Source organism: Chenopodium quinoa, unplaced genomic scaffold, assembly GCF_001683475.1.
Source record: "Chenopodium quinoa cultivar QQ74 unplaced genomic scaffold, ASM168347v1, whole genome shotgun sequence".
NCBI lineage: Eukaryota > Viridiplantae > Streptophyta > Magnoliopsida > Caryophyllales > Amaranthaceae > Chenopodium > Chenopodium quinoa.
Genome location: NW_018745024.1, coordinates 9,223,676 through 9,295,764, shown reverse-complemented (window position 1 = coordinate 9,295,764; position 72,089 = coordinate 9,223,676). Strand labels below are relative to the sequence as shown.

Sequence of the window (72,089 nt, the reverse complement as noted above, 5' to 3'; positions counted from 1 at the left end):
GAATCACCTTATTTTATCCCGTTTCTTCAAGTAAATTGATCATTCATTTGACATGAAGTATAGTTAAGAATGTAGTGTCTTATGCAGTTCTTAATTTAGAAGGCTGCATGCATAGCTTATAATTCTTCTACTTGAACTAGGTAATTTAATCATATATATTCTGCTTAGTATACAGGTTAGATGGTAAAAAAAATAGTTTTGACATTTCTCATAACTAGTCGTTGGAGCACGCGCTACGTGCGTGCCCCCCCGACACTAAGATATGTAAGCTTCGTGATTGAGATCGTGTTTTATAGTTTCGGGTGTTATTAACATGCTGATTAGGGGAGCTTAATTTAATGTTTTGTAAAAATAATTTGTTCTATTGTTAATGTGAATCGTGTGTGATTATCTTGAATATCCAATTTTTTTTGGATCGAATATTCATAGATTTTGGATCGGATACGGCTCGGATCATCAAATTTTGAGAGTTTAAAACAATCACTAATTCTTGATATAAGTTTATTTAAATTTAATTAATAAGTTTATAATAATTCTAATTTTTATTCGCGTAATTAATTTTTATTTTCAAATTTGTTTTCTCATTACCATAAATTGGATGTTCTTGTGTTTTTGGAAAGATCTATAAGGGATTTATACAATAGAGTAAGTTGAATTCTAATTTGGTTGATTGATTAAATAAGTATTTCAGAGTACTATTGTGTATGTATAAACATGAAACGCATGATAATGCGTTTTCTTTCTCATATATTTTCTTTATTCCTTTAAGAGTACTAATTAATAACCCCTCTCTCTCTCTCTCTCACACACACACACACACACACACACACATTTATCTCCTTTCTGACTTTATCTCCCCGTTCTTTTTTTTTAATGACTTTGGAATTAAAGGTTCACTTGCTCACATTTCTCCCTTCCTTTATTGCCCCAAACTCTTTCTCCATATCTTTCTTCTATCATAATTCTTCTTGTCCTTGTTCCATTTTTTTTAAAAAATAGGCTTTTAAAACTATAGATTGTACTTTCTCGCCTCCTTCCCCTCCTCTCATATCAATCTTTCTTTCTCTCTCCCCTGAGACCTCTATCTCAGCTTTTCTTTATCTCCCTCTTTCTTCTGGCCTCTCTCTCTCTTTTCCTCATACCCCCTTATCTCTAATTAGCACTATAACTTTATTCGATCTTTTGACCTCCTCTATCTCTCTTGGCCCTCATTATCTCTCTATCTCACTCTCTTTTTTCCCAACTCCTCTTTCTTATTCTCTCTTTCTCCTAAATCCTCTTTCCCATTTCTTGGCTCCTCTCTCCCATCTCTTGGCTCTTCTCTCCTAGCCCTTCTCTTTCTATCCCATAACATGTTCTTTAATTTACTCTTAGCTCATGTCCTGCCTTTTCTCTTTCTATTTTATTTTACCTTTTCTCTCTTTCATAGAACGCTTCTCTTTTAGCCCATCTCCCTTCTCCCCTTCTCGTAACCTTGCCTTCTCTTTCTTTAGCACCTTCATCTCTCAACCCCCTGTATCTTTCTTTCTCTTTTGACATTGTCATTCGGTCTATCGATCTATTCTTTCTCTTTTTCTTGGCCTCTTTTTCTTTTCCAACCCTTTTCTCTCTCTCTTCCATCAATTTTCATTCCTGGCTCCCTCTCTTTTTTTTCTCTCTACCCCTCTCTTCCTTTCCCATCCCCCCCTATTTTTTCTCTCCACCTCCTCCTATTTTTTCCTCTCTCTATCTCTCCTCTCTCGAGTCTCTTCCACTCCTTCTCCCCCTTCCTATGTGTTTGGGGTATTTATACCCTAGACACGTGGGCCAATGAGAGCTCTCCACGTGTCGAGTTCAGGATGGCCCATGTGGCCTAACATCCTCTTGACACGTGGACCAATGAGAGGTCGCCACGTGTCGAGCCTAGGATGGCCCATGTGGCTCAGCATCCTCTTGACACTTGGCGCCCTCAGATATGTTTCCGAAATGGCGGCCTTGAAAGGCCCAGATTCCTAGGAGCGCCGAAAAACGGCGCAACCCACTAAAATCTAGGTCAAGTGACCTAGGTAGGGGCACTTTTCCCAACGACCCTATAAATAGGGAGATATTTCCCCATTTTGGGGACAGATTGAATAATTTATTACACCCTTATTCTCTCACATCAGAGAAAGACTTGAGCTTGGAATCCGAGCAGATCCCTATCTAAATTTCCGTTCTCTTTATTTCGTTTCAAGTCGCTAACTTGACCGTCGGAGGCGGAGCTCCAACCACCCGGAGTCTCCGTTATTTTGCAGGTGCAGCTCAGCCGGAATTAGACTTCGTGACGTAACTCTCCCAAGGGACAAAATCACCCGAAACACTATCTGTTACTTTTTATCTTCCTAAAGTTATCTATAACTATGATTGTATTAACATAAAAAAACATTTAATCATGAATCTAACATGATTTTTTATATGTTGAAAATTTTAGGCCTTGTTCTGTTGACCTTATTTTCACTTATTTCAGGAAAAATAAGTTCATATAATGGTTAATAAGTTTAGATAAGATAAATTCAGAAAAAATAAGTTTAAATGAGTTGTGATAAGAGCTATCAAGGCTACCCAAGTTCAATTTATTACTAAAATAAGTTTTAATAAGGATTAATAAGTTCAAATAAAATCAGATAACTTCATATAAGTAAAAATCAAGTGAACATAACGCACTCTTATTCTAAAGGTGTTAATAAATTAGATGTCTCAATTGTCACGAAATCACGCTATTTAATTAATAACATTTACTAATTATTTTAAAAAAGTGTGTCCAAATACAGTTGTCAAAATCTAGTCCCCCTATCTTGCTATTTCTTTTTTTCTCTCCCTTTAGCTTTCTCGTTATTTTACTCGTCTTTTGTAATTTTGACTACTTTAAAATGTAGTGCCATCTTCTCCTTAATGACACTCTAATAAGTATACTTAATAAGTACTCTCTCTCTCTCTCTCTCTCTCTCTCCCCCCCCCCCTTTTCAATGGGTTATTTTTGTGTGTGTTCACCTTTATCCTCTCATCTACAGTTCTACGTTCTCAATTTTGAGTATCTCTTACTCCTATCTTGAATTTTGTTAAAGTTTTCATCTCCTTGTACTACTTGTTACGGAGAAAAAGTAACAATTTTGCAACTATATGCTTTCATTAAACACCAATCAGGTTATAATTGCCCCAAGAAAAAGTGAACAAATATCGAGATAACTTGTAAGAACTCTTAAGCATCAATAAGAAGCCGAGGGTAGTACAATGACCCTTGATTATCATACTCTTCTACATAATGTTCTTAGCATACACACATTGAGATTCATCCAACAAAACAATGAACAAATAAAAAAAATTGAAATTACATGGTTTGTATGGTTATTTAACTTGTTTGTTGGTTGGTTAAATTTATGCTATTTGGGCAATCCATCTATTGCTATATAGAAAAATGTGTTCGCACATAACGAAATTGAAAATGTACATTCATACAAATGGAAAAACATAGCTACTAATTACGATTAATGTTAAATTCTTAGAATATCCATTTGAGTAACATCAAATGCAAGAAACTATTCAAGGACATTTTAAGGCTATCTTAAGCTAAAACACTGAAATGGATTGCCTACTTAACTTCACAAAAAAAAAAAAAAAAAAAAAAACAAAAAACAAAAAAACATGGCAAAAATTATCCAGTACCCATAATTTATTGTTAAAAGTTTAACACCCAACAAAACCAATCAATTGTTTCCACCAGCAGATACTCGGCCTAGACCTCGACCTTCTTTTGATGAGCTGAAAAATGCAAACATAACACATTGATTATTAATCCTTTCACTGGAAGGGGAGCAGGAATGAGACACGGTCACAAAGTTCTCTAATACACTATTGAATGATGAGTATTACTTTGATTTGAGCTGCTTTATGAACTATATCAAATTCCTTTCCCCTAAGTCTTCGTAAAGTAGACTCACAGCCTTTTTCATGACCAACCTTCACCTGCATTGAACTTGGGTAGCTACTATCTTCTTGACCTCTTCTGAAGTCCTATCATATAACAAAAGCAAAAATAGTATAAGTAAAAATATCAATAATGCTGAAAAAACTCAATTTTGCAGTGATTGATTCAACTTCCTATTCCTCCATAAAAATTATTGAGACATTAAATTAAATATCATAATTTTATAGTAAGGTATATTCTAAAAATGCACCCATGATAGTTTATAAGAAATCATATGCCACTCATCTCCTACTTAGTTGGCCTCTAAAGAAAAATACATCAATACACGAGAATGGACTCAACGATCCACAATGGAGGCTATATTATTAAAGTAAATAAATTACAATGTAATCAAACATATTTTTTAGTCCAAACTTTACCAAATTACTTAGCAAAAAGAATTATGTTATCTACGACACTAAAAATACCAATCTTTTGAGCTATCTTAAGAGATTTAATAATATTCTGACAACACTATAAATTCGCTTATTATAGCTCATAAATAACAATTTTCAGCCATATTATAAGCATGTACAAATTCTCAATTCAAGGTAATGCTAATGTTAGCTACCGATCAATAAAGTATGAGTAATAGTTTACCCAAATGCTCACTAATACTCGCATCAAAATAGAGAAACTCAAATCAAAATAAACATGGATAATCAAGAAATCAAAAGTGAACCAGATTTAACTATGAGCATTTTGGATTAAATTGCACAACAAAACTCATTTTTTCCCCTCTACTGAATTCCAACAATACCTATAAATAAACAAAACCCAAATCTCAAAAATCAAATTCATCAAAATAAAAAAAAACACACACACACACACACACACAAAAAAAAAAAAAAAAAAAAAAAAAAAAAAAAAAAAAAACTGAGAAATAGAGTAAACATAAATGAACCAAAAAGATATTTGCCAAAGAATAAAAGGATACTAAAAAGGGAAGGCATTGGAGATCGAAGAACTCACTTAATGCTGCTCTTTCCCTAGCCATTAACCTTTTTCACTTTAGATCCCATTCAATCTCCCCATTTCCCCTGTTACTCTCTTCACGAACAAAGCAGAAATCAATTTATTTTAATTTTTTTTAAAAAAAAGGTCAAAATGGGATTTTTACATGAGGTTAAATATCCACAATATAAACTTAAATTATAAGATCGAAAGAAGGTTTGTTACTCTATTCCAAGTGAATTAAGAACCCTCTTTGTCTTATAATCATAAGAAAAATTTGTTTAATTTTGCAATCTTTCTATCTTCCCGTATTTATTAAAAACATGGCAACATAATTATAGTAATTTGGGGCTTATAAAAAAACTGAAAATTTACCGAGGAGCAACAATTCCAGGATGGTAATAATGAGTGTTCTCGACTCTTCCAACAGTTGGAGCTGATATTCCAGCAGACTTCCTATAGAAAATAATCAATTAGATACTGAATGATCTAAATCAAATATATAAATAAATAAAACCCTAGCTTTAAGATGCATGGGAACATAATCCGAGTTTTTTTTACCAAACTGAATCGAAACCACCCCAAAATTCTAAAATAATTTGTCACCCTCCATTTCTGCATAGATAGAAATTAAAGCATCGTTCATAATCAAGGTACAAGAAATATGACGAAAAAAAAAGGAAATGAACAAAACCTTAAAAGTAGAAACAATAGCACCCAACCAATCTTCATGATGAAACAATGAAGGAAGAAACAAAGTTAATTATTATAGCATTCATATTATAGCCTAAATGTTCAGAAATTTGTAAGTAAGGAGGTTTCTCTCCTTGGGCCCTCAAACCACCATAAATACCGGCAGCCTTGAATCCCTTCGCAGCTGTACCTCCCCCAGAAATCTACAAAAGAAACTAAACACTGAGATTTCAAGCTTTTCTTTCTTCATTTCACATATGGAAATAGACGTCAGAATCTGTCTTGCTATCCTTTTAACTCAATATTCAGGATCATCATGACCTAATTCGCTAACCCCACTTCCCCAGCCCCCTCAAAAACTACGATCATAAACATGCGAATTGGTACAATGAAACACTTAAGAACTTATAAAATAGTGACACTTTTGAACAAATAATATAAATAGTAAACTGCATTCATGTACCATTCCATGTGCTGTAAATTAGATAACATTGTTTAGGATAAACAAGAAAACACAAATATAATTCGGAAATCAGTAACCTGCTGCCACGGTCCTTCGGGGAAAAGTATAGGAGCTGCAGGTATATAATTCGCTGCAAGTACGTCCTTCACCGTATCAGTAGCAACTGACGACATGGAGACTATTGTCAATTCCCTCCTAGACCCAGACAGTCTGCAAAACTGATTAAAATGCGTATTGAAATAAAATGATTCAGGGTAATCCAGACACCATACAAATATCATTTTTCAAACTGAGCAACCTAATTATTAGCTTACTCTTATAATAATCTTACAATTAAGAAATTATCCAGACCTTTTTGTTGTTTAATCCTGGAAGTTTGACAGGAATGTGATGGAAACAAATCGACATTGTTGAACAAATTTGGACTTGCTGCATTTTCAGAAAATGTGCAAACTCTTTGAGTTTTTCATATTAAATTCAAAATCTATAATACTGGAAAAGTGAGGAATGCAAAAAAAAATTAATAAAAAAGAAAAAACTTAAAACATTCTTCAGTGTCTTAGAGCTAAACAACCCACAAATTGAGGAACTGATACAAATCAACATACTAATTCATTCAATTCACTCACTAATTCACCAAATCCATTTGAATTTATCACCAAATTTGACATAATAAGGAGAAGAGAATATATACTTATAAAAAACAGTAAACAATCATACAAGCACAACCCAAAAAAAAAAAAAAATCCATATAACGAATTGAAGGAAGCTAGAAGCAAAAAATAAATTTTTAACATCTAAAACACCCATATAAGCAATAACCAAGTTCATTGTCTATCATGTTTGACAAAAAGAATAATGTGCTGCCAATTTCTCTAATCTAAATATAAATGTGGCAAAGCATCATAAGATGAGAGGTTTTACCAAAGCAGTATATCTTAAGAAATAAACCCCAAAACAATTCATAGAACCCACTATTCATTCAGCACCATTATTCTGGAATGCCAATGATGCTTTCATCCCAAGCCTACTCAAGAACAAGGCATATAGGATGTGCAGAAGAAACACGAAGAAGCAACAATTTAGCAAGAGCTGTCAGAAAAAGAGAGTGTAAGCTTGATGGCTACATTATACAAAATAAAGAATTTTTTTTTTCTCTATTTATAGTAACAAAGCCTAAATGTTCAGAAATTTGTAAGTCAATAAAATCTTTCTCTAAAGATTAATAAGGATAGTTATAAAATACAGTTAAATTCATACAAGCACAAAAAAAAAACCTGCAAAATCCATAAAAGCAAGAAGTCACTCACAGATACTTATTATGAGGTTTGGAGCTCCAAAAGCATTTGAGCAGAGTGCTTGAGAACTTCTCTGAGATGGTCTTCCTCTCGATCTTCTCCTCTTTTCCCCCTGGAACTCAACAAAGCACAGCGAGCGAGTGAGAACTACATCAACTTTAGAGTTACTACAACTCAGTTGTTGTATCAGGGCTAGCTGACAGATTCAAGGGGTACATTATTGCTCATAAATCATCAAGAATTATACAAGAAGACTTGTATAATTAAAAACACACAGAACAAGTATGAATAGCAGAAACATTGATGTAGATAGTTGCAACTGAAGTATAAGTGAGCAATCTAAATAGTCAAAGAAACAGGAAGAGACGTACGCTTAAACTCATCAAGACCCCCGACCAGATTTGGCATTTAGGTAATGCCCACCTACGAACGCAATCATAGTAGGGTGTCCTTTTTTTTTATCTATGCCTCCTAGATTAACTTTGTTATGGGAAAGGTCATAATGTTTCTCTTATCTTATGACAAACTTTAGGCAGAAAAGTCTGCCTCCTTTTCAAACACTTTAAGAACATGGAACCCGTCTTCTTCACAAGATTACAAGTAAAAGGAATCTTCGGAACATTAAGTCATCTATTTCCTTATGTGCACTTCAGAAACTTCTGTCAGTTTTGTAGCACACATTATTTGTTATAGGAGTAGATAAAGTCATAAATGACAAATGACATAAACAATATTCAATTTCGGGTCATGACTACGTTGTTTGGTGATCGTGATGAGTTGTATTTTCCTAAAGTAATGACTACTCTCTAAGCTTTAATGAGTATTGGGCCATTGACAGGCTTTTAATACATACAATCAAGAAAATAAAGTAAGCAAGCAGAGATGTAAATTAATTGAAGTGCTCGAGAACAAAAAGTCTAGAAGAGTAGTATATTGTAATATTCTCAAACAGAAGAGCTTGATATACTTTTAGAATCCATCGCCTCACAAACTCATGGAGATTCATAGAAATGCAAGGTCTAACAATGATCTAACTTTGCAAATCTTTTGAATAAAACTAATCATTACTTCAGATACAAAGGATCACGATCCTGCTCAGTGCTCACCATCATTAAATTTAAGCAGGAAACGGCACACATAGTTGACATACAAAAATAGGAGATAAGAGTGAATATATTTGAAAGACTAACCTCTTTACTCTAACAAGGATATCCAGGTTGCTTTTTCGGTAGTTAATTTGATATGGAGTCAAGGAGGGCCACGCAGTTGAATTTTCTTTTTTGTTATAGAAGCACAAGACTAACTTCAAGCACTGCATTATTTTGCACCAACCTGCAATTGCTGCTAATATTACAGTAGAAAAGATAAAGGATGTTCAAGTTATCAGTTGTATGGTGTAAATTACTCTCACGTATAAATTAATAAATTATAAGGAGACTATCATATCAAACATGACTTCTTTGTTGCCTCCTTAATACTTCCCAAACTCACTTGATAAGTTATTACACTCATATAAGTAGAACACAACCCTTATCTAGACATACCACATGTACAAACCTTTACATATATATTTTCTCACCTCATTTAATAAAAACAACAAAAGGCTCATGTAATACGAAATAAGAAGTTAATTAAGAGTGATGAATAAACTTGGGGAGATTAGTGTTCGTTCATCAAATCTATTTTATAAACATTTAAACCCTTCAATACATTTAAATTAATTAACTTTAGTCACTCACACATTTGAAAATTTAACATATACATTAATCCTCATCACTTTGGCAAATTATCAAAATAAAACATCCTACTTTCATTGTAAAATTACATCTAATAACCAAGTATAATGAGAAGTTGAGAGCAATGCATTTTCATCCTTTTTAATCTAACAATCCTAGCTTTAATTTTTAATCTCCAATTGAAACTTCAAGAATCAACACCATCAAACATCACCTATAGCATCTCATGTCTAAAAGCAAGCTCACCAGCAGATAACCACTGATTTCAATGCAATGGCAAACTGGCAGAATAAAACAATAATTACCATAATATGCTAAACATGCAAAGCTACTGCGACAGAATCAAGGCAGCAATTTGGTTCCATTGCTTAACTCCAATGATAAAAACTTACACTTCTGGTAAATGTACATGCTACAAACATTACAAAAATATACCTAAACCCCTTAAAATCTCAATCAAGAAATGAAAATTTATAGAACCTACTTAGTTAATCCTTTAAATTTAGCAAAAATTGATCAATGTTAAAGACATAATCAAGGATAAATCACCAATGAACCAACAGAAATTGAAATTAGTTCTTCACAAAACAAAACAAAACCAAAAAAAAATTAAAAACAAAAATTCAAATTTTAGAGCATATACCAGCATCAATAACAGCATCCCAATCTGTAGTAATTCTATCTTTTTGAAACTGCTACGGCAGATAAAACTGTGAGATCGCTAGCAATACGAACAAGAGAAGGGTTGAAAATTGAACCAATAAGAACAAGAAAGAGAAAGGAAACAGATATTGTATACACAACACATCAATATTTCTATTAAACTGCAGGATTGTTCTCAAATATCCAAAATAAATCCAAATATTCCTAATAAACTGCAGAAATTTACTCAAATATCCAAAATACATCCAACCCCCTATTAAAATGCCAAAATCTTAGTATACATCAAAATTCTCCTGGGTCCATCTTCCTCCTTGCAAAAATTAAATTTTTAACATCTAAAACACCCATATAACGTAAAATAGTGAAATTAATAATCAAATAAAGTCAATATCTTGAAAACTTACAAGACTAATACCTTAATTTTGGTGGGGTTGAATCAAAGATCCAAAGTAATCTCCTCTTTCTGGAAAAATACTGAAGAAAATAAGGAGTGACCCGAACAGCAACAACCCATGCTCCGAACATCAATGCGTGGGATCGAAGCTGCGGCAGAGCTTCTTCCTTGCTTGGTTTCTTCTGGAACATTCCTCCGAACATCTTTGCTTTAGGAAATCATTTGAAATCAAATTCAATAAAAAAAACTACATGAAAGCCCAGAAAAAAATAAAACAACCTTCATATAAAAGGTAAAATCTAATCGAGGAGATGAACATCGAAACATTGAACCACTTAGAACAAGAAAGATAAATGAACCTTAGCAACCGCGTCGCCAAAACCGATGAAATTGAAACACTGAGAAGAATCGAAGCCAGTTCGATGAAGATTTCAACACGTAAACACTGAGAAGAATCTAATCAGAGACCCTCATTGACTAAACTCAGCTGAACTGAAATGAACTGAAATTTTTTTAAATTATCTCCCAAAAATGTAACCATTTTCGAACTAACCACTTGTTTATTTTTTCATTTTGAATTACCACCCCTTAAATTAAATAAATGATCATATTACCACCCATTGGATTTTCTGTCTGTGGGCCCTACCTAATGCTTATTTTGACCCTTTTGATTGATTTTTTTTCCTGATATTTCTCTTTAAAAACGCTCTCCTTACTTCAATTCACATTTTTCTCTTTGAAATTTGGTAGAATTTGGTGAAGGAAATGTGAATAAAAGTTTAGAGAGTGTTTTTAACGAGAAAAATCGAGGAAAACATTAGTCAAAAGGGTCAAAATAAGTGTTAGGTGGGGCCCTATTATTCTATAAACGATATACTTCAATTCACATTTTGCACGTCACCAACTTCTCTCTCTTTCTGAAATTCTCTGATCAAGTAGAGATTTGCTTCTTCCTTCTTCCTCCTCCTTTTAGATTTGAGTTGATTTTTGAACCTGATTAGCAGAGAATTTTTAGAGAGAATGGGAGCTTGTTTATCTAATGTGAGGGGTGGAGTGGCGGAGGTGGGTGGGCTTTTGCCAACTACGGTGGCCGAAGGTGTTGATGCTGTCGATTATGACTTCGACAAAGCTCATCAGAATACTAACGTTGAGGTAAAATATTGTAGCCACCTTATTATATCAAATCTCAACCCTTTATTTATTTTAACTAATATAAATTGTTGATTGAGGATTAAAAATAACTTTTTACTTTTAACAAAATTGATTAAAAAAATAAACACATTATTATAAGATCTGCAACTTTATCGATCTCATATTAATGCCGCAATTTGCAACTTTCTTGATGATATTACAATGTTCCTTCGATCCGAACATCATGTGTCCATTTGTGTTTATTTTACTAATTTTAGACAAGTACTTTTTACTGTTTTCGTTACATTGCGGTTGATATTGTCTCTTGTGAGTTGTAATAATGACAACATATGCTATGATTTTTTTTTTTTTTTTTAAATTATTATTTTTTTTTTTTTTAGAAATGTTTATCATTTTGGGGTTATCAGTTACAATTTTACATTTTGGGCTCTAGAGAATCTTTTAACAGTTTGGAGTTTTCTTCTGCAATGTATTTTTTTGTAAGGACGACTATTGATTAATTTTACTAGATTAGTCCCGTGTGATGCACGAATTTCTTTAAAATATAGGGTGGTTACGTATCAGAAAAGTTATTGAGACATAAGCTTTAGTTATAAATGCTAATTTTATAAAATTAATTTTGAAGAACAAACCGGATATGAAAATTTAAGGACATAGATAAATGTTAAATTTTTAATATACGATTTTAATTAAGCAAATAAAAAATGATTTTAAACTTTTAATATATAAAGGAAATTTAATATATAAAGGAAAATAGAAAAAAAATATATATCAAAGTTTTGTTCGATGAAGCATAAGGGAAAAATGCATTAGATACCAATAGTTGGTGATAGAAGAAAAATAAATAAATTAAAGCGTATAGATAAATTGAGAGGAGAAATTAAATTTAATATTTGAAACCAAAGAAAATATAATGACGTCAGATTTTTATTTAGACGGGAAAATTTTTCTTATAAAGCTGCCACGTGGACAATATGATGTCAGCGGTTGTTCCTTTAGTTTATTTATAAGATATGAAGAATTTTATCTCTTTGACAGTTGTAATCAACAAATTTAGGGAGAATTTTTTTTATTAAGTGACTGGAGTTTTGAATTTCGGTGACCAGTTTTCCCCAAACGATGAAAAGTGAAAGGTGAGTCCCCAAAGGATGAAAAGTATAGAAGGTGAATCCCCAAAAATGCATTTTACTCCTCTAAAAAGATATATATATATTTTTTTCATTTCACTAGTAATGGTGTTTTCTCTTAAATTAATCTAAGTTTATAAGGACATGTTCTCTTCAACTCATTTCAGGTACTTATTACTTATTCCTTAATTTGATCTGATCAAAAACATTTAGATCATGCCAAATTTGAACTATTAATTATCATTTACTTATTGCTAAATATAGTTAATAGCGTATTACCAAAAATTATGGAAATACATATTTGAAAAGTTTATAATGAGACGAATCCAAAAAGATCCATTTTGATGATGTTCTTCTTTATAGATTAGTAATAAAATACGGTCAAAATTTAGTTAACTTATTAAATCAAATCATACCAGATCAAACAATAAAAATTCATATCAGATTTTATTAAAATCAGACTAAATTTCATTATTTCAGGTGAAGAGAACAAGTCCTAATAAGAATGAACTTATTGGATCTGATACTATTACTACCAACCACCACCACCACCACGACCACCACCACCTACCTACCTACAACTACTATTGCATCTACTACTACTACCACTACCACTACTACTACTACTACCTAACTACTGCTGTTGTTGCCGCCGCCGCCGCCACCACCACCTACCTACTACTACTACTACTAGTTTTATATTATTTGGCAGTAAATTTATGTAGGTTGTGGTGGTTGCTTCTCATCGTCATCATTAAACGTGAAACTTATTTTTATAATGTGAAGAGAACAAATCCTAAATTACCTGTCAATACCTAGAATTGGTTATATACACCCGGCTATACCGTACACCCAACTAACTCAAGCTTAGTGTTTGCTCTTCATTTGATTATTAAATAAAAAAACAATCATCTAAATGAGAACAAAATACACATGAGTATACAGTTTACCCGCGTGTATATAATAAGCTCTCATCAATACCCTCAAATGTTTCTTTAAATATTTGTGCACCACTCTTGTGCAGGTACTTTATTCTATTTTATGTGCGTATTACTCCCTTCATTTTTAAATACTTGCTACACTTTCCTTTCTCGGCCGTTTTTAAATACTTGCTCCATTTCCTTATTTGGAAAGTTTTTAAAACATTTAATTAATTTATCTTACCTAGTGGACCTATCAAATATCATATTTTTTAGTTTCATATTCTCTCTCCTCCAATTTCTCCACTACTTTTGCTTTTTACAATTTTTTATTGTTCCACCAACCCACTACCTCCATATTTTATTACCTTTTCAAATTTCTCCTAAAACTCCGCACATAGAGAAATGGAGCAAGTATTTAAAAACTGAGGGAGTATATGCTATTCATTTTTTTACTCTTTTTTATTTTACTTTATGTATAGACTTCATGTACTTTCACCTCTCATTTCTTATTCCTCGTGTTTTTTTTTTCCAAATGGGAATTATTTTTGGGAATTGAGAGAGTATGAATATTTTTCTTCGCCCCATTACAAATAAATGGGTCAAACTTCAAAAACTTTAACTATAAATTCTCATTAACTGGTAAGAGATGTTCGTAATTTAGTAATACGGAGTCTTGTTAAATTCTTCTCACTTTATATTTTTCAAGTTTTTATAATTTTTACGCATATGAAAGTGGAGTTATATATGTTTTGAAGTACGTCTTGGAGATCGTGAAACGTCAAATAAAAAAAAATAGGAACATGAGTATATTGTTTTTTCATTTGACAAATTCCACAAGAATTAAGAAATGGGAGGAAGGAGAAAAAATATACCAAAAAAAAAAAAGGGTGAGTGTTAGGGAAAGTAGGAAGGTGTTTTAGAGGAGTAGTTAGTGAATGAAAAAAATAAATGACAGTTTGTTCTATTCTTCCTATCACATTAGGGTTTTGTCAGTACATACTAAATAGTTTATCCTTTGTTTGAATTTTTTTTCCTTTTTTTTTTCTTCATATTATGTACATACAGTTGATTTGATGGCTTTGTTTCAAATTTTGTTGCAGCTATGTTTATCTGCTAGAAAGTTGTCTGATCATCTCAGCTTCTTCTCAAAGGTATGTTAGTTGTGGTCTCTTTCTTGCAGCTAATTGTACAGAAATTTTCAGCTAATTGTATAAAAGGCTTGTCTTTTATACAGAAATTTTCAGCTAATTGTATAAAAGGCTTGTCTTTCATACAGAAGTTTTCTGCTAATTGTAAGGATGCATGAGCACCATGCGCTATACGTACCAAATTAAATAGCATATCAAGAATTGTTTCTTAAATGCAGAGATATCTGATGGCTGTATTATTCAAAACGTCAATAGAAGGTGAACTTGAAGAGGTTGGTCGTACAGAGGAGGTCATGAATGATTCGGACCTGAATCTTTATTGGTCTGATAAAATTTGTATTTGTTATCGGTTTGGGGCTCTACAGGAGCTAACGTAAGCTTCTTTCTGTGATTATATCTTCTCAACGTTCCACACTGGTACAGTTTTGTTATAACCTTCATGATCTACAATAATAAAACTGTCATCTACTCCTTACCAGCGTCCGAGTCTATGATGTCAATTCTAGATCTCAAACAGTATCTACAAAGGTACTTCTAAATCCCCAACCTGTCAAATTTACTGCCTTTTGGTGCAAATTTGCCTTGTTTTTTGGGAGCTTAAATTTCTTAGCTAGAAGCTAGTAACTTAAATGGCATTATATTAGCGGTTTTCTCTGTATTCCTATATATGTAGGAACTTCAGCTGCATGAGTTGGGACTTGTTGCAGAATTCAGATGTCACCTATCAAAGGTACACACTTCTTTTCCTAAAGTCCATTGTGAAAGTCTAACAGAAAATCCACCAAGTAGTTGATCTGTCATTCTGTCTGTTTCATGAAATGTGGTTTTGCATAGTACTTTCAGCTTAAAGTACGCTCAGGGAGGAGCATTTGAGGCTTGAATTTTGCTTCTGTGTTTTCTCTTTTTCCTTTTTAATTTGATCCTCCTTGCGTAGATCGTCCGTAGTCAAACGGAAATTACTGTAAAGCCATACAACTACCAGTTTCAACAACCAATAGACAATTTAGTTATTCGCGGAGAGGAGACTGCCGCATCTAGAGGCACTTATATGAAAATCTTATTTCGTTCTTCTCTAGATATTGGACTCTACGACCGATATATTTCTAGAAAGGTTTGTATAAATTCTTCTCTTCTTTTGTTTTTAGGCTTTTATTCGGCATTGGTTAATTTTACCTCTAAACTTTTTATCGCTACATTTGTAGAAACAAGTTCTGAAGATATTGAAAGTGGTTGATGGAGAGTCTATTCCAATATGTGATGAGGCAGAAGTTGTGAAAACAGATCAGAATCCTACATGGAGTGTCTCTCTTAGTATGCAGAAAATTCTTAGCAAGGTCAGTAATATATTGAGAATGTTTTATGCTCCTAATTTAGTTCGTCTATAGTATGTACTCCGTATTGCTTTAACAAAGAAATTCCTAAATTTTTCACAGGATTATCCATTAGTCATCCAAGTTTTCAACAAAAACAGCGGAACCTTGTTTGGGTAACAAATATTCTTTTGTTGTGTTTATGTGTGTCTGTTCAAAGTACATGCATCTTTTCTTGCATATTACATATGTTGACAGAATCAATTTGTGTACATGATACTAAACAGCAAGTTCCAGGCATCAATATCAGAGCTAGAACAGTTTCATAGTGAGAAGGTTGCTATCAAATCTGATAAACCACACGATCATGGTCCAGGAAAGGTACTTATATACGCAGATCTAAGGATGGATCGTCTCCCAAGATTCCCATAATATACGTATATTTTAATTGCCACATGAGAATATGTTGATGATTGAATGATTGATGTTGATTGTCATAGGCTATCGCGCCCCAGCTTTTTGTTGATGATTTATCAGTAATACAACCAGTTACCTTTTGTGATTATCTATCTAAAGGGTTTGAGCTCCGTTTAATGGTTGCTATTGATTTTACTGGTACATTATTTTTGTTAAAACTCCATTTTATTATGATTGCTATAGTGCTTTTGATAATAAATTTTCAAAAGCTCGGTTTGATTCAAATTTAATTTAATTTAACACATGGAGTCAGCAAACTAATATTTGTTCTGTTACTTGTTTCTTCTAGTATCAAATGGAGACCCTAAAAGCCCAAAATCCAAGCACTACATTGATCCCTCGGGCAATCTGAATACATATCAGCAGGTAATATAAAAGGAGGTTCCATCCCAAAATCATATGACAAAAGAAGATTTAGCCCCTTAGCCTTACGAAGTGTTAAACTCACTTTACTTTTATCTTACATATGTTATCGAACATAAAAACTTTTTTTTTTTAAATACTTTTGACTACTCTTTAAGCTGTTTATATAGACAATATCGTTACCTTTAGGAGTTCATTGATAATGGTTACGTTGCAGGTTATAAAGTTAGTTGGCGATGGACTTGAACCTTATGACTCAAGCCAACAAATTCCGGCTTGGGGTTTCGGAGGAAAGATGGATGGGGAAGGCTGCTTTAACTTATACAGCAACAAAGACAATAATAAGGTGAAAAAAAATAAAAAAAAATAAAAAATAAAAAACGCAGTTGCGCATCCCAAACTTATGTGATACCTAACATTTTACAGGCTGGGGTTGAAGGTATTATGGCCGCCTATAAATCTGCTGTCCAAAGTGTTGTACTTGGCGGACCAGCCAAACTGAGCAAAGTGATCAATAAGGCTTGTGATGATATATCTGAGACTCTTACTCTCATGAGTTATAAGTACAACATTCTACTGATTTTGACGGTAAGCTACTAGTCTTCTAGTCAAATGAGTATTATTATTATTAGTGCGATTCTAATCAAATATATGCAGTTAATCATTGTCTATTACGGAGTGTGCAATTTGATGATTATCTATAATAGCTTTCTATGAGAACATTTTACAAATTAATAGCTGATAGTACATATTTTCTATCTATATAAGGGAAGGAAGGAGGATTTGGTGTCTATCCAAAAAGTCAAAAAAATCTTAATCCGTAATATATTTGTTATTTTTTTTTTTATTTTTTTTTTGAGGAAATTGTAATTGTTTTTAGTAATTAGTCCAGTTCTTTGGTTTTTATTATTGATTTTGTTTTTCATCAACCAAAGAGACAAATATGATGCACTTCCTCCGTTTTTTTAATAGTTGCAACTCTTTTTTAAAGTGAAAATGTCACATTATTTGCAATACATTATAAAAATATAAAAATAAGGTTTTTATGGTGAAAATTGTACTACCACCTTTATTAAAAGTTCATGACCCATTTAATTATACTTTGAACATCCTCTTAATTCCATTTTAAGTGAATTATATCATGTAAGATCCTCTTTTCTTAAGTACGTAATAAAGTGTATATTGCAATTATAAACAAATGGAGGATGTACATATGTTTGCTAGATTTAGGGTCTGTTCACATTTACTTAATTTCAGTTCAGTTCAGCTCCAATCAGTTCAGTTCAGCTCAGCTCTTAATTTCGCTCTCACATAAACTATTCATTTCAGCTTAATTCAGTTCAGTTCAGCTCCAATCAGTTCAGTTCAGTTCAGCTCCAATCAGTTCAGTTCAGTTCACCAGAATCAACAACACTAACAAAATCCAAGCACCATACACCACAACCTCTGCAGCATACACCGACAACACTAACAATTACCAGAATCAACACTAACAACACAGCAAAGATGTATCCAAATCACACATACAACATCAAAATCAAAACAGATCTAACCAAAGACAAAAGAAATGAAAAAATTTAGGGTTTTAGAGTATACGCTGCTCAATCAGTTAGGAGGAGGGTATAACTGAGGGTAGTAAGTCAACAGGTACGCCTCAATCACCTCTTCCCTGGACATCCCTTCTGGAGGACCAGATCTGATGCGCTTCGCACCAGAAGAGGGGCCTTCACCGTCAGCAAGGGACTCAGGTGGCTTCTCCACCTCTCCAGCCTCCAGATCTACTGGGTTTGACTCCCTAGTAGCAGATCCAGCAGCGGAGACCTCGACCTCCACGAATTCAGGCTTGGGCTCAGGGAGCACCACTTGAATTGGAACCACCTTAAGTGGTGGTTCCTCTGCTGCCGAAGGTTCAGGGACCAGATCCGCAGGCTTCTCCTCATTGTCGCTCACATATTCAACCAGCTTTGCACCGCGTATCCTCTTCCTCGCAATAATTGAGGCACGACGAACGGGTTTCATGATACCCGTTCCCCGTTGTGGCTTGTAGGTCACAACGCCTGATCGACGCTTTGAACCAGAATGTTCTAGGGTCTCATGGCAAAGCAAATCAATTTCTTTTTCATCAGGATTCGACATTTTGGGACTCAAGAAGAATTGGAGAAAATTTCACGAAGAGTGGAAGGAGAAACCAAAGATCCAGAAGAGAGAGAGTGGGCGAAACAGATAGAGAGAAAGAGAGAGAGAGAGGATGCAAAACGGCAAAGACTGAGGAGTGAGAAAAAGATGAACTAGGGTTTTGGGGGGGGGGTAATAATCTGGAGAATTCTCCAGACTAAATGCAGTCAACCATATTCATCAGATCAATTGAATGAAGGAGCATTCAATGGAGTTGGTTGGGATGATGAAGAATTTAAAGAGTTGGGGTTTTTTTTTTGGTGGGAATGATTAACATAATTAATCAGTTAAGTAGTGTAGTTAGATTATGTTAGTAGTTTAATAAGGTAGGTTTAAAAGACAAATAAGGGTAAAATTGTAATTTTACCAAAAAAAATTTACCATAAAAATAAATAAATGGGAAAGTTGCAACTAACTAAGACCAGCCCAAAATGGCAAAAGTTGCAACTAACCTGGACCGAAGGAAGTATCATATTTTCCGTGGCCCACTTTTATCCATCACTTCAATTTAATATTTCCATTCATTTTTTAACTTAAAATATTTATAATTATTTTTCAATGATTAATCGAGTTATATGGTTTTTATTATTGATTTTTTTTTCAGCAACCGAAGAGACATATATAATATACATACATATGTTCATCTTACTATTCTGATTTATATAACACTTTCATATCGTAATAAAAATTATTACTACTACAACAGATAATTGGACTTTCTATTTCCAGTTTAAAAGGAGTGAAAATTTCATCATAAACCCAAGTGTACCATGCTCATGGTACACCTAGTCAAAATACAAGGATTATAAAAACGTGGAAAGAACATTGTGTACAATTACAAAGTACACGAGCAAAAAAAATTCAAAATGATTCCCTCCTTGATTTAAGGGGACTGATTTGTTATTTTTTTTCCTTGATTTATTCCTTGATTTATTATTTACATTTTATATCACTTTTGATAAACAAAATTTCATTTTTTGTTAAGAGAGAGAAATTGAGTTTATATAGAGAAAAATCATAATAAAATTTGAATTTTGAAGAGATTTAATGAAATTACGGAGTTAATTATATCATATTGATGAATCTTTTAATTAAAAGATGTAATTGATGAATTCATTGTTGAGGGAAAAAGGTAATTTACAATTTTTTCTTCTTCTTGATATTTACTTCTCTATTCTAGTGTTATATTTTCTAAGGTTGAAGATGATGTTCTTTATATTCTGATAAATGTTCTTTTATCACTTTTTAATTTGAATGAAATATGTTTCTGAAATTTAATCAATATGTTTTTTAAGTCTACTATATGTTCTTTACGTTACAAACAATGTTTATTAAGGTATATAAATTAATTATGTTCTTTGGGTATCAATAATACAAATTATGATATTTTTATTTAAATAGTAGTATATTTTTAAATTTTGAAATTTAAAAATGAAATTTTGAAGTATATTTGAGCGAAAATAATTGTAAATAGAAGAATTTTTTATATTTGAAATGATTTGAATTAAATTTTTTGGTAAAAATCAATTAATAGTTATCTTTTACCTTATTTTAAAACTATGCTCCTATTCAAAAAAAAAAAAAAAAAAAAAAAAAAAAAAAAAAAAAAAAAAACTATGCACAAAAATTATTGTGTTCTTTATATTTCAGTAATATGCTCCTTTACATATTCATGATGTTGTTTATAATTATGTACAATGTTCTTTCTGATTTAATTCGGGTGTACCATGTGCATGGTACACCCGAGTGTAAGAACCACCCATTAGAAGAAGTATAAATCGTTGCTAACGTTGCATGAATTGGGTATATTTTGAAGGATGGAGACTTATTTGATATTCAACCAACTATTAAATCTTTGGTAAAAGCGTCTGCTTTGCCCTTGTCAATCCTCATCGTTGGCGTGGGTGATGTCGATTTCAAGGAAATGAAGGTAAGCAAACAAACAAAAGTAAAGTAAAATAGTACACTGTATATACACCCTAGCTTTCTTACAAGGCTTTGGGTTAAGTTGTGGTAGACATGGTAAATAGGTTATTCGGTTTGGGTATGGGTCGACTTATTTTAGGTAAGATCAAGTTTGGGTCAATAAATTATCGGTCAAGTTATGATTGGGTCATTTAAAGTTTTAGGTTGAATTTGGGTCACTAAATTATCGGGTCACGTTAGGTATCGTGTCAAGTTTTGATTGGGTCAAGTTTGGGCCGGGTTAGGTCAATTCAAGTCGTATCAAATTTTGGGTCCAAATGTCGGGTCAGGTTGTTAAATATTACAAATAAATTAATAATATATCAAGTCAATTTGATTGCGTTTATTTTCAATTTCGTTCGATTCGGGTTTAGTACTTGGGCATAAGTTTTGTTCAGGTCAATTTGAGTATAAGTTAATTTTAGTTCGGGTCATTTCCAATTTCGGATTTGTTTGGATCTATTAATTTGGGTTAAGTTCAGGTTGGGTCACTTTAGATATCACGTCAACTTTGGGTCTTTTATTTAGGGTCGATTTCGGATCATGAGATAAGTCATTCAAATTGTGTTATCGGGTTTGGGTCAGGATTAACGGGTCTAAATTGTAATGTTGTTAACTTGTATATGTATCATAATCTTATATATGTTGATTTGATAATGGCAGACGAATCTTATTCGTGACAATGGACATCCATTGGAAAGTTGCGAAGGGCGTGTAGCAACAAGAGACATGGTAACGTTTATGTCAATCAATGAAGTTCCTGGTGAGTCTGGATAACACTTCTTAAGTTATTTGATATTACATGATGTATACTTTGGTCTTTCGCATTTCTTTTTATTTGATACGTTTTAACCTTATATGTTATTTACATAAAGTACATTTTGTGATGGAAAAATTTATTTTAATAATTTCAATTTTGGTCAATTTTCTTTGAATAACCCCAATGCAAAGTGTTATTTTTTTTTGCTTTTGCTGATCCTTTTGGAACTATTAAATATAACAAAAATAAAAAAGCGGATTATTATAAGAAGATACTTATATAAGTTGAGATTATTCAAGAATAATCAAAAGTAAGAATTATTTTTACTACAAGATGATTCGAAGTTCGGATTATTTATGTCAATTTTTCATTTTGGGATTTAGTGTAAGAAAAAACATGATCATGTTGGGTTCTGTTAGATTTGTCTCAAGGTCCGTATTTCAATATCAAATTTTTATAATTTTGCTAACACGTAATTAAAGATATTTACATTTAAACTTTGCATCGGAAAATATATCTAAAGAAATTATATCAAACAATATGAAACGAATGAAGTATAATTTAAAATAAAGTATTACAGTATAAATGACACCTATCGTCAATTACTTGTGATTTTTCCTACTCCATAAAAAAAAAAAAAAAAAAAAAAAAAAAAAAAAAAAATCTAATCTAATATATATAAATAAAGTAGGCATTTTTGGAGAGCATTCGGTGCGCCACATAAGATTAGGTCTTATTTTGTCCAATGAAAAATTAGATTAATAATTTATTTTAGAATTAAAATTTTACTCGCCACCTAAGCAAAAGTGACGAATAAAAATTAAGAATTTTGACACATAGGTAAAACAACGAATAAAGAATAATTAAATTTTAAATTATTTTTAAAAACCAATAATTATCTTCTCACCAAAAAAAAAAAAAAAAATATATATATATATATATATCTTTTTTACATTTATGGATGCAAATTTTTGATCGCAAATATCTTTAATCTCTCCCTAGAAAATATTATAAAAGTTTGATTTTAATATTGTAATCATCGAGACGAATAAAACTAAATCTTGGATGACTATTTTCCCATAATTTTTAATAGTTAAATAATTATACATGAGACTAACATTTTAAACAGAACGAGTATATTAAATAAACGCATAAGCAAAAGACTTATTTTGGTCAATAAAAAAAAAGATTTGTCATTACATTTTTGAATTAAAAATTTAACTTGTCACATAAGCAAAATTAGTGAATAAGGTTTGAGATTTTAAATACAAGCATCACATAAAATAAATAAAACAACACAAGATAACAATAGTGTTAAAATTAAAAAATTATCTTATGATATTAAGAATTTTATCCATAAATCTAATGAATGATATTCATAAATATACAAAATTTTAAATTAAATTAAAATGATTTACTAGAACCGTGCATCGCACGGGCTTACATCTAGTATATACAAATAAAGTAGGCATTTTTAAAGAGCATTCGGTGTGCCACATAAGATTAGGTATTATTTTGTCCAATGAAAAATTAGACTAATAATTTATTTAGAATTAAAAAATTTACTCGCCACCTAAGCAAAAGTGACGAATAAAATTTAAGAATTTTGACACATAGGTAAAAACAAGGAATAGTGAATAGTTAAAATTTAAATTATTTAAAAAACCAATACTTATCTTCTCTCAAAAAAAAAACAAAAAAAAAAAAAGAAAAGTAATACTTATCTTTTTTTACATATATGCATGAAAATTTTTTATCGCAAATATCTGTAATCTCTCCCTAGCAAATATTATAAAAGTTTGATTTTATAATGTACATCGATACGAATCAAATTAAATCTCATATTACTAATTCCCCATAATTTTTAATAGCTAAAAAATTATAAATGAGACTAACATTTTAAACAGAACGAGTATATTCAAATAAACTCATAGGCAAAAGACTTATTTTAATCAATAAAAAAAACAAGATTTTTTATTTTTTTTTGAATTAAAAATTGAAATTGTCACATAAGCAAAATTAATGAATAAGGTTAGTTTGGGATTTTAAAACAACAAAAGATAATTTTAGTATTAAAATTTTAAAATTATCTTATGATGTTAGGAAATTTATCAATATATCTAATGAATGATCTTCATAAATATAAAAAATTTTAAATTAAATAAAATGATTTAGTGGAACCGTGCATCGCACGGGCTTATCTCTACTTTCTTTTTATATGTAAACATTACCTGTATTGTGATGTACTCAATTTTAAGATATAAAATAAATCATTATATATTTGGGGTAAAATGAGAAGTTCCTTCAAATGTGAAGGATTTTATGTGCACAACTTTGTAATAAATGACAAAAATAAATAAAAAAAAAAGACTCAAATTTTATGTGTATATATTTTGAATATAATGTGCATTAACATACGTAAAATTAACGAATAAGGTTTGATGATTTTAATATATTGCCATGATATATATATACACGATTAAGGATTTAAATTATTTTTTTTTTAAAAAAATATCTTTTTACATTTAAAATTTTATCCTAATATCTCATGGACAATATAACATATTTACAAAGTATTTTTTTGACCAATAAAAAAATTTATATTTTATTTTAAAATTAAAAAAATCAATTGCTAAATAAACAAAATTAACAAATGAGATTTGAGGGTTTAATTTTATGAGCCACAAAGGTTAAACAAAAACTACGAATAATGATTTAGGATTTAAATTATTTAATAAAACAAAAAAAAAATTAACATAAATTATTTATTTGAATATCTAACAAATGAGATATCATATATTATTATATGTAATTTAGTTATAAATTAGAAATTCAATTTCCTCATAACTAATATCAAGTAATAAGGTCTCATTATGAATTACATAACATTATTAAAATTATCTTAAACAAGCAATAACAAATCTTTCCAAAAAAAAAAAGCAATAACAAATATCTATGATCTAATTACAAAAATTATTTTTTGTTTTTTTGAGAATTTTTTTAAAAAACAATGTGCATAGCAGACTTTCATTAATATATTGGGGTAAGTTTAGTTATATTAGAAAAACTTTTATATTCTTTTCTTCATCAAAAAAAATAAATAAATAAATAAATAAATTACATTCTACTATTTAACGCACGGTGGCTTTTAATGATTTTTAAATTGGAAGTATTATATACAATATTTATTGAATATTTTATAAAGAATAAGCTTGTTTTAACATTATTATTTATGGTAGCAGGAGCATCTATTGTTGAGACCCTTTTTGAACACATACCTGAACAATTCATGAAATATTGGCAGCTCTATCAAACATGTCTTACCGGAGTACATTCCTTGAACGGCTTCAAGAGTTCAAGTCATGCTCAAATTATACCTGGCTTGAGTTAACCCATACTCTGCTTTTTTTTTATTTTTTTATTATTATTATGATAATATCTAAATATGGATGACTATTATCCATGTACAACTTAGAATATTCTACAGTTGGGTATTTGGTCTTATCCATTGATGGAACCCTAGAAAATGTACATTATATATATCCCGTAGTAGATGGAATATAAAATACAACGTAAAAAATCTTCCCTCATCTCTCTTTATTTTCTCTTCTATATTTAACACGTTATCAGCACCATTGCTAGTCAACGAGTAGGATTACCAAACATTTTTCTATATTCCCATATTATTATTATCATGTAAGTATGATCGTAGCCCATAACAATTATAATTTAACATTTATCTAATTTTACATGCTTATTTATTGGAATATCAACATATATAACGAATACAGAGCATGATAAATAATTTAAGGTTCCATTCTTATTTTTCTCCATGCTAAAGTTCTCATCTTCTATTTCGTTCTTATTTATGCATGACTTGTATCAGGATTATTTATGCATGATTATAACGTTTAGTACATATTTTGGATACTATTTATATATACTCACCTTTTAATATTATTTTGTATAGTGAAAAATGTCGAACCTTGCCAAACTCGAATTTGTGGCCCTTGATATTACCGGAAAGAATTATTTATCATGGGTGTTAGATGCTGAAATACACCTAGATGCTAAAGGGCTTGGTGAAACAATAAAAGAGGCTAATAAGGCAACACCTCAAGATAAGGCTAAAGCCATGATTTTTCTTCGCCATCACCTCCATGAAGGGCTCAAAAATGAATATTTAACTGTGAAAGACCCACAAATCCTTTGGAGTAATCTAAAGGAAAGGTATGACCACCAAAAAATAGTGATACTCCCTAGAGCTCGTTATGAATGGTTGAATTTGAGATTGCAAGATTTTAAATCTGTTAGTGAATATAACTCAGCTATGTTTAAAATAACTTCTCAATTGAAATTATGTGGAGAAAATATTACTGATGCAGAAATGCTTGAAAAGACATATTCCACTTTCCATGCTAATAATATTGTCCTGCAGACACAATATCGAGAAAAAGGTTTTAAAAAATATTCTGAATTAATATCTTGTCTTCTTGTGGCTGAGCAAAATAACGAGCTATTAATGAAAAATCATGAATCGTGTCCTACTGGCTCTACTCCATTCCCTGAAGCGAATGTGACAACCCATAACGGGAAAGAAACTAAAAACAGAGACCATTCTAGCAATAGTGGTAGAGGTAGAGGTCGTGGTCGTGGCCAATGGCGCGGTCGGGGTCGTGGACGTGGATATGGTAGAGGTCGTGGAGGTCATTTCACAAACTCACATTCCCACCAGAAGTGGGAACGTAGGGATGAAAAAGAGAAAAGTGATAACAATATATGTTACCGTTGTGGAGGAAAAGGTCATTGGTCTCGGGTTTGTAGAACTCCAAAGCATCTTATTGAACTTTACCAAGAATCATTGAAGAAAGGAAAGAAAGTTGAGGCAAACCTTGTTCTTGAAGATGGTGAAGGTGATTTTGATTTTGGCAATGCTAATCAATTTGATGTTGGTGATTTCCTTACTTTCCCAGAAGGGAATAATTTTGATTTTGGCAGTACTACTCATTTAGATGTTGCCGATTTCTTCACTGCCCCAGAAGGGAATAATTAAAATTATATTGTTTTATGTTAGTTTTAAGTATTAGACTTATGTTTGCTTATTCTAGTGATTTGTTTAAGTTTATTTCTTTCGTTGTAATAAGGATTTTTGCTTTATAAATTTATGAACTATTTGAGTGTTTTTATTGATTTATTTGTTTTATCATCTTTATTTTTATGCTTAATATTTTGACATGTATTTTATTTCATGAAGAACATGGATATTACTCAAGTTCAATTTGCTATGAATGGTGAAGAATTATGTCTTGCTGACAGTGCAACTACACATACAATACTTAAACATAAAAAATATTTCTCTCATTTGATGATGAAAGGATTAATGTAAGTACCATATCGGGTAGTACAAATATCATTGAGGGCTCCGGAAGAGCCACTATAAAGTTGCCTTGGGGAACTGAAATTAAAATAATTGATGCTTTATACTCCCCATTGTCTCAAAGAAATTTATTAAGTTTTAAGGATATTCGCAACAATGGTTATCATATTGAGACAATCAATGAAGAAAATAATGAATTCCTTCAAATCACAAATATAACTCAAGGCTCAAAACATGTTTTGGAGAAACTACCTACATTCTCTAGTGGTTTGTACTACACAAAAATCAATGCTATTGAATCTCATCCTATAGTAAACCAGAAGTTTACTGATGATTTTGTTGTTTGGCATGACCGGTTAGGCCATCCTGGTTCAATAATGATGCGAAAAATAATTATAAATTCATGTGGACATTCTTTGAAGAGCCAACAGATTCTTCATAATAATTTTTCATGTGCTGCTTGCTCGGAAGGCAAGTTGATTATTCGCCCATCACCAGCTAAAATTAATTTTGAATCAATTAGTTTTCTGGAACGTATACAAGGAGATATTTGTGGGCCCATACATCCCCCATGTGGACCATTTAGATATTTTATGGTTTTAATTGATGCATCAAATAGATGGTCACATGTGTCTTTGTTATCAACTCGTAACCTGGCGTTTGCGAGATTACTTGCCCAATTGATTAAGTTACGGGCACATTTTCCACATACACCCATTAAGACTATTCGGCTTGACAATGCTGGTGAATTTACATCTCAAGCTTTTAATGATTATTGCATGTCCATTGGGATAAATGTTGAACATCCTGTAGCACATGTTCATACACAAAACGGTCTAGCAGAGTCATTAATAAAACGTATTCAGTTAATTGCTAGACCATTGCTTATGAAATCCAATCTCCCAATTTCTGCTTGGGGACATGCTATATTACATGCAACAACACTAATTCGCATTAGGCCAACAAGTTATCACAAGTTTTCTCCCCATTACAATTGGTTTATGGCCAGGAACCAAATATTTCCCATCTAAGAATTTTTGGATGTGCGGTTTATGTTCCAATAGCTCCACCACAACGCACTAAGATGGGTCCTCAAAGGAGGTTGGGGATATATGTTGGGTTTGAATCCCCGTCAATAATTAAATATCTTGAGCCTACAACAGGGGATTTATTTACGGCTCGTTTTGCAGATTGTCATTTTAACGAGTCACTTTTCCCAACATTAGGGGGAGAAAAGAGAGAGCTGGAAAATGAAATTAAATGGAATGAATTATCATTATCCTATCTTGATCCTCGAACTAAACAATGTGAACTGGAAGTTCAAAAGATAATTCATTTACAAAGTTTAGCGAATCAATTGCCAGACTCGTTTGCTGACCCAAAAAGAGTGACCAAGTCACATATTCCAGCTGTTAATGCTCCATTTAAAATAGATGTCTCGGAAGGACAAAATAAAATTGCTAATGAGTCTAAACCACGCCAGAAATGTGGAAGACCAATAGGTTCCAAAGATAAGAATCCTCGGAAAAGAAAAGGAGCATTGATTGATGATGGTCAACTTGAAGAAACAATTTTCGAGAGATCTCCAGAAGAGACTTTAGACATGATACAAGAAGAAATTCAGGTACCTGATAATGAAGAAATTTCAATAAATTATATCATGTCTGGAATTACATGGAACCGAAATCAAATCGACGTCGATGATGTTTTTGCATGCAATGTAGCATTAGATGTTATGGATAATAATGAGGATCATGAACCAAAATCCATTGAAGAATGTAGACAAAGAAATGATTGGCCAAAATGGAAAGAAGAAATTGAAGCAGAATTAAAATCTCTTGGAAAAAGAGAAGTATTTGGACCAGTAGTCCGTACACCTGAAGGTGTAAAGCCAGTGGGATATAAATGGGCCTTTGTGCGAAAGAGAAATGAAAAAGGTGAAGTTGTAAGATATAAGGCATACTTAGTTGCACAAGGATTCTCACAAAGACCTGGTATTAATTATGAGGAGACATATTCTCCTGTGGTGGATGCAACTACTTTTAGATTTTTGATTAGTCTGACAATAAGAGAAGGACTTGACTTACGTTTGATGGATGTAGTCACAGCTTATTTATATTGCCCACTGGATAATGACATTTACATGAAGCTCCCAGAAGGATTCAAGCTGCCAGAAGCAGTAAAATCTAGTTCTCGAGAACATTTATGTATTAAATTAAACAAATCTCTTTATGGATTGAAACAATCTGGGCGTATGTGGTATAACCGTCTAAGTGAGTATTTGTTGAAAGAAGGTTATAAGAATGATCCTATCAGCCCATGTATTTTTATAAAAAAATTTGGATCAGGATTTGTTATAATTGCAGTGTATGTTGATGATTTAAATATCATTGGAACTCCTGAAGAGATTTCAGTGACTATCAATTATTTAAAGAAAGAGTTTGAAATGAAAGATCTAGGAAAGACAAAATTCTGCTTGGGGTTACAAATAGAGCACCTAGAGAATGGAATCCTTGTGCATCAATCAACATACATAGAAAAGGTTCTTAAAAGATTTTCTTTGGATACATCACATCCATTAAGCAGCCCTATGGTTGTAAGATCACTTGAAGTAGAGAAAGATCCATTCCGACCTCGGGAAAATGATGAAGAAATTCTTGGTCCTGAAGTACCGTATCTTAGTGCAATTGGAGCACTAATGTACCTTGTAAGTCATACACGACCTGATATATCATTTTCAGTTAATTTATTAGCAAGGTTTAGTTCATGTCCAACCCGAAGGCATTGGAATGGGATTAAACATTTACTTCGTTACCTTCAAGGTACGAAGGATATGGGTTTATTTTTCCCAAAGTTGTCCAAAGAAAATTTGATTGGTTTTGCAGATGCAGGTTATTTATCTGATCCTCATAATGGTCGGTCACAAACTGGATATGTGTTCACATATGGTGGTACTGCCATTTCTTGGCGTTCCATGAAACAAACCATTGCAGCTACTTCTTCCAATCATTATGAGATTTTAGCAATTCACGAGGCTAGTCGTGAATGTGTATGGTTAAGGTCGATAGTTCAACATATAAAAGAAGTTTGTGGTTTATCTTCTGGGAAAGAGGCACCAACAACTTTATATGAGGATAACGCTGCTTGTATTGCTCAACTTAAGGAAGGATACATCAAAGGCGACAGAACAAAGCACATCTTATCCAAATTTTTTCTTCACTCATGATCTTCAGAAGAATGGAGATATAAATGTATTGCAGATTCGTTCAAGTGAGAATTTAGCAGACTTATTTAATAAGGCTCTTCCGACAGCAACATTCAAAAAGTTAGCTTACGGCAATGGATTGTGTCGTCTTAAAGATCTCAGGTAATGTAGTCATGAGGGGGAGTTAATGCGCGTTGCACTCTTTTTTCCTTAACCATGGTTTTTTCCCACTGGGTTTTCCTGGTAAGGTTTTTAACGAGGCAGCATCTTATGCGCATTATAGTGTATTATTTTGTACAGGTTTTGTAGTAAATGTTAGTTATTGTTTTATTCAATATATAGTCATCCAAGGGGGAGTGTTATGATAATATCTAAATATGGATGACTATTATCCATGTACAACTTAGAATATTCTAGAGTTGGGTATTTGGTCTTATCCATTGATGGAACCCTAGAAAATGTACATTATATATATCCCGTAGTAGATGGAATATAAAATACAACGTAAAAAATCTTCCCTCATCTCTCTTTATTTTCTCTTCTATATTTAACATATTATTATTTTTTTTAATTTTTAATTTTTTTTTATGACAGGACCCATACTCTCTGCATTTAATTCACTAAAAATAAATTCTTTATTTATTATTATTATTATTATTATTTTTTATTTCATTATTTTTTTTTTCTTGTGTTTAGAGCTATCCCTCACCCTCATAAACTACAGTAATGTGCAACTCAGACAATGTCATAAATTTTTTTTTTTTACTGTGAACATTTGTAATTGGATACAATGATTCAATTTTTTAAAAAATTATGTTTTTTATGTCCTTTTCTATTTATTCAATACATTGGCTTAGCTTGTGAATTGTATAATTCTTTAATTAATTTTGCTCCTTATCTTTTTTAGATTTATCTGTTTATAAAGATGGCTTTGAGTTGAGGTGAGTCGTGATGTCCAAGGCCTATAGAAATGTGATGGGCCAGGCTCAAAATTGCAAAAAAGGGCCCAAGTCCATGGGCATGTCGGCTCTGCCCATAATAATGCACATGGACCCACGGGCTTTCCTCAATTTATCCAATTATATGCAATGGATGATGCTTGGTCATAGAACTCACTCATTATATCTTATGGTTTTTTTTTTTTTTTTTTTTTGAAGAAATATTATCTCTTGTGCTTAATTAATGGTTAGTTTATTTATTAATTTTTTTTTTTTTAAATGTTTGTATTAGGATATTTTGTTAATGGTGATAGACAAGTCCACAGGCCTATTTGCAGGCCTTGCCATAACTCTATTTCACAATTATACGGCCTATGGCCCAGCATAAATAATGTCAGGCCAGAGTGGGCGGGCTAGCTAGGCTCAGTGCCGTCATTATATTCAATTATGTTCAACAACTATTATCTAATTCTATTGTCTTCAAAAAAACTATTATCTAATAATCATCCATAAATATTTTGTACTATATAATAATAATATGTTGATAACAAAGACATAATAATCATAATAATAAAAAATAATAAAAATAATTTTATAATAATGTTTAATTGGGAAATTTGTTCAGAATAACCTTTTAAAGTGACCTTTTTTGTTAAGAAAAACCTTTTAAATTTTTTTAGGTAAGAGAAACCAGTTTTTTTTTTTTTTTTTTTTTTTTAATTATTATTATGATTCTCAAATGCCTTCAATTTTAATTTCAGGGACTTCAATCAGATTTTTATGATTTTCCTTCACATAATAAGGTTCGCATATAGGTTGAAGAAGAAGAAATTAGGGTTTAATAAAAGGAAAAGGGGGAAATTGAGGGGGGGGGGGGGAGGGGGAAACTAAGTAGTCACGTGCAATGCACAAAACTTTTTTGGCCGGAAAAAAGTCAATGGCAGAAATCTGATCAAAGAACCCTCGTCACAACCTAAATCATATAAAATTAACCTTTGGTGCCATTTTCTTTTCTTCTTCTTTTTTTTTTAAAAAAATAAAAAATCTTTATAACAAAAAAAAACCTACATAAAAAGACCTTTTTGACAAATTTTCCTTAAATAAATTTTACATCATCGATAATTTAAATGTGTATGCATTATATCATTTAGTTGGGTTTATTGATGAATTATGTTAATATTTATTGATAAAAAACCAACTAAACAAATGAAAAGATAACAGTTAAATGATTATTTTCCTTTTCCTTAGTTATTTCAAATGAGATCCAATGAGAAGGATCTTATAATGAGAAGGAAGAGAAAAAATCTTGATCGTACATATAAATCCAACGATGTGCATAAATTTTGAATTAATTGGAGTGAGATTGACGGTTGTAGTGGGCATCGAGCGGTGGTTACGGAAAATAAGAAAGTGTTGGAGAGAAAAGTACATGTGAGTTACGGTAGATTGGCCACCATTGTTGGAGCTTGGAGGAGAGAGAAATTTATGAGCATTAACAATGGCAGGAGAAGAGGTTGATAAGATCTTAAAAATGGAAGAGAAATATTTTTTAAGGCGTTGGTTTTTTATATTTTAAGATTCTGCACATTTAGTTCAAAATATATATATGCTTAGTACAAAAAATATGCGCACATAATCCTTCTCATCCTTCTCATATTAACACCCTTTTCATTTAGTTAATTTCAGTTTAGTTCAGTTCAGCTCAGTTCAGTAAATGTGAACAAGCCCAATATATATATATATATATATATATATATATATATATATATATATATATATATATAAAGCTAAACTTTTAGCCAGGTCACGAGACAATGACACTTGGTGCTCTAACTTTTCGCCAAGTGTCCACCACGTAGACGACAATTAATTAAAATTTTGACACGTATGATTTATTTGAATAATTTTTAACAAGACAAAAAGTTGGATTGATTTATTAGGATAAAACAGTTATTTTAAAGTTTTATTTTCAATAAAATTTAGATAGATTTAATTTGATAAAAAAAGTTATTCTAGAGTTTTAATTTCAATAAAACTTTTGGTTAAGATTTTATACAAATTAAAAAGGGGAAAAAAAAATCAAAGAGACTTATTAGTTTATATAACCGTTATCTTATAAATTTATTATTCTATATTATCATAATATTCGTTACATCAAAATAAATCCATTTACTTCTATTATTTCCTCTGTTTTTTAATAGTTGCAACACTTTTATCACGCTTTTCAAGAAGGTGATTAGACTAGGTAAACGAATTAATTAAGTTATGAAATTTTAGCCGTATAGCAACTTATCCCTTTTTTTCTTATCGACGGTAAAATTTTATGATTTAATTTATCCGCTTACCTGGTCTAAAATTTTCCTTTGGAAAGTATTGCGTAGAATGGACTCAAGTGAGTCTGGTCATACAAATAAAAAAAATAAAATTCTTAATTGTCAGGAATTAGATAAAAATAGTCAGATATTAAGTTATACTTTGTAAATATCAGATATTAGATTAAAATTGCCAGGAATTAGATAATAACGGTCAAATATTTAATTATAATTATAAGATATTAGATTATCAGTGTCAGATATTAGGTTTCAATTGTGAGAAATTAGATTATAATGGTCAGGTATTAGATTATAATTATCAGATATTATATTGTAATTGCCAGAACTTAGATTATAAGTTCAATTAGGGTCGTATTCTCTGGTTACGATTCTACCTTCATCCCCTTACCAGAAAATGCAGTATGAAACCGTCTTTTCGTTACTTATCAGATATACTAAAAGTGTCATAAATTAGATTATTAAAGTCAAGTATTGGTTTACAAATATCAGAAATTAGACAATATTCACAAAGAGAGAGCTCAGATTAAAGACAAACTAAGAAAAATGGCAGAGGGAATTATTTTTGACTTAGTTGCAAAAGCCTTGGAAGTTTTGGGTAAAGCAGCCTTTAAAGAGGCTGCATCCTGGTGGGGTGCACGAGCCGATTTGAAGAAACTAGAGAACACCATCAGGATGATCCAAGCTTGAGTTCGCGATGCTCAAAGGCACCAAGAAGCGAATGACAGTGATGCCGTCAAGGAGTGGATTCAAAAGCTGAGGATGGTGCTTTTACCAAGTTGATGACCACACTGTCGACCGCCAGAAACAGCGGATTGAACTTAACAAACAGCGTTACGGAGTGGGTAGGGGAGGGCTGCTAGCGTCGGGGTATGGGAGGGGGGTGGTCGCCGGCCACTGATAAGTGGCTAGGTAGTGGCAAAAAATTCATGAGTAGAAAATGACTATTAATCCATGAGTAGAAAATTCAAATAAAATACTCCGTATAAATTTTAGATAAAAAAGTTTATCTTAAAATTCAACGAACAACCCGGGCATCGCAAATATATATATATATATATATATATATATATATATATATATATATATATATATATATATATATATATATATATATATATATATATATAAGAACCTTCCTCTATATAAGAACCCAATCTTATATAAAAACCAATCTCAGCCCTTTATTAGTTTTGATCTAACAATCTAAAATGATCCTTTAGTAATGGCATTTCTGTAATTTTGAGAATTTCGTATTTAAAACATATAAAAAAAGTTTAGAACATGGAAAAAAATTTAGAACATAGGTAAGCATAAAAAATTTAGAACATAAGCAGAAAATTTTAGAACATAAGAAAAATAATTTTGAAGATAGCAAAATTTAGAACATAAGCAACCAAAAACATTAGAACATAAGAAAAATAATTTAGAACAAAAGTTGAAAAAATAATTTATAACATAAATAAAAATTAATAACTTAAGTTGAAAAAAAAAATTTAGAACATAGGAAAAAATTTAGAACATAAGCTGAAAAAATAACTTAGAACATAAGAACAAATTTAGAACATAATCTAACAATTTAGAACATTGAAAATAATTTGGAACATAAGTAGAAAAAATTTAAAATATAGGAAAAACTTTAGAACATAAGCTGAAAAAATAATTTAGAACCTAAAAAAATTTAGAACATAAGCTGGAAAAAAAAAAAGAACATAAGAACAAATTTAGAACATAATCTAAAAAAACAATTTAGAACATTGGAAAAAATTTAGAACATACGAAAATGTTTAGAACATAAGCAGAAAAAAGTTTAGAACATAAGGTATTCTTACATAAGAAAGGGTTTTATATAAAAAGGGTTCTTACCGGATCCCTCCCCTAAGGTATTCTTACATAAGAAAGGGTTCTTATATATATACGTATATATATACATACATATACGTATGTATATATACATATATACGTATGTATATATATACATATGTATATGTATATATATATGTATATGTATATATATACTACCTCCGTTTCTTATTATATGTAACAAATAAGTATTATTTGTGAGATTTAAAATATTCTTTTGTTGCAGATAATAAGAAATAGAGGTAGTATATAGGTCAATATGTGAGAATTCATACTTATATGAGAACTAATCTATAATTTAGAACACAAGAGTAAAAATTTAGAACATGCGTCTCAAATTTAAATTTAGAACACATGAGTAATAATTTAGAACATCTGTGTGAGTAATTATTTAGAACATCAGACTTAAGAACTAGAACATGCGAGTGAAAATTTAAAAAAATCTGCTTTATGAAATTTAGAACATATAAGTAAAATTTAGAACACCTGATTTAAATTTAGAACATGTGAATAAAAAAATTAGAACACCTGGTATAAAATATAGAAAATGGGAGTAAAAACGTAGAACATATGAGTAAAAATTTAGAACATGGGAGTAAAAATTGGAACATATGCTTTCAAATTTAGATCATATAGCTAAAAATCTTAGAACAAGCGCACGTTTTAAAATTTAGAACATATAAGCTAAAATTTTGGAATAAGTTATTCAAAATTTATAACATATAACTTAATAATACTACCTCCGTTTTTTATTAGTTGACACGTTTTATTTTAGCACTATTCACACACTCCCCTTTGACCATGTTTTTTGACTTATACGTAATGTAAAATATAGTCATGTGGGGTCTTGTTAGATTCGTCACGGTATATATTTTCAAAATATCAATTATTTTATAATTTTTACTTATCGGTAGCTAAAGATATTAATGTTTTGATTTGTGCATTGGCATACGTGTCTAACAACGTGTCAACTAAAAAGAAACGGAGGAAGTATATGCTTTAGAACATGTGAGTACTAATTTAGAACATCTGATTTAATTTTGGACACCTGGGAAAAAGTTTATAACATCAGGTATAAAATTTAAAACATACAAGTAAATATTTAGAACATAAAAAGTGTTCTCACATAAGAACAATTCTCACATAAAGGAGGGGTTCTCACGAGATTATTTATCCATTTTGGTAGTAATTATATCTATCCTGAGGAACCAACTGATTTAATATACTCACTCCAAATTATTCATCGCATCCTAGTTTTGAACTTTGAAGGATCCAGAGAAGAATACTCTTGTTGGTTATGAGTAGGACCATACAGCACACCACAATGATGAAAATGGAAACTGCCCATCCAGAAGAGTGATGGTGATGAGACACCACAGCGTAAACTCCAGTCATGAAGGCTAGCAGAGTCCCATAAAAGGACTGCTGGAGTATACTCACACTGAGATCAATTAAAACTAGTGCCTTTTCATTATCCAAATCCATAGCCCAGATTAGAGAGAACAAGACAACCATAGAACAACACATCGCATATGTATCAAATATCAAGAACGCTACGAATGCTGCATTATTCCCTAAAGCATCTTTTCCTTTATCATTGAAACCACCAGGAACTTGGAGTCCAGCTGCGAATGTTATTGTGGCTAGAAGTGCTGCTACTACTGACATCGTCCCTCTCATTTCCCCCAAGTTTGTCTTTTGTGACACATAGCTTGTTTTTATCCTTGGATATATATCTGTACGCTTGCACATTGAATCCTACAAGATAATGTATGTAGTTGTTGGCATAGCATTCACCCTATAAGGCTGATTTTAAAATAGAATTTTCTATCTGTATGCATACAGGAGCTATATTTCTGGTTCTAATGGTCTTTAAGTGTAGGCTCACTGCTGCATGATACTATGGATAGCTTCCTACAAGAAAGTAAGTGAACCAGGCCCAAAAATCTATCTTTTGACTCTTTTGTTGATTTCGTATATGCTAATATGTTATGATGAATAAATCATCTATTAGAAGGTAGATACTCTTACGAAGGCTCTAGGACGACAATTGTTTGGGTTTCCATTACGCTGTTGGACACTTGTGATCTCCACACTTTAACTTGAAGGGGAGTATTAGAATTGAAGTCCGTTATGGTAAACTTTTGTTGTATGGTTATCATTTGGTACATGTATCTCTTATGAGCTTCAAGTTTCCTATGTGTGTACTAACATTGTCAAAACGGTTTCACCGCTCGGTTTTGGTTCAATTTGAAACGATTCTCTTTAATACCGATTCAAGTGACCTATGGGTTGGTTTCAGTTTATTTTTTGTGCAGTTTTAATTCTGTTCTGCTTGTAAATGATTTAGTGCAAACGGGTTGCAGTGTGTAAATGGTTCGGTGTAAACCAGTGGCGATTCCAGTATGGGTTCAGTGGGTTCTGCTGAACCCATACTGGATCCGAAAAAAAACTGATAGGTTTTTTTCTACAAAAATAATCCAAACAAGGTATAAATATTAAACCATGCAAGTATTTATGTTAGATAATGCGCGGACTACTGGTTAGTGCTTCACCTTCTAGAGGAAAGGTATGGGTTCGAAACCCACTAACCACACTTCTTTTATTTTTTTTTTACAGAAAATTAATCAAAACAAGGGTTAAATATTAAACTATGCATTTATTTTCAAGAGAGAATCTGCGGACTATATATTAGCACTTTATATTTCAGAGGAAAGGTTTTGGTTCGAAACCCACTAACAACCTTGCACTTTTTTTTTATTTTTTTTCAGCTTTTATTTTTTTTAAGTAAATTTTTTTTTAATTAAACTCAAAACTGTTATTTATATTGTTAATTATCCAATAATTGAAGTTGTGAATGCTTGATGGATTTGTACAATTGTTAATTAGTTGGAGTAAATTGATAATTGGATAAATGATGTGAATTGTGAAACTGTGAATTCAAAATATGTGAAGTAGAAAGTAGAATGTTAATACGTATATATATTCTATCATTGTGTTTTACAGTTTGGATATGAAAAACTTAAAGTATTTTTGAAAGGACGTGTGTTAAAATTGCAAAATTCGTATAAAGTCGAGTTCAATTGTAATTTAGTTTAACTTTTTTGTTGTTATTGTAATTGACATGTATTGTGCACACCCGAATTAACAAATGAAAATTTTATTTTAATTATGACATTTGATATCGCTATATTAGTTTGGAGAGTGCCCTGGAATCGCCACTGGTGTAAACAGTTTTAAACCCGATTCAAATGGTTCGGGTTAACGATGGTTCAGATCTTTTTCGGTTCGATTCTATTTCAATTTGGTGAAACTGGTTCGGTTTGTTAACGGGTTTAATTCTTATACGGTTTAACATTACTCAGATCGGTTTGGTTTCGAGTTTACTAAACTACGATTTTGGTCGGCTTTTTTATAACAAAAAATATGTTGTTAATCGGTTCTAATTTAATTTTAGTCGGTCGATTTCAAGCAGTTAAATGGTTTCACTTTATTTTCTTCTGTGTTCTAATGAAGTAATAAATCATGAACTATTCAAAACAAACAAAAAAAAAAAAGATGCATGAACATAGTCTAAAATCAGTTATGTGTAAAAAAAATTACAATGAACTAATTACTAACTTAACCGAGACTCTGGTAATAATGTATTCTGTAGTAAACATGTGCACACAAGTAGATATCATTTAAAATTCCTTTTAACGTGATTTTAATCCTCTTTCTATAGTTCATACATTTATTAGATTAATATGACAAGATTTATTCTACTTAGACTACCAAATTATAAAAGCCGGTTTGTAAATAGTTTAGTTTATGAACGTTTCGGTTTATAAGAAGTTCGATTTATAAGCGAATCGATTTGTAAACCGTTTTGGTTAGTATAAATGGTTCGGTGTAAATGATTTTAGGTTAGAAACGGTTTGGGTTATAAACAAAGTTATGGTTCTTTTTTAGTTCGGTTCTAATTCAGTTCGATTTAGAAATTGTTTGGTTCTAATACGGTTTAACAGTATTTGGATGGTTCGGTATCAAGTTTACTTAATTGGTTTTCAGCTAAAAAAATGGTTTTAAATCAATTCGATTCTGATCTCATTTGGGTCAATTGGTTTCGGACAGTTAAATGATTTCGGTTTGAAATTTGACAGTGCTAGTTTGTACTATATATTGGTTTGTGAATATCATACAAGGCAAGCCATTTTCAACGATTCTTCTTTAGTTTAAATCTTTCCTTTCTTTTAGTAAGTATAGTACAGGTTTGGTATGAACTTGCTGGTACGAAAGATAGAGAGAATTAAAGATAAGGACTCATGTAATAACGAGAGAAATATAGAGAAATTATGTACATAGATGGTAATATTTCATTACTTGCAAAACTTTTTATAACGGTAATTGTTGCAATATTAAGAGGACGGAGGAAGTATATATATGTGTATAATCTTTCCTAAATTTAATTGAATTTACAATCATCTAACTTTTTTCATTCTAATATAAGACCTGTAGTTTTTTTACTTTCAAACTTTTTTGGTACCATATGGTGTCTTCGTAGGACTAAGGGCCTAAACTAATTAATTGACTGAATTGAGCTGAACTGAACTGAACTAAATATTTTATAAGCGAAGGAAATTAAGATAAGATTGAACTGAATTGAAGTGAATTTATTGGAGCTGAACTAAACTGCAAATAAGCTAAAGAGAACAAGCCCTAAGGGCTTGTTTGGCATCATTTTCGTTTTCAGATTCTTTTTTTTTTTAAAAAAAACCAAAAACCAAAAACTGAAAACAAGAAAAAGGTGTTTCCATTTTTCTATTGTCAGTTTTCAAAATTATCATGATTTTAATAAGTTTAAATAATTTTTGATTCATTTTTTCAAAAAAAAAATAAAATAATAATTTTTGATTCATTATGGAACATATATCATATACTTTTAAAAAATAAAAAATCAAAAAAATTTTGTTTAATGGTTGATTATTCTTGTTCTTTACTAGCTATATCTTTCATAGAATTTGTCCAATTTAGGAATCTGGTTTGAATAGATCGATAATGCATCAGTTGTTAAGTAGCCTGTTTTCCAATCAATTAAACCCAAAGGAATATTAAACAGACCCAAAATGTAAACATAGTGTTAGTTGACAATGGTCCTGTTAACCTCGTTTTTGATGTAGAATGGACTACAGAGAGAGGGAAATTAGGGTGTGGTGGTTGATGGAAATATCATGGTTGCAGTGAAAGAGGCCTGGCTGGTTGTAGACGGAAGGGGGAAGAAGTTTTATAAGGAGTTAGAAATTAAGCTACTATATTTGTCTCAATCCACTTGTCTCATAAGTCATAACTATTAATGAATTATGTGATTTATGATGTAAAATTCACAATAAAACTGTTTGTTAGTTATAGGTTGTCCGATTAGCATATTAGTGAATACCTTAATTATACACAAACACGTTTTAAAATTCCATCTTCGGTTTTTGGATCAAACATGCTTTTGAAAAAATAATATGCTTTCTTCTTCACTTTGCCTCACGAACCCATACGGTCAAATTTTATTTTTTTTTTAAAAAAAAAAAATTTCGCATAGATAAAATTGGCGATTATGCATACCTTAATTGTGATTGTCTAACATGTATTTTTTAGGATTTAAATCGAACCCAAATTCGTACATACAAACCCTGATTTCGAACGAGCTCAAAATTTTCATATACTAGCTATGTAGATCGAGACTTATTTTCAATCTGTATTGATGTGTGAGTTTACTTATGGGAAAAAGATTCTAATTATGGTAGTTATTTTCATCTAAGGATGAACAAAGATTCTAATGATGGTGGTCATTTTCATCCATGAGTGAAGGACATTGAAGAATATTTTGATTTTAATTATTTTAATTTGATAATTAATTTTTGGATTGTATTTTAGAAACTGTTTTTTTTTTATATATTAATAATTTTTTTTTATTTTCAAAAAAAATCAGAATTTAATTTTCAAAAAAAAAAAAGAAAGAAAAAGCAATTGAATTTAAAAAAGAAAAAAAAAACAAAAAAGACGTTTGACCAAGCAAAAAAGAAAAAGGAAAAATTAGCCAATATTGAAAACACAAATTTTTAAAAAAAGTCAGTGTACAATATTTAGTGTATGTCGCGCGGCCCAATTTGAGAAATTATTGTCCTCTTCAATATTCTCACGTGCCTCGGATTTTTTTTACTCGTACTTTTTTATTTACCTCTTTGATTTTGTCCTCTCCTCCAAAAACACTTTCTGATTTTTTTCTCTCTCCTCTTTTCTTTTCTACATTTTGGTCTTTATATAATTATAATCTCCTTATCCCCTCTCTCTCTCCTCTTCATTGCTTTTTCATCTTACCTCTTCTCCTTGTTTTTGTTCTTTCTAATGTTACAGTAATTTTTTTAAGTAGAATCAACTAAATTGGTGGATAAAAAATCTTTAAAGAAGAAAAAAGTTATAGTGAAGATGTGTCCTATTGAAGATTGTAATGATGTTCAGCGTTTTGTAATAAAGGTTTGATAACTTTTTTTTTTTGGTTGTATTATAATGGATTAACTTGTGTATGTTTAAGGGTAACTTATGCTTCGTATGTGTTTGTTTAAGGATAACTTTTTTTAGATTGAGGGTGACTTTTGTGAGTTTAAGGGTAACTTTTTGTAAATAAAAGGGTAACTTATATGTGTTTAAGGGTAGTTTATGTGTGTTTAAGGATAACTTTTTTTAGATTGAGGGTGACTTTTGTGAGTTTAAGGGTAACTTTTTGTAAATAAAAGGGTAACTTATATGTATTTAAGGGTAGTTTATGTGTGTTTAAGGATAGCTTTTTTTAGATTGAGGGTGACTTTTGTGAGTTTCAGGGTAACTTTTTGTAAATAAAAGGGTAACTTGTGTGTGTTTAAGGGTAGTTTATGTATGTTTAAGGATAACTTTTTCTAGATAGAGGGTGACTTTTGTGAGTTTAAGGGTAACTTTTTGTATATAAAAGGGTAACTTTTGAGTGTTATTGTGTTTTTATTTTATTTTTTAAATAAAAAATTTAATATAAACAAAAGTTAAATATAAGCAGGAAATTAACAATTTGTTTAAAGCGACGAAAACCTCAGTCAATTGGAGCGAAAATGTGAAAGATGAATGATGATAAACTACTCTTGAATTATAACGTATTGTGATTTGATTTAAATTTGTAACAAATCCACCAGACTTTTGCTAAGATTTGGCTCAATTACTAGTTGAGATAGCAGCTTTGAGGTTGGATTAAATCATAATTTTTGGAAAAATTTCAACAAATTTCTGGTTGGAGATAGAAAGCTAAGATAAAAAAAATTAATCAAAAAAAAAAAGTAAATTTGTTTTCTCTTTATTTTGGGCACTGCAGAGTGCAGAGTCTGCAGACACTATGGCTACAAATGGCACGTGATAATTATTGATGGACAGTATTTTTTATTGTGCACCGGGGGTATACAAAAGGAATTGTATTAAAAATAGGGATGGTTGTTTTAGGGATGACCATTGTAGAAACATCCATAATTTTATTCTTAAAAATCAGTTTTGACAGCATGCTAAGCTGGAGATATTTGCAGATTTCTTTCTAGATTTCTTTCTAGTTTCCTATTTAGCAAATAGGAAAATTTGTAAATAATAATCACAACTTTACTCCATTTTCTTTTAATCCTTACTTTGGATTATTCTAGCTAGAATAATCCTAAATTTAGGGGTTGTTTTATTTCTTCAATCCCAATTACCAGTTACCCGTTGAACAAGTTAATTTCTTTTTTATTTTTTAATAAGTGCCACGTGTCAAGAGTTAACTGGCCAAAAATTAAAAAAATAAAAAAATTCAGAAAACCCCTTCCCTAGCCACCCAGCCACACCGTCCACCGGAACCCCAACCCCACCGCACACCGAGGAACTCACAATCTTCCTCTCGCCGGCCAGCCACCCCATTCCACGCGACCATGCATGCTACAACCACAAATAACAACTAGCACCAGCAACCCAGCCCAAACAACCGCACAACCCGTAAACACCAAACAACCACCATCACCACCAGCCTAAACCATCAGCCGCAACACCCGTCTCCATCTCAGCTGCAATTCGCCACTTGCAAGGCTGCAATCAGCAATTTCGACACCTAATTTCAGCCTTCAATAGCATCAACAACTTAAACCTTAAACCTTAGATTTACAGCAGCGATTCCCCACCTCTAATAGCAATTCGACACCTCCGGTAGCAATTTGGCACTTCTTGAATCCATTTTTCACCTTAAGCCTTAGATTTACAGCAGCAAGGTACGGTAAATCGGAGACAACGATTGAATCTGTTGTTGCGGAAGGTAATGTTGCGGTGTTTGATGAGTTGGAATTGGGATACGAGAGCTGCTGAGGCGGATCAGAGTCGAACGCAGGGGGAGGTTTCAGGGGGGTTTGTGTTTTCGGGGTATGGGCGTGGGTTTTTTGGTGGCGGAGGGACGGGCGGTGGATGAGGTTGGAGGTTTCGGTGGGAGGCTAGGTGGTTTGAGTGGTTTTTGGTTTTTTTTTTCTTTTAATTTTTTTTTATAATTTTTTTTTATTTTTATACACCAATGACAAGCTGACACGTGTAATGTAACCTGCTATAGGTCGTTGACTTTTGTTGAGCGGTTTGGGATTGAAGAAAGAAAACAACCACTAAAGTTGGGATTATTCTAGTATAATCCAAAGTTGGGATTATTACTCCATCCGTCCCTAAATTACATTCCTCCTTTCTATCTTTGGTAAGTTTTTTTTTAGTAAATCAATTCTTTTTTTTGTTTTATATTTAATGCTTTCTCACTCATCCTTACCTAATCTCACTCATAATCCTTGTGTCAAATTACAATGAATATGATTGGTTTAAAATTTTCAATTAGAAGCATGTGATTGGTCCTTTTTTTTTGCAAATGACTGATGAAATGTCATGAGTAACAACTATTCTATTGTACTTCCCATTGCATTATCTATTATTGTTATTTGTCTTATTCTTCTCTCCTTAATTCCCGTGTAAATTTCCAAAGATGAATGTAATTTAGGGACGGATGGAGTAAAAGAAAATGGAGCAAAGTTGGGATTATTATTTACAAATTTTCCATATATATATATAGACACAAAAGCAACTCAAAGAAATTGAGGAATTCAGTCAAGAACTAAACTTAAAATATAATGACAAAGCAAGTTTGTAAAACGTACCCATTCTTTAGATTTCTCACATTCACTTGCTAGCATTGCCATGGCTGTTACCCCATTATTGTCCTTAATGTCTGGTTTTGCCTTGATTTTTAGTAATACTTCAGCCAGGACCAAATCTTTCCGTTGTATTGCTTGATGCAAAGGTGTCGCGCCTTGACTATCCTTTACATTAATCTGTTGTTCTATTCCAGGATATGTTTTGATGAATTCTTCATAATCTTTCTGATTTGTCAGGCAGATATGATGCAGAGGTGTATCTGTTTGCATCTCACAAAGCCGCCAGAATTTTTCCTTGTCGCTCGATATCAATTGGTGGAAAGCACCTACGTGACCATTTTCACAGGCATTAACCCAAGCTCTAGGTGAATTCTCCATCCAGTTAACTTTCATTAGCAATAATTCAATAAGGCTTGTATCTCCGGCTTTGGCTGCGTTGTCTAGGGGCGTATTTCCTTTGCTATCTTTGCTCTTTGCCCACTCAGGGTGGTATTCTATCAGCAATTTTGCAATTTCTGTATGCAAATGAGATAACTTGATTATGAGGAGAACAAATGTATTTGTTACGGAGTAACTACTCTTCAACCAACATTATCTCTATTCGATTTTATTGGGAGGGGACTGGAACCCAACCACCCTAAACTGATCCCGAATTTGGATTAGCCCAAAAGGTGAACCGGGTGGAACACCAAAAAAAAAAAAAACAAGACACAAGTTTACTAAAATGTTGGGATTAGGGCGTGTTTGGCGCTAGCATTTGAGTAGCTTTTAGTGGTTTGACTTGGTCAAACCATTACTTAACAAAAAAGTACGTGTTTGGCAAAGTAGTAGTTAGGGTAGCTTTTAGTCAAGGTAGCTTTTATGAAGAAAAAAAAATAGAAATATTAGCTTTTGAAGTTAGAGGTAGCTTTTGAGGTAGCCGTTTAAAATTTAATCTATAGAATTAAATATAAAATATTGATTTTTAAGTATTACGGCTAATCAACCGCTACTTTACCGAATACTCATATCTAAACAGCTAAGAACTACCTACACAGCTAACAGCTGCCTTCACAGCTATATTTTGCCGAACACGCCATTATTCTCATACTCCTTGTTATTTAGTCGTATCAAGATCAGTTTGGGAATCCAATCATCTATTATAAAATCTTACTTAGTGGCAAAAACAATTATTTATTTTTTTTTTCCTCTAAAATCCCTCCAATTTTCCTCTCCTCTCTTTTTTCCACCCTATAATTTAGGGTTTTTTTGTAATGGAAAAATTTTAGGATGTTTTTTTGCTGGCCTGGTTCTCCTTACATATTTCTTTTACTGGTATTTTTTTATTATTTCAAAAATACATTTACATTATCCGTTTTTTCACTCATTTGTAAGAAATTGTAAATTTGTTGGTATTTTTGTAACACACTCTAAACAAACATTGAAATAATTGTGAATTCGGAGTACATAAGTTAATTAAATTGATAGATCCGTTCAAAAAAAAAATTAACTTGATAGACAAGTAAAATAAGTTTCGTTTTGATTTCCCTTGAAAAGATTTTGTTTTAATTATTAAGTGTATTATATTCCATAAATAAAAATTAAATTATTATTATTATTATTATTATTATTATTATCATCATCATCATTAAGTGTATTTTTTTTTATCATGATAACGTATTTATAGGCCGTGTTTAGTGAATAGCCCAAAGCTGAAGCTGATTATGTTAGCTGATTTTGACTATCGGATTGTATTAACTTATTTGACTAACTTATTTTATTACCTTATCGTATAAAAATGTTTGGTAAATAGCTGATAGCTTAAAGTTGTTTGAGTATGTGAAATGACCAATAAGCTAATTATGATGTAGGTAATTTAGGTAGGATTTTAAATTCAATGGGGATATAAGTGTCATTTCACTATAGATTAATGAATAAGCTAATTAAAAAAACTCCTTTTAAGGAGCTTTTTCAAAAAGAGCTTATTTAGTGGAATAAACTCTTTAAATAAGCTTCCCACCAAACACCTTGAATTAGCTTACTTAACAGTCAATATGCTAATGTTGGTCTAATAAGCTGTTTACCAAACACAGCCACAAATTGTAATTGCAGTTATGTCAAAATTTTCAATAATCATTTAAAAAAAGAGATTTCTTTATTTGCTGATAACTTAAAATATCCGAGTATTTGCTTAGAGATTATACTACCTATGTTCTTATTATGTGCAACAAAGGGGTATTATTTATGAGACATAAAATATTCCTTTGTTGCACATAATAAGAAACGGAGGTAGTAAGTAGAACTTATTTTAGACAATGTGAAACTTTTCCTCTAATATTGTTTTTTTAAGGTAAATAATTTTAAAAAAAGTTCTGTGAAGGCGGATGCACCATGCTCCGTGCATCTGATTTTCTTTTAAAAAAAAAAGACGGAATGAACAAATAGTTGTTCAGTAAATAACATATAGTTGTTTTGTAAGGAAAATATACCTATTTTATAACGAACATCACATATAGTTGTTTTGTAATGAACATATAGTTGTTTTGTAAAGAACATGCATCTATTTTGTAAATAAAACATCCAGCATTATTTTCTTTATATATATATATATATATATATATATATATATATATATATATATAAAGAACATCGATCCGTAATATTAATAATGAACATGATAAAATAATGTAATGAATATTATTTTATTCAACAAAAAAAAGGAACATTATAGTAATTTTTAAAGAACATCTAGCTTTTCAATCTTGCTCTCTTTTTTTTCAGTTGACACCTTTTTTAGTATACTTCCTCTGTTTTTTTAGTTAACACCTTTTCTATTTCCTCTTTAGTATACTTCCTCAGTTTTTTTTTAGTTGACACTTTTTTTAGTTGGCAAGCGTGATAATAAAAAGGTGTCAACATTATAGTAATTTTTAAAGAGCATTATTTCCCAATCTCAAATTACGAATTTGTATATTTCTTCATATTTTAATTTCACTTGTTTAAATTATTTAGAAAGATGAATAAAAATCTTAGAGAGAGAAATAGTATACTTCCTCTGTTTTTTTTAGTTGACACCTTTTTATTATCACGTTTGCCAACACATGTTTTTAACATTTAATAACTTCAATTATCAACATTGTAAAATTATATAAAGTGGATATTAAAAAACTATACACATAGACAATTCAAACAAGATCTCACATGATTATATTTTATCGTATCTATCAATCACAAAAGCGAGTCAAAGTGTAGTCTGTGAATAATGTAAAAGTCAAACGGTGTCAACTAAAAAAACGGAGGAAGTATGATTTAATTTTTAAGGCAAAGTAACCTTTACAAAAGCAAGAAAATACTCATCGGTCACTTAAGAAGTCACATATTTGGTAATTAAATTTTAAGCCATTAATATGTTGGTTTTTAGGACATCACATAAATATTTTTTAAATAAATATTTGACCAAGTTCTATTATGAGCAGTTAATGATAGAAGAATGTAGTACCTGGGCAGTTTAAAGCTACGTGCATAGGGTTTTGTTTATCTGGACCAGTATGCACAGTGTATTCTGTACTTGTGCATTTCAGAATTATTTCTCTTACTAGGTCGAAATAATTATTTTGGACAGCTAGGAAAAGTGGACTTTCACCGGTGTTGGAGGTGATCTTGCACTGATCTTCAGGATTATTTTTCTCATCCAACAAATGCATCCCCACTTCAAATTTTTTATTTCTGATGGCCAAAAGCAAAGGAGTATCCCCGTTTTTGTTCCTTTGTAACCAAGGATGCTGATTTTTTCCGTTGTACTGATCTCTCTTGTGATATTTTTGCTCCTGTAAGTATGCTTCTATAAGGAGGTCTGCTACTTCAGGTAAGCTACGTTCCGCGGCAACATGAAGAGGATTATAATCAAATGTGTCCTTTTGACAGATTACTTTTTGGCGGACTGTAGACCAAGCTATCTCCGGTATAGGCTTTTGCTCTAGAAACCATTTCAAAGAATCTAGCTTCTCATATCTAACCCAATCATGAAGAAATGTCTCCTCACGGCTTACATTATTGCTTCTGTACATGAGATCGGGGTATCTTTCCAGCAGTTTTCGTCCGACATTCTCTGTTAGCACCAAAGAAAAGGGAAAAAAAACTGATTTGTTAGAGAGTATATGACTGTTGCATTAGGTTAAAAGAACCGTTGCATTAAACCTAGTGCAACAGCTAATGGCGGATCCATGATTTGTGAAATGGGGGTACGAAATGAATTTCGATAAAAAAGTTTACAAAATAATAAGAATTGCAATAATTTTTTCCTAAATAAATTTTGAGTTAATAAATCATTTTACTTTGTATTACTAATTGCGTGTACAAATGTACAATACATCCCATCCTCCTCCGATAAGTCTTATTATTGAGTAATTAAATATGTTTCCGGAAAAAAAAAAGAGATTATCTAAGAGACCTGTTATCTGGAACAACAAGTCTCTTTGATTGAAAAAACTAAACTACAAAAAATCACCAAAGAGGCTAAGAGACCTTTTTTTAAGTAGGCGATCTCTTTGATGTTACTCAAAAACGCGGGCTAATTTGTTGCTTTGACTAACTACATAACAGAACCTAAGAGACCACCTCTTTGATACAGGAGGTCTCTTTTCTTACCAGACTTTATTTTTTTTTGGCAGAATGGGGGTACAACTGTAACTCTATGTGCCCCCTAGATCCGCCATTGGCAACAGCCGCAAATGCAACGGTTTAGTCGTTAGAATAGGTCTATAGCAACGGCTTCTTGCCCTATTGCAACAATTTTTATTAGGGGTTGCATTTGCTCGTTTATGTTTACTATGTTAAAAGTAAGGAAAATTTATTCAAAAGGACCACTTAAGTTGTCTCTTTTATTCAGAAGGACCAATTAAAAAAAAGTTGTTAAAAAGGACCACAAAACACACTTTGGGTTGTTGAGAGGGACCAAGTCCTATTTTCAGGTAGACCATCACGTGCCATGAAGTTGGGTTGTTGTTGTTTTTTTTATTTTTTTTTACGATTACCCCCAACATTCCCTATTTTCCATTTCTTCTTCTTTTTCTCCCTGCTCAAAAGCACTGTTCATGGATTTAGAAGTCTGCCATTGTTGGTGAGATCAGAGGCTATTAAAGGTAAATTCTTTGTACTATTCTCTCTCCCTGTCACTTTCCTTTCTTATCTTGGAGTGTTTCCTCACCATTTGTATTCATTTTTTTTTTGTTTTTGTTTTTGTTTTTGTTTTTGACCTTATCAATGGCAAAAGGAAAGGAAAAGGGCAAAAAAAGCACAATTGTCAATCGACTTGATATTCCGCTGCACTTAGTTCTCTTCATTTTGCCCAGATTCATTTTGCTGCAAATTCAATTTGAACAAAACACTGAAACGGACAACATCAACCAAAATTGCAAAATTCGACAAATTCGAAAAAATTTCACAATGCTTACCTTCTGTGACTTGTCCTCAACAGTCAACTGCATTGTGGATGAATTTGTTAGGAGAAAGAGGGCTCAATTGCACATTACAGTCAATCTAGAGTTTATACTTTGAGGAGAGAGAAAGAAGAAATGAAAACAATTGGGGGTAATTGGGAATTTTGGGGGAAAATCGTGAAAAAAGTGAGAAAAAAAAAAAATTAGACTCAACTCAATGAGTCATGTGCCTGGCACGTGATGGTCAACGCCGGAGTCCGGCATTGACTTGCCTGAAAATAAAACTTGGTCCCTCTTAACAACCCAAAGTGTGTTTTGTGGTCCTTTTTAACAACTTTTGTCTTAATTGGTCGTTCTGAACAAAAGAGACCGCTTAAGTGGTCCTTTTGAACAAATTATCCTATAAGTAAAGCGGAACATTATTATAGTAAATCATTTTACATTAAAAGTAAATACATATTTGTTCAACCCCTTGCACAACTTATTTTAACGAAAATATACTAAATGTCATCAAGTAAAAAAAAAAAAACTCAATTTTAATGATTAATTGCTGAGATTGGTTCTTAATTCTCAAAATATACACCTAAGTTTTCACATAATCTCATTTATATATAGAATCAAGTTATAATGAGAACCAATGCTAAAATGAGAACTATGAACTTATCTAGGCTTCACATAATCTCATTTGCATATAGAATCAAGTAATAATGAAAACCAAGGCTAAAATGAGAACTATGAACTTATTTAGGCTTTTATATTAATCGGACAGTCCACATGCTTCATGGCTAAAATGAGAACTATGAACTTATTTAGGCTTTTATATTAATCAGACAGTCCACATGCTTCCCATATCATTAATGACATTTTTGTAATATTTCAACTTTACAAAACAGTTCCAATTTCATTTCATAAAATAAATGAAAACTTAGTAAAAGTAAATGAAAACTTAGTAAAAGTAAATGAAATTAATCATAAAGTAAATGAAATTGCCTTAAAAGTTAAAAGCTGAAAAAACTTTGAAAAGCCGCGAAATTACGAAAATGCCATTAATGAGTGCAGGTGAACGTGAGCCGTCAGATCGAGCGTGATTAAAGGCTCATATTAGTTCTTAGTTCTCATTATTCATCTTGGTTCTCATATTATCTCAACAAAGAAACAAACACACACACACACACACACATACAAATCAAGCAATGTCTAGTGAAAAAGTTTGCATCTCACAGTGAAGAGGTTGTAGGATCAAACCCACTAGAGGTACTTTGGGGTGGGGATTTCTTTATCCTTCCCCCCCCCCCAACACACACACACACTCAAAATATCTAGCCCGATCCGGGAGGAACTATGAGAGGTTTCGACCCGGCAGAGCCCTTCTCCTTATTACCAACCATAACTAGGTTTTCTTCCTCAACTTATAATGTTTTATGTAAAGAATATGCTTTGTTTTTTGACAAAGGATAAAGAAAAGAGCCTAGTACATATTACTACAAAAGCAAATAAAAAGAACGGCATCCGAATATGCATTTTAAGTACAAAGGAATTGCACATTTCTACTATCAAATATGCAAGCACATATCATTTTTAAAATAAGCACATTTTTTACAAAAAAAATATACATTTAGTTTAAAGATAATGCACAATTGATTTTCAATCTTTTCTTTGATACGTGTTGTGTCCATAATTCACTTACTAGATTCATGAGAGAAAGATGGTAGGAAGAGGAAATACATAGGAATAGGGTGGAGATAGAGGGAAATGGAGAAAATGAGCTCTGGGTGAAAATAAATGGGATGGAGTTATGAACTGGAAGGAAAAGAAGGGAAGAAAAACACAGGAGAAAAGAAAGAAATGGGAAAAAAATTACATTATTTACAAATATGACATTAATGAAATATGTACGTATGTATGTATATATATACATACATACTTATATATGTATATACATACATACATTTACTTATACATACATGCATATATGTACACACGCACACACACACAATTTATGGCATTATTGTAATTTCGTAAATTTTTAAACTTTTTTTTCCAGTGTTTTAACTTTTTTAAACTTATTTTAATGCCATAAAATCAATGTCATCAATGACACGGGAAGCATGTGATATATATATATATATATATATATATATATATATATATATATATATATATATACTACCTCCGTTAAATGTTATCTGCAACTTTTGTCATTTTTGTCCGCTAAGCATTATGTGCAACAAAAAAATTTCTTTCCTCTTTTAGTAAAAAAAAACTTGTCAAATGTCAATTTTACCCTCATTAAAAAAATTAAAACACAATTTACTAATTATAATCAGATTTAATTAATCACTAATTTCTCTCCCAATTTTCACCCCAACTAACCCAATCTAATTCATCTTCATCTTCAACTCAAGAAATCCAAAATCATCTACATTCATCTTCATCTTCATTCATCTACATCTTCATCTTCCCCCATATATTCTCTCTCCTCTTTCAATATCATTATCTCTCTTAATCTTTCTTAGATCTTCTTTCTCTCTCTTCAACTTTTTTAAAATTTTGTAGTGGGTTTCATGGATTTGAGATCTTCTTTCTCTTTTTTCAGCTTTCAAGAAGTGCAATTCGTGATGAATTTGTGGGATTTTCTCGGTTTTCCGTCGGATCTGGGTTTTGTTTTCGAGGAGGGGGGTTTTTCTGGGTTTTGATTTAAGTTGGGGTGGGATTTCTGGGTTTTGATTTTCGTGGGGGTGGGTTGTTCTGGGTTTTGATTTTCGTGGGGTGGGTTTTTCCGGGTTTTGATTTTCGTGGGGGTCGGATTTTCTGGGTTTTGATTTTCGTGGGTGGTGGTGGTGGTTTTGTGGGGGTTGGTAGTGGTGGTAATTTCATGAGGGTTGGTAGTGGTGGTGGTTTCGTGGGGTTGGTAGTGGAGTTGGTTTCGCGGGTTGGTGAAGGCGATGACGGTGGTGGTCTTGGTGAAGGCGGTGTCGGTGGTGTTAGACTGTTGACTGGTCTTGGTGGTGGCAGTAGGTGGTGTACTGGTGTTGGCCAGTCTTGGTGGTGGCAGTGGGTGTTTGATTAATTATCCAAACATTCTCTCTCCACCTTAATTACATACCCCTAAAATACATTAATCACCATTATCAATTTTGCATCGTGAACCGTAAAGTCCCCCAAAGTTGCAGATAACATTTAACGAAAGTAGTATATATATAATATTTATGTTAGTGTGTTAATTAGAGAAATAAATTATAAACTAGTAATGGTCCTTACGAAATAAGACAAGTGTTGCGATTAATTTGAAATAGATGATAAAGTGAGAAAAGTGTTGCGATTAATTTGAAATGGTGGATGGATATGGAGTAAAAAAAACAAAAACAAAAACAAAAAAAAAAAAAAAAAAAAACATTTTTTGGTAGCAAAATACTTAAAAGCCAACTATAGACTTCTCCAATTCTGTTGTACTGTGCAGTTGGTGTAGGTCCATGACTCCATTCCTATCGAGCTTAAATTTGGGATGCTCTTTAGCAGTTAGTATGACAGAAAATAATCATCTAAATAACTAAACTCACCTGAGCACTGGGGCACCACACTTAAGGGATTTTGATAGTTTGACGTGGTATTGTCTTTGTCTGAAGAATCAGTACTTGACTCCAACATTCTTAAGGCAACATCTTCAAACCCCTTTTCTACCGCGAGGTAGAGAGGAGTATAACCATCCTTGTCACAAAAGCCACTCATCAACCCCGAAATGTTCGAATCAATTGACAGCAAAGACAAAGCGACTTCCTTGTGCCCTTCCCTGATTGCTATATGCAATGGTATCTCCTTATTCATGTTCCCTTCAATCCATGGTTCTCGATGATTAACATCGACGTCAACCGTAATCTCCTTATTCATGTTCCCTTCCGCAAGAGCATTCATGTTTTCCTTACAAGCTTATGTATGACGGGAAAATAATTCCTGCTAAGTTGCTAGCAAGAGCTTTTTTTATAAAAAAAAAAAAAAATTAAAAAATAGAACTTGTGCATGTTTATTCTAGTATTGAAGGATTATAAAGGAAATGGTGGCTGAGTTTTCCAGCTCTATCTTATTATCTTAAGAAGGATCTATCCTCGGATGAAGATTACCACTTATTGCATGTGGCCTTGAATGACTGTATGAGCGTTTACTTTTCAAACCCAAGTCTTTGAATTTTTTTTTTTTTTTTTTTTTGACAGTGAGAACAAAGAAAAGAAAACATAAGCAACAGACTAAAAAGACCAAAAAAAACACTCCCGAGCACGAGCCTTTCCAGCCAACCAGTGTGCAGGAGACACCCATTCCCTAGGAACCTTAAGAATTTTACAAGCCGCACAGGTAGACAAAAGAACCCGAGTATCCCGAAGTAACCAGTATAAAGAAACCTCATCTTTCTGTTGTTGGGCTAACATCCGACACAGAGGCTCACAGTCCGAGTAAATAAGAATCCTACGAAAACCACGAGAAAATGCATTGCGTAACCCCCAAAAACAAGCCTGTAACTCAGACTGTAAGGCTGAAGAAGAGAGAGAAGCACGGGCCCCTCCTCCTCGGACTGAAGGAGAACCACAATCACGAAGAACCCAACCAGCACCTGCCGAATTATCCGAGGATGACCAAGACCCGTTGCAAATCAAACAAATATCAAACCCCGATGTAAGGTCCCCAGCAAGAGTGGCAGCAAATCCCGAACCAACAGGCCTAGGGCTAGGACCCAAAGTAGAGGAAGGAAGGTGAGAATCCTGAGCCTGCCTCCCCCGCACATTCCACTGAGAAGCAAGAAGCAAAACATCATCAGGAGAGACAGCTTGTTGCCGAAAACGTACATTATTACGGGACAACCATATAGCCCAAAGAAGGGAGAAAAATTACACCAAGTTCTCCCAATCCTTAGCAGCCGCTAACAACGAGACCATAACAGAAAACCATTGGAGAAAGGGAAGATGAAGAAGACCCTGACTATTAAAATGAAACGAGCTGCGAACCCATAAAGGAGTAACGAAATCACAGTCTCGAAACAAATGGTTGATCGTCTCCTGCTCCCTTCAACAAAAGAAGCAAGTCGAATCCACGGAAACGCCGCGAACAGCTAGAGCTGAGGCAACCGGAATACCAGCATGAATTATTTTCCAACCAAAGATCTTCCATTTAGGAAGAAGGGGGAGCGCCCAAAATTTCTTCCACCAGGGAGTAGGCAAGGACCCCAAAGGAGGACACCTGATAGTCTGCTGAAGTAAGAGAGCATAGGCAGACTTCGTAGAAAAGGAGTCATCCTTGGTAAATTTCCAATATACAAAATCATCCATAAGCTCCTGCGGACGATCCAAACTAAGGATCCTGACGGCAGTTGGACTATCAAAAAACCGATGGACTCTCGAGGAGTCCCACGCGTTAGAACACGGATCAATTATACCAGACACATGAGTCGGAAGATCCGACTGAGATAAACCATCCTTGAATAACACTGGACCCCCAGGAGCCCAGTTGTCGGCTATTATGTGTACCTTGTCACCTCTACCCACTTTCCAACGTACACCAGAAAAAACAGCCGAAAGAGCCATCTGCAACCCACGACAGCCCCAAGAGGGGCGAGAAATCCGAGCTTCCGGATTGACTGGCAGAGAGGGGTACTTCGAAAACATGAGTCTAGAAACCAAAAGTTGAGGATTTCGAATCATCCTCCACCCTGTACCAGCAAGGATAGCTGAATTAAAGCAAGCAATGTTGCGCACATCCAAACCCCCCAAACCTTTTGGTAAATGAAGAAGAGACGCTGAGCGCAACGCCAAACCCTTCCGAGAACCAGACGATCTCCACCAAAAGTTGGCAAGCATGCTATCAAGTTGAGAAGCTACAGAAGACGGAATCTTGAAAACCGACAAGATATGATTAAACGATGCTATCAAAACCGAATTTATGATAACCAGTTTCGCTGCTGCTGACAAGCGAAGAAGAGAAGCAAAAGCAGACAACCGGCTAGCAACCTTGTCAATTAGAAACCTGAATTCCGCGACTTTACTCCTTCCAAGGTCAACAGGAAGACCTAGATAAGTACCAAAAGAAGCCTTTGATTGTAGTCGAAGATTGCGAGCTAAAAAATCACGGTAGTCTTGAGGCGTATTCAGGCTGAACTTGACAAAGGACTTCTGAAGATTAATCATCTGACCCGAAGCAGAGCAAAAATCCAAAAGAATGGCCATGACATTGTCATACGCTTGGGGCGAAACTTGGAAAAATAACAGCGAATCATCTGCAAAGAACAGATGGGAAATAGAAGGTCCGCCCCTAGACACACGAATACCAGAAAACAAAGCCTGTTCTTCCGCCCGCCTAAGAGAGGTCGACAACACCTCCATACACAAAACAAATAGATATGGTGATAGAGGATCACCTTGTCTAAGACCACATTGTGGTCGAAAGGAGGGTGTAAGACTCCCATTCACAAGAACCTGGTACGAGACAGTTGTAACACACTGCTCAATAATATGAACCCAATAAGGCGGAAAACCAAAGGCCCGTAAAACCTGACTTAAAAAATCCCAGCGCACTCTATCATAAGCTTTATTCATATCCAACTTTAGAGCCGCATAAAAACGTTTCCGAGCTTTAGAAGCATTCATAAAGGATAGAAGCTCGTGAGCTACCAAAGCATTATCAGAAATTAGGCGACCCGACACAAAGGCATTCTGGAACCCTGAAATAAGAGATGGAAGAACCCCTCGCAGACGGCCAGTAATGCATTTCGCTATACATTTGTACATGATATTACATAAACCAATCGGCCGAAACTGAGACACTAACTCCGGCTGAGAAACCTTCGGTAGAAGGACTAAGAAGGTTCTATTCCAGTCCTTCAGCATATAACCATGAGCAAAAAAGTATTGAACTGCCGAGATAACCAAATGCCCAGTATGATCCCAATGAGTCTTGAAAAAAGCCGAAGTAAAGCCATCAGGCCCAGGAGATTTGTCGTTAGCAATATGAAACATTGCAGCTTTAATCTCAGAAGGCGAGAACGGGGCCATTGACATGTCCTTTTGAGACGAGGATAGCGTCGGGAGGCCAAGGTGATCCCAAGAAAAAGGAGGGTCACTCCCAAATGGAGATACAGGAGAATATAGATCAGAGTAAAAGGCCTGAATAAGAGAGCGAAGCCCAAGAGAATCCGAAACCCAAATACCAGCATTATTCTTCAGACTGACAATCAGATTACGACGACGACGAGCTTGGACCACCGAAAACAGTAATTTGGAGTGTGACTCCCCTCCAGCATCCCATTTAGTTTTAGCACGTTGTTTCCAATAGAGAAAAGCAGCATTTGCTTCGGCAATCTTCTCTTCCCTAGTATTTAGAAAAAGAACTCGCGCCATTGGGGATTGTAATTGAGTAGAAGAAGAAGACAAATCAGAACATAAAGCTTTCCAGTTTATACCCCAAGATTTCCTGTGGCTAAGGCACCAGTCTTTAAGTCGCCCGCGAATAACAGCAAGCCTGCGAGATAAGGTAAAACACGAAGAGCCTGTAAATTCTAAACGACAGCCATCCTTAATAATCCTAGAAGTATCCTGACCAGATAAGCACCAGTTTTCGATTCTATAAGGTCGCCGAACAGAATCTTGAGGTAACGAGTCTGAAAAGATACTAGCTGCGTGATCCGAAAATAGAATCGGTTGATGATGAACAATGGAGTCCGGATAATCAATAAACCAATCTTGAGTTGCATATGCCTCAGATAAAGGTGTTGAGTGAGAAACAAAAGCTCTATGTTGAGGGAAAATAGATGAGAAAGCAACCAAATTGCACCAGTGAGAAGAAACAACAGTCATAACATAATCACCAAAATGCTTGGGTGGCTTTCTAGGCCTTGTAGAAGCCCTAATTTGTGGTTCATAATGAGGCAGAGAAAGAGCATCATGAATGTCAACAACATCAGTAGGAGAGAGAGAAGGAGAAGAAGAAGGAGAAGAAAGAAAAGAAGAAGAAGAAGATGGAGAAGAAGGAGGAGAAGAATGTGATGTATTTGTGTTATCATCAGAATTTGTGGTGAAAGGATCATGAAAGAAGGAAGGAGAAGCAGAAGGAGGCATAAAAAATTGGAAGGGTGAAGAATCAGAACTATGAGCATCCCTCATATGATATGGGAAATGCTTCTCAAAGAAGACAACATCTCTAGAAATTGTAACTTTAGAAGTTGCAAGATGCAAAACCTTGTATCCCTTCTGACCAATAGGATACCCAATGAAAACACAAATATCAGACCTAGGATCAAATTTAGATCTATGTGCCTTGAGGGTAGACACATAGCAGAGGCAGCCAAAAGCTCTCAGGTTTGATAAATCAGGTGGAGCCTTGAATAACTTTTCATAAGGTGAAAGATTGTTTAAGATAGATAAAGGCATTCTGTTTATCAGATATGCAGCACAAAGTACACATTCTCCCCAAAATTTCATAGGTAATTTAGCTTGGAAAAGAAGGGCTCTAGATGTTTCCAACAAGTGTTTGTGTTTTCTTTCCACAACTCCATTTTGTTGTGGAGTGTCACTACAACTCTTTTGATGTTCAATGCCAAAAGAATGGTAAAAATCAAGAATCGAACCTTCACAAAGTTCTTTGGCATTATCAGTCCTTATGCATTTAATATCAAAGCCATATTGATTCTTAACAAATGTAGCAAAATCCCTTAGGACAGAAATAAAATCAGACTTAAACTTGATCAACTTGATCCAAGTCATCCTTGTATAATCATCAACAATGGTTACAAACATATGACAACCAGTAGATGTCTGATGTACATAAGGACCCCAAAGGTCTACATGTATCAACTGAAAAGGTACATCAGATTTTATTTCACTTCTAGAAAAACTTAATCTATGTTATCTTGACTTAGGACAAATTTGACAAACAACATTATCAGAACCTTTTACCTTAAGAGCAGGAAAGATAATCTGCAGTTTAGGGAAAGGTATATGACCAAACCTAAGATGCCACAACTTTGCATCATTAATAGATCCTAAAGCAATATCCTGAGCAACAACAGAAGCAATGTGACTCTTATTCTCTATAGAGGAATAAATCTTCAAGGGAACAGTCTCAGATTCAGAAAACTGGTCAGCGACATATAATCCTGAGCACAATCTACCAAGAACAATCTCTTTGGTCTGGGAAGACCCCTGTATGAGACATTCATTTCCAGTGAAAGTCACAGAACATGAGTTATCCAGACACAATTTATGCACAGATATCAAATTGAAATGAAAATCTGGAACATATAAGACATCCCTTAGGTAGGGGTGTACAAAAACTGGACCGGACCTGAAACCGGACCTGAACCGACCTGATCCGGACCGGACCTGACCCGGACCTGTTGATTCAGGTCCGGTCCCGGTCCTTAAAAATCAAGGTTCCCGGTTGCGGTCCGGACCCGGTCTAAACCCGGGGTTTTCAGGTCCGGACCTGAAACCCGGAAAAATTGTATTTTTTTTAAAAAAAAAAAAAAAAAAAAAAAAAAATTAAAATAATGCTTGACAGCTTGAGGCCTTGAGTGACGCTTGAATTCTCTTTCATTTCATTCTAACCCTAACAAACAACAGGCTGTCTCCCCCTCTCCCTCACGCAGTCACGCACTCACGCAAGTCTCAGCCCACCGCGGCAACGCCCACCGCCGACACCTCCTGCCTTCCTCACTCTCTCAGGCGAAGCCCAGGCGCCCACCGACCACCGCATGAGACAGCTACTGCGCGATTTTCGATTTCTCCGGTAAGTTATTTTTTTTTTTTAATGTAAATCTAAATTATCTAATTATGTTTGGGTATTTTGTATTCGAAATAATGAATTAAGTGTTAGAATTTATATGTTTATTCATGTTTCAATTGCTTATAATGATTATTTGATGTTTGCATGTTGAATTTCTTTTTTTTACTTCAATGGTTTCGAATTTATGTTTTTTCTTTTTTGGTTTATTTTCGAATTTTAATAGAACAGGGAATAGAGCAAGATATTACATTGAATTTATTGTCTGTGATTTGATTTTGAGAGCTGAAGGAGTATGATAGAAGGGTAAAAGTAGTGAAATATAGGAGCTGGACAGATGAAAGAGAATACGAGGGTGGTAATTTAGAATTTGAAATCATGAAGTTTTTTTAGTATTGTTGATCTTGGACCTTGGATGTCAAACTAATTGCTGATACTAGGATATTGTTATGATCTTTCTGTAGTGTGTTGTTTATTTAATTGTAGTCTTAATCATCTGACTTTGATTTCCCATTTAGCATTCTAATTTTAAATCTAGGTTAGCTTATCCTTAAGCTGATGTCTACCTGTAGGCAACTTCGCAAGTTACTCCCTCTTAACAGAAATGCTGGTAAATGAGAACCTTTGTGGCAATAGGTGCAGATAAGGAGCCTTAACTAGACATCAAAACCAACTTTGGTAGTTTGGTCGAAGCTCACGTGCAGCTCCCAACAAATAAACATCTTTGTAAGTGGCAAAGATAGTAGACTTTGGATGTTGGATAATCAAGAATTCCACTGTATGCTCTTAGTGAAGATTCTATATGAGTAAGGTGTATCAGAAAAAACTACCTGTATGGTTTTTTTTATTCTCTATTTATAGTCCCTAGTCTATTTTTTGACCTTCGTGTATTGCAAGAAACATAATCTTGGTTATAAAAAGGCTTTCAAGAATTGGTTTAGACAGATTTTGAAAGGGTTAGATTGTCTTCACTGTCAGAATCCTTCCGTCATTATTGAGATTTCAAGTGTGATGATATTTTTGTGAATGGAAACCCTGGGAAGGTTAAATCGGAGATCTTGAACTTGGGAGAATGCTTCAACATGCAAAAGCAGCTTTTGTTGCTGGTGGTATTCATGGCACTAGGCTAGTAAACTTGAGTTGAATCAGGACATCTTGATGACTGTCATATACCTCATGTTTTGTTTTTCAGTAATTGACAATTTTAATACAGATTAGGATATAAGTAATACTCTAATGCTTAAATGGCATAATCATAACTAGTACATTATATTCTATTTGGTACTTTGTTATTTTGTATGTGGATGTTATCCATCTGATAGGTACATTTTATGATTTCTGAATTCTTTTGACATTCTTGTGCAAATGGGGGTGTTCCTCTTAAGTTCTAAGTGCCGCTACCAAAGGTTGTTTGCAGTTGTTTGTTATCAACAATATCCTACAAGTTTTTTGTTTGCAGTTGTTTGTTATTTTTGTTTTTATTCTTGCAGGGAGTGAAGGAAGTCAAGGAACCACGGATTCTTATTCTTGCAATGTAAGTTGCTCTTAAATTTTTTTTATAAAATGGTATGTGTATATAATTGTTACTTTAAAATTACTTATATTGTATATAATTATATTGTAGATGGAGAGCTCTCAATCCAAACGGTCTGCTTCTTTTTCTGAACAAACGTCACAGCCACTTTCTGAAAAGGATATGGAAGAATTGCAATCTACTTTGCCTCCTGATAAGAAGCTAAAAGCGGGGCGGGAATATATATGGAACAGAAAAAGTAAGAGGAAAGCTGAGTATTGGAAATATTACTTAGAGTACGTCGAGAATGGAAAACTACGAGCTGAATGTAAGTTCTGTCCTAAAACTTTTGCTGCTGATGGTAATCTTAATGGTTCAAAAAATGTTAAAAACCATGCAGAATCATGTCTCGGTAATCCTATTAATATAGAAAAAGAAAAGGGCAAAGAAAAGCAAACTAAATTGTATTTTGATCACGAACATGAGAGTAGTGAATTAAAGTGTGGGAGTAGGATTATTAACTTGAATGATGTTAGAGAGGCATTGATTCACATGATTATTGTTGATGAGTTACCATTTAAGCATGTGGAAAAACCCGGTTTTAGGCACTTTGTGCAAGTTGCATGTCCACAATTTCACATTCCATCTCGTGTTACCATTGCTCGTGATTGTTTAAAGTTGTATTATAGTGAAAAAGAGAAATTGAGAGAAATGTTTAAGACATGTCAAAGAATTTCTGTGACCACTGATACTTGGACTTCAATACAAAGAATTAATTATATGTGTCTTACAGCTCATTTCATTGATAATGACTGGAAATTGAATAAAAAGATCATAAATTTTTGTCCAATTTCTAGTCATAAAGGAGAGGCTATTGGAAAAGCAGTTGAGGCATGTTTAGAGTATTGGGGTATTGATGATAAACTTTTTACTGTCACTGTTGATAATGCTTCTTCAAATGATGTTGCTTGTGCACACTTGAGTAGAATGGTTAGAAGAACAGGATGTATAAATGATGGAAAAAATCTTCATGTTAGATGCATTGCTCATATCATTAATTTAATTGTGTGGGATGGTATTAGAGAACATGGTGTGTGCATTGATAGAGTTAGAAATGCTGTGAAATATGTTAAGAATTCCCCTGCAAGAATACTTAGATTCAAAGATCTTGTGCAAAAAGCAAACATAGATTCAAAATCTTCTTTATCCTTTGATGTCCCCACTCGTTGGAACTCCACATACATAATGTTGGAAACGGCTTTGAAGTTTCGACGTGTTTTTAGTGGGTTATCTCTTCCTGATGGAGAGGATTTGAATGACAATGAAAGGCCTCCCGAACCCGAAGATTGGGAAAAAGTGGAGAGGTTGGTTTTGTTTCTAGGGGGGTTTTATCTGTTAACTAAACGAATTTCTGGTTCCCATTATGTGACAGCTAATAAAGGTTTAGGAGAAATTGCTTCTATGTATGATATGTTGAATAATTGGGAACAAAGTGAGGACTTGAATTTTCAAGCCATGGCCATTGCAATGAAAAAAAAGTTTGATAAGTATTGGGGGGATGTGGATAAGATGAATAAGTTCATTTATGTTGCTCTTCTTCTCGACCCTCACTCTAAGATGGTCATTGTTGAATTGACACTAACGGATATGCATGGACCGGAAAAGGGTACAAAACTTGCTAATGATGTGAAGGAGTTCGCTTACTCTTTATTTGAGGAATATAGAAAAATGTATGCTACTTCTAATATTCCAGATTGTGGAGATAATATGTCAATGGATATTGATAATAGTAAAGGAGTGGGTTCCGATTATGTGAGGAAACTAAAAGAAAGAGCAAAACGATTGAAGGGGACAAGTGGGTATGCGATAAGTGAGTTGGATAGGTACTTAAATGATCAATTAGGGCCGGAGGAGGAAGAACAAGATGCATTGACATGGTGGGGTAAGAATGGTCAGCGTTATGTGATTCTTAATCGCATGGCACGTGACATACTAGCCATCCCATTGTCGACCGTTGCATCGGAATCTGCTTTTAGTACGGGAGGTCGTACTCTAGATCCATTTCGGAGTTCTTTGACTCCTAAGGTAATGCATCGTTATCTTTTTATTTTATAAAATCAAGTTTGTTTATATCTTAATATGACTTTGTTTATACATATTTGTGTAATATTTTTGTATTGAAGATGGTTCAAGCGTTACTTTGCACACAAGATTGGCTTAGAGCTAAGGAAGTGCCAATTGTTGATGTGGAAGAAAATTTGAAAGAGTTAGAGGAAATAGAGAAAGGTAGTAATAATTTTATGTATTTGAAATTTTGTTACACCAAATTTATTATTTCATTGTTATCAATCATTAATATATTCTATATTGTATTTTATTTAGAGGTGCAACGTGGTGAATCTAACGATGTAGACGATGAAGTTGTTTTCGTGGACTCATTAGTGTGAATCACGCGATCAAAGGGAAAACAACTCGTTGGAGAATTTATGTATTCCTAATACTTGAGAGTTGAGAGTTGAGACTTAAGAGAATTTATGTAATTTTATGACTTTTCGTGGACTTATTTGTATTTTCGGTGGACTCATTTGTATTTTTGGTGTTTGAGAATCGGGACTTTATAGACTTTATGTAGTTTTGTAATTGATAATTTTGGTTTGTATGTAATTATTAAATTATACAACAGGTCTAAAAATCACAAAACAGGTCCATATGCAGGTCCAACAGGTTTTGTATTAAAAAAAAAAAACGAAAAAGACACAAAACAGGTCCATTCAGGTCCAAACCCGGACCGGACCTGATTTTTCAGGTCTGGCCCGGAACCGGACCTGTTAATTCAGGTCCGGTCCCCGGTCCTCATAATTACCCAATTCAGGTCCCCGGTCCAAACAGGTCCGGTCCAGGTCCGGTCCGGTTTTGGACCGGTGTACACCCCTACCCTTAGGGTTATCTGACTATTTATCTTGATTGTGCCTATATGTGTCACTAGTATCTTTCTGCCATCAGGAATATTAATACTATTGTCTTGACTATGAAACTCAGTGAATGTATCAAACATTTTTAGATCATAACAAATATGATCTGTAGCCCCACTGTCTATGATCCAGCCAAAATTAAATTGAGATAAGAAACAGAATTTACCTGCAAATAAAGCAGCACTGTTGGAGCTCTCACCAATCAGAGGAACTGAGTTTTTAGATTTTGAATCCTTTTGTTTGGAGATGTAACTCATGATAGCATTTAATTGTTCCTTAGTGAAAGGAGAATCTGTCTCAGAATTGTTATCATCACCATGAGCATAATGAGCAAATTTCTTTGGCTGATGAGGTCTGTCGGAAGGAAAACCATGCAGCTTGAAACATTTATCAATTGTATGATTTGTCATTTTACAATGATCACAGAATAAATCTCTTTTCCTGTATCCCATATTCTGTCTGAAAGAAGGATAAGAATTATCACCAGAAGCAGGTTTACTTCCATAGTTACCAAATTGAGGATTCTGATGTGGAGGTTTATAGAATTTCTTTCTGTCTGCAGCAAATGCCATTGTTTCAGAAGAATGTCCTGACTCACTCAACTGTTTGTGTCTTTCTACTTGCAACAAAAGATTGTAAGCCTGATTGATAGGAGGAAGAGGCATCATCATAAGAACATTACTCCTTACTTGTTGATAACTAGCTTTCAATCTCATCAAAAATTGAAGAAGCCTTTGATCTTGTTGTATCTTCAAGTACTTCATAGTGAGATTACAGGTGCAACCAGAACAGGTGCAAATAGGCAAGGGACAAACATCATCAAACTGATCCCAGATATTCTTAATTCTGGCAAAATACTCAGGAATACTATCATCCTCTTGATGAGCAGCAAATATCTCTTCCTGAATTGAATACATTTGAGCATTCGAAGTTTGGCCATATCTATCTTCCAAATCCTTCCAGATTTCATGAGCAGTCTTATAGAAGAAGACACTCTTAATAATAAGAGGACCTAGAGTGCCTAGAATCCAACCTATAACCAAATCATTGCACCTAACCCAGGCCTTATACTTAGAATCCAGACTAGGCGGTTTAGGTAAGCTACCGTCCACAAAACACATCTTATTTTTTGTAGAAAGGTGCAAAATCAAAGATCTCTTCCAAGAACTATAATGTTCTCCATTAAACAGATCAGAAACGACCTTCAAACTGGTATTATCAGCAGGATGTATGTAATACACAAAACAAGGATCCTGAGTAGGTTCTATAAATCGACTAGCAGAATTCATTGGACTTTCCATGCCTCAAAAAACAAGCAAAATCACCAGAAAATAGCTCGAAAGAGCACAACAATTCAGCAGTTCAGAAATCGTAACAATATCTCAACAGATCGAACGATTCAGAAGAAATTACTTCGTAATCAACAAACAAATTCTCCAAACAGAAAAACACAGAATCCTCAAGAATAACAAGCAATCACCGAAGAAATCGAAGATGAAAAATAGACAGAAACCTCAATTTTAACAATCAAAGAAGAAATCGAAGAAAAAATACCTCAAAAAGAGAAATCCAGAAAAGTACGAAGAACGACGAAGAACAATCCAGAAATGCAGCGAAAAAACGATCGATCAGATTATAGCTCTGATACCATGTCAAAATTGTGAATCAAAATAGAGAAAATAGCAGAAATAGTTGTTGTCTTCATCATTCAATCAATCGAGCTCAAGCTTTAGCTTGGAGCAAAAATGGAGGAAGTTTGAGAGTTCATTATTACAGAGAAAAAGTGAGTAAGAAGAAAATTGAATGAATGAGAAATTAATGCTGATAACCAACTAATTAAAGAGGAAAGAGAGAGCACGAAAAGTGTGACTGCTGAGGTGGAAAAGTTGTTATAACAACTTATGCCGAGTCAGCTGGAGAGCTCACAATACTTGATCTATCTTGAGTCTGGGCTTGAGTCTGGGTTGGGCCTGTGTAGATGGACTGAACAAAAGGATCTTGGCTAGTATTCTCAACAAATAGTATGTTTATTACATTTTAATAGTATGTTCTTTTCACTGTAAGTATATGTTTATTGCATTTCTGTAATATTTTTCATTCTGGTTTTTTTAATGAAACATATGCACCAAGTTTGGGGCATACGCCTGTAAGAACCATGCTTTGATGCACAATAATAGTATCTTGTGTTAGTTATTTTGAAACTGGGGCAATAGTGACATGGATTTTAATCCGAATTAGCAACGATTTAAGCTTGAATCTTTGTGAAGAGTTTTGAGGATCTGAATTCTGAAGTGATAAAAATGGAAATTATGGCTTCAATAAAAGGGATAATACCCTGATTCTCAAATGAATACATGGTCGCCTCTTCCTAGTCACGACTAGAAAATAATCAAGTCGCTACAAGTGATGGATTGAAGATTATCATTAGAAATCAAACAAGCAGCATTAAAAAGTTAATCCCAAAACAAAAATACACTAAAATTTATTGATAGTTTTGTGGCCTATCTATAGGATGTTACACCATAACATGGTGATGTGTCATAGTTATGATTGGTCTATTTTTTATTTATTTTTAAAATACTAAATGTACTATACATGTATGTATAATTATAAATATATGTATTTTTTTAAAGAACACGTAATTATTTTTTTTTAAAAAACTAATTTTATCTTTTTAAAATTATTTTCGAAAATTAAATTATAATTAAAATAAAAAAAAAAATCATCTTTGTTCTTCATTGTTCTTCATTCATGATCTTAATTAACCACCCTGACCCCAAAATCTTGTATAATCTATTCGGAACTCAAACTAAAATTTTGCCCAATGATCAGATTTGTTGGGTTTCGAATTGAATCTGCTTCATTGATTCGTATACAAATTTCGTTGGTCGATTGATAATTATGATTTATGTAAAAATAATGTTGTTTGATAGTTTTGATGATGAAAGTAGCCTTGGGATCATGTATTATGATGATCTAAAACACGTATCTTTCAATTATTTTTACAATCAACTGATGGATAAAGAGGGTGTGCTCTGCGATTTATTGTTTGAATTTTTTTTCGCAGATCTGTTTGATTTAGAATTGAGATATGTGATTTTTTTTATCTATTTGTGGTTAGTTAATTACCTGTATTTAGTTAGGTAATTACTTGTATATAGTTAGGTAATTATCTATATTAGGTAGGTCATTACCTAACCCACAAACAAGTTCGAGAAAACTTAATTACATTTATCGGATCAAATAGGGGTTGCGAACCAAAAAAAGATGCGACCAATTCATCTTCTACAAACTTGATACTCCTTGTTCTTTGTCAAAATTGCACAACTTGAGTCCACATAAATGATATTTTTGAACAATTCAAATCGGAATTTGTCCTTTGCAAAAACTTATAAATGAGATTATTGTTGAGATTTCCTTATGAACAAAAACCTAAAATAAAAATCGGCAAAAAACCAAACGCAAAAACACAATTTATTTCGAATTTTTATCCCAATTTGTGTTCGGATTTATGAATTTATCAACAACTAACATTGATTTTGGGAATGGGGGCAAATCTATGACATGATTGATGAACATGGATGAACAATGATGAACAATTTTAATTTTGTTATCTTTAATTATAATTATAAATTCAAAAAATAATTAATATTATAAAAACTATATTTTTTATAATTTATAATTACGTATTTCTTAAAAAAAATACATACAAAAAAAATTTTAATACATTATGGACATTAAAAATATCAAAATGAAAAAAAAATACTAAATACAGGCCAATCAAAGTTTTCCACATCAGCAAATTGTGTTGTCATTTTTAAAGAATGACATTGTAGAATTTTTACCTATTTATAAGGTTTACAAGGAAAAGATTTTCTTAGTTTAACCTAATTCTACAATTTTGTCATGTGGTTTTACTCATAATTATGATAATATATGTATTTATTATTCTAAGTTCTCAAATTGTTATGGTGTCATTGTATTTTTTATACGTTGATGATATGCTAATCTTTGAAACGGGTATAAATGACATCAATGAGACCAAGAAATATTCATCTTCTTGTTTTTAAAAGATTGGTAACACGACATGAAAAAGGAGTTAAATGAGACATAAATGACTTGATAGTGATCCAATTATAAGGTAATTACTTTAGTTTAAAATGGCTTTATTTGAATATTGAAATGGGTCAACCTAATCCAAATTCAGCCAAGATAAAAAAAGATATGATGAAATAAAATTAACACGATATTAAATCATCCTTACCCTACTAAAACTAAACTAAACTTAACCGAAGTGAAATCAACCGGACTCAAAGTCATCCGCTTCAAAATTTACCCGGTCAAATCCGCTTTAAACCTAGTATGAATTACTTGAACTGAATATGAATTGATCTAAAGTTGACCCAACCCAAACTTGACAGATCTTGGCCCAAATTTGAACCGATTCAAATCGGGGCAGGTTAAAATAGTAACTTTGATCCAAACATAACAAACCCCAACTCCATTCGGTTACTCGAATTAATATTATTCAAGTGTACGAGTAGTACAACGTTTTTATTCCTCCAAAACGAAATATCAGACAATTTTACAACGTTTGAACTTTCTTGTATTCCAAATTTTCTTGACAAGGTAGTGTATGATAACCACTCAAAGATTCAATAAACGATAAAATATATAACAAACTTATCAACAAACATATCAACAAAAATAAGGACTCAAATTTTCATAGTAAGTGCTCGTCTACAACCACATAACTTGGAAAACATTATCCTAGCATCAATAAAATCAAATATATTTAATGGATCTCGCTAAAGGACGCCTTATGATAACAATTTATTATACTTCTTAAACTGATATTAATTTGATAATGCACGTCAAAATCATGTGTCATTGATCTGTGTAATTATTGTTATTTTATGTTAATATTCTACTAGTTTAAGTCCCGTGTAATGCACGGTTGTTATCAAATTTAATAAAGAGTTATTGCATTGAATTTTCTGGAAAAAAAAACAAAAAAAAATAAAAAATTGTATTCATAATACCAATCCAAAAATATATATAACTTTAATTTTATACCTAGTTATACCAATATTAGTGACACTTAGGGTCTGTTCACATTTACTTAATTTCAGTTCAGTTCAGTTCAGCTTTTTATTTCCCTCTCTCATAAAATATTCATTTCAGCTTAGTTCAGTTCAGTTCAGTTCAGTTCAGTTCAGTTTAGTTCAGCTCCAATCAGTTCAGTAAATGTGAACAGGCCCTTAGACTTGATTTTTAAAAAAAAATAAAGGGTCTATTAGGTTTTATTTTAAGAAAATAAAACACTAAGGATAGTACCCGTGCGTGCTACGTTATTATTGATACGACTTTTAAGATTTTAAAATAAAGTGTGTATATATGTGTGTTAACAAAATGATTTTGTTTTTATTGAATTAAACATTATTGCAAAAGTAACAAAATTGGAAGAAAAAAAAAAAGTTAATAGCATTATCGAAAACTAAGATAATATAGAACAATATTGTTTAATACTCCCTTTGTTTTTAATCACTTGATCAATTTCTCCATGCGCGGAGTGTTAGGAGAAATTAAAGAAAGTACTAAAATATAGAGGTAGTGGGGTAAGTGAAAGAATAAAAAATTGTTAAAAGCAAAAGTAGTTGAGAGAATTGGAGGAAAGAAAATATGAAATCAATAAAATGTGATTTATGGGGGTCACTTGGTGAGAGAAATGAGTAAAATATTGTAAAATCTTTCCAAATAAGGAAATTGACCAAGCATTTAAAACGGCTAGAAAAGAAAAATGGAGTAAGTATTTAAAAACGGAGAAAATAATATTTACCTAATATACGTTCATTTTTTTTACAAAAAAATAAATACCTAATACTTCCCCCGTTTTTTTTAGTTGACACCGTTTGACTTTTACACTATTCACACAACACGCTTTGACTCGCTTAGTGGTTTATAAATACGATAAAACATATTCATGAGGGATCCTCTTTAATTCGTTTCAATGTATATTTTATTAATATCCACTTTTTTAATTTTACAATGTTGATAATTAGAGAAATTAATCGATAAAAACATGTGTTGGAAAGCGTGATAATAGAAAGGTGTCAACTAAAAAAAACAGAGCAAGTATAAAATACTCCGTATATTTAAAAATATATTAGTTGGGTTTATATGGAGGATTACTATTATTAAGAATTTTAATTGGGAGAAAGATATTTTGGTTTATTGTAAAATAATTTCCTTAAAGAATATGTGTAAAAACAGAAAGTAAAATGGGCGGGAAAAAATTTAATCAGGAGATGACATGTGTCATTCCTGATTTCGCTTTTAGTATATAACTAGGTTAAATCCTGTGCAATGCACGATTGTTAAATATTTTTGACAATTTTATTATAAATTTTTTGATATAATGACTTGAGTATTAAAAATTATAGAGTATATTAAAAATAAAAGCTTGTAAGAGAAAATATTTAAAATAGATGTAATAATTGTAAATATATAATGGATAGTTTAATCTTATAGGAAAAGATTTATATTTTATATAAAACAAATTATGTCATAATTTAGATATAATTTATTTTTTCCTTACATAACAATAATTTTTTTAGAAGGTACTTTTGGCGGGAAATTATTTAATAATATATTGACAAGTGTGTCTTTAGATTCGCTTTTAGTAGTATTTAATTGATTATTGAATTATTGATTGATAGAATCTTATGATTGATAATATTATGTATACAATAGAATCAATAACACTTAGAAATAAACAACACATTAAGGCTCTGTTCTTTTCACCTTAAAAAATTAATATTACGTAAAAATAATTTCAGTTCAAAAATAAGTTCAGTTCAGTAAAATTAATTTCATTTCAGTAAAAATAATTTCAATTCAGTAAAAATAAGTTCAGTTCAGTAAACTCAGTTTTCTTAAAGAAGAATTATAATGGAAAATCAGTAAAAATAATTTCAGTTTAGCAAAAATAATTTCAGTTCAACAAAATTAAGGTGAAGAAAACAGGACCTAAGTACTAACCAAAATATTGCATCAATCCTTTCTCAACAAAAAAGCGCCAATCATAACATTTATATCTATAGTTAATCGCGCATATTATGTAATAGAATCTTATAATTGATAATATTATGTAATAGATAGGATCACACATATACAAAATAATATACTAAATTATTTTTGAAAAAAAATTGTTAATTAAAGTAAAATTTATCATTTTATTTTTTAAAATGACCTAAAAAGCTACTATTAACTAGTATAAACGTGCCTATAAACTCTATATAAATATTACTCATCAAGCACCAATTGCCTTTGAACATAAGACCTAGAATACAACATTATATTATTGTATCCCACTTTCCATTGAACCTGGAGAATGTATAAGAGGATGTTGAACAAACAAACTTTGGCATACATATTAACGAGCTGAAAAGGCACCACTAATAGCCAATAACATAAAGTAGATGGGATAGGAAACAAAGTGGTTAGGGCATAACAACACATATTGAATCACACATTTAAGTGATTTGGTACCCTTAACTGTGGGTACCATTGATCTCTTCTCTGGGAATGAGAATTTTGAAGGCCCCCAAACATTTCATTTTGAGGAGCAATTATATATAAGATAGGAAATTTTCAAAGTAATAGATTGAAAATCCTTCGTCTGAAAAAATCGAAGGAGGAAACGACGACCAAACTACAAGCCCTGACCAATTACAATAACCAAAGGATACCACTCCAATGGCAAACCCCCCAAAATACACGAACTCGAATATCCAAAACTATAAACAGGAGCTTAACACACTCCTTTAAAACCTCAAAAAACTTGACAAACACCAATTAGGACAAAGAAAACCGCATCGAAGAGCAATAAACTTACAGCAAAACCCATTAAAGCAAGGAAAATTAAAAACAAATTAAAAT

The 72,089-nt window shown here is 32.6% G+C and overlaps 4 protein-coding genes and 1 long non-coding RNA gene across 34 annotated transcripts; 1 reads left to right on the top strand and 4 right to left on the bottom strand.

The window, feature by feature from the left end:
- Window positions 1–3,477: 3,477 nt before the first annotated feature.
- LOC110708548 lies at window positions 3,478–10,681 on the bottom strand. Of its 28 annotated transcripts, none has more exons than XM_021886709.1 (12): window positions 10,543–10,681; window positions 10,205–10,386; window positions 9,770–9,847; window positions 8,581–8,734; window positions 7,403–7,502; window positions 7,017–7,184; window positions 6,444–6,521; window positions 6,170–6,310; window positions 5,498–5,551; window positions 5,312–5,392; window positions 3,976–4,029; window positions 3,478–3,777 (listed from the first exon to the last, which is right to left on the bottom strand). In XM_021886709.1, exons 6-12 carry the CDS (start codon window positions 7,056–7,058, stop codon window positions 3,703–3,705), a joined length of 525 nt encoding a protein of 174 aa, XP_021742401.1. In that variant the 5' UTR covers window positions 7,059–7,184; window positions 7,403–7,502; window positions 8,581–8,734; window positions 9,770–9,847; window positions 10,205–10,386; window positions 10,543–10,681; the 3' UTR covers window positions 3,478–3,702. The 28 variants fall into 28 exon arrangements, 19 of the variants coding, with proteins under 19 accessions (XP_021742401.1, XP_021742381.1, XP_021742383.1 ...); XM_021886689.1 differs by having other exon boundaries at window positions 3,889–4,029; window positions 10,543–10,673; XM_021886691.1 differs by having other exon boundaries at window positions 3,889–4,029; window positions 8,581–8,731; window positions 10,543–10,673.
- Window positions 10,682–11,077: 396 nt separating this feature from the next.
- Window positions 11,078–25,182, top strand: LOC110708547 (protein BONZAI 3-like). 3 transcript variants are annotated; one of them, XM_021886688.1, is made up of 16 exons: window positions 11,078–11,335; window positions 14,486–14,536; window positions 14,752–14,906; window positions 15,013–15,061; window positions 15,207–15,263; window positions 15,468–15,644; window positions 15,736–15,867; window positions 15,967–16,019; window positions 16,131–16,224; window positions 16,344–16,458; window positions 16,610–16,686; window positions 16,901–17,029; window positions 17,110–17,271; window positions 20,675–20,788; window positions 21,487–21,586; window positions 24,888–25,182. In XM_021886688.1, exons 1-16 carry the CDS (start codon window positions 11,204–11,206, stop codon window positions 25,034–25,036), a joined length of 1,746 nt encoding a protein of 581 aa, XP_021742380.1. In that variant the 5' UTR covers window positions 11,078–11,203; the 3' UTR covers window positions 25,037–25,182. The 3 variants fall into 3 exon arrangements, with proteins under 3 accessions (XP_021742380.1, XP_021742378.1, XP_021742379.1); XM_021886686.1 differs by having other exon boundaries at window positions 11,079–11,335; window positions 24,823–25,182; XM_021886687.1 differs by having other exon boundaries at window positions 11,081–11,335; window positions 24,826–25,182.
- Window positions 25,183–36,307: 11,125 nt separating this feature from the next.
- LOC110708544 (ankyrin-1-like) lies at window positions 36,308–53,959 on the bottom strand. The gene is made up of 4 exons (XM_021886685.1): window positions 53,465–53,959; window positions 47,966–48,574; window positions 44,491–45,002; window positions 36,308–37,054 (listed from the first exon to the last, which is right to left on the bottom strand). Exons 1-4 carry the CDS (start codon window positions 53,814–53,816, stop codon window positions 36,533–36,535), a joined length of 1,995 nt encoding a protein of 664 aa, XP_021742377.1. The 5' UTR covers window positions 53,817–53,959; the 3' UTR covers window positions 36,308–36,532.
- Window positions 49,123–51,992, bottom strand: LOC110708545. Its single transcript, XR_002508757.1, has 2 exons — window positions 49,920–51,992; window positions 49,123–49,827 (listed from the first exon to the last, which is right to left on the bottom strand). It is a non-coding gene; the product is annotated as an uncharacterized LOC110708545 (long non-coding RNA).
- A 10,199-nt stretch (window positions 53,960–64,158) lies between the features above and the next one.
- On the bottom strand, window positions 64,159–65,449 carry LOC110708913. The gene is made up of 2 exons (XM_021887138.1): window positions 64,315–65,449; window positions 64,159–64,169 (listed from the first exon to the last, which is right to left on the bottom strand). The coding sequence occupies exons 1-2, from the start codon at window positions 65,447–65,449 to the stop codon at window positions 64,159–64,161; spliced, it is 1,146 nt and encodes a 381-aa protein (XP_021742830.1).
- Window positions 65,450–72,089: the final 6,640 nt, after the last annotated feature.

Excerpts from the sequence above, each read along its gene's own strand:
- LOC110708548 (XM_021886689.1), bottom strand. The coding sequence starts at position 7,058 with ATGAATTGTTTTGGGGTTTATTTCTTAAGATATACTGCTTTG. Across the intron at positions 6,522-7,016 it reads TCTTAAGATATACTGCTTTG|CAAGTCCAAATTTGTTCAAC; the intron begins GTAAAACCTCTC and ends CTGAAAATGCAG. Across the intron at positions 5,552-6,169 it reads CCGAAGGACCGTGGCAGCAG|AAATGGAGGGTGACAAATTA; the intron begins GTTACTGATTTC and ends CTATCTATGCAG.
- LOC110708547 (XM_021886686.1), top strand. The coding sequence starts at position 11,204 with ATGGGAGCTTGTTTATCTAATGTGAGGGGTGGAGTGGCGGAGGTGGGT. Across the intron at positions 11,336-14,485 it reads ATCAGAATACTAACGTTGAG|CTATGTTTATCTGCTAGAAA; the intron begins GTAAAATATTGT and ends ATTTTGTTGCAG. Across the intron at positions 15,264-15,467 it reads TCAGATGTCACCTATCAAAG|ATCGTCCGTAGTCAAACGGA; the intron begins GTACACACTTCT and ends CTCCTTGCGTAG.
- LOC110708913 (XM_021887138.1), bottom strand. The coding sequence starts at position 65,449 with ATGGAAAGTCCAATGAATTCTGCTAGTCGATTTATAGAACCTACTCAG.
- LOC110708544 (XM_021886685.1), bottom strand. The coding sequence starts at position 53,816 with ATGAATGCTCTTGCGGAAGGGAACATGAATAAGGAGATTACGGTTGAC. Across the intron at positions 48,575-53,464 it reads TGTGGTGCCCCAGTGCTCAG|AGAATGTCGGACGAAAACTG; the intron begins GTGAGTTTAGTT and ends TGGTGCTAACAG. Across the intron at positions 45,003-47,965 it reads CGTAGCTTTAAACTGCCCAG|AAATTGCAAAATTGCTGATA; the intron begins GTACTACATTCT and ends ATTTGCATACAG.